This window comes from Capricornis sumatraensis, chromosome 1, assembly GCF_032405125.1.
Source record: "Capricornis sumatraensis isolate serow.1 chromosome 1, serow.2, whole genome shotgun sequence".
Classification (NCBI taxonomy): Eukaryota; Metazoa; Chordata; class Mammalia; order Artiodactyla; family Bovidae; genus Capricornis; species Capricornis sumatraensis.
In genome coordinates, this window is record NC_091069.1 from 30258596 (window position 1) to 30330684 (window position 72089).

The following is a 72089-nucleotide window of genomic DNA, read 5'->3' on the forward strand; positions in this document are numbered from 1 at the left end:
TTGCAAAAATAAGGATGTTGCTGATGTGCAAATGATACCTATTAATGAACTTATTTTCATGAGTTAATAGGTTTATATATTGAGCTTTGTTTAAGGTGTGCTTAAACAGTAGCATATTCAAAAGCGGAGACATTGCTTTGCCGACTAAGGTTCGTCTAGTCAAGGCTGTGGTTTTTCCTGTGGTCATGTATGGATGTGAGAGTTGGACTATGAAAAAGGCTGAGCGCCAAAGAATTGATGCTTTTGAACTGTGGTGTTGGAGAAGGCTCTTGAGAGTCCCTTGGATTGCAAGGAGATCCAACAAGTCCATTCTGAAAGAGATCAGCCCTGGGTGTTCTTTGGAAGGAATGATGCTAAAGCTGAAACTCCAGTACTTTGGCCACCTCATGTGAAGAGTTGACTCATTGAAAAGACTTTGATTCTGGGAGGGATTGGGAGCAGGAGGAGAAGGGGACGACAGAGGATGAGATGGTTGGATGGCATCACTGACTCAATGGACATGAGTCTGAGTGAACTCCAGGAGTTGGTGATGGACAGGGAGGCCTGGCGTGCTGCGATTCAAGGGGTCGCAAAGAGTCAGACAGGACTGAGCGACTGAACTGAACTGAAACAGTATGGAATGTAAATATGATACAAATGTTTCAAGCTTTGGAACTGAAATAAACTTTAAGAAAAAAAAATATCGTTGCTGTTTAGCCATCAAGTCATGTCTGACTTGTTGCGATCTCATAGACTGCAGTGTGCTGGGCTTCCCTTTCCTCCAGTATCTCCAGGAGTTTGCTCAAGTTCATGCCCATGGTGTTGGTGACAGGAGTTTACTCAAGTTCATGCCCATGGTGTTAGTGATGCTATCTAACCATCTCATCCTCTGCTGCCCTTTTTAACAAAAGTGTATTAAGAAAAACACACTTTTGTCAAAGAAGGAGAAATGGATGGAGAGAAGAAAAAGAGAGACATGGAAGAGGAGGACGAAGGAAAAAGAGATGGAGATGAGTTAAAACATTCTCACTTATGCACTGACTTTTAAGCAGCCACAGGTACTGTTTACAGATCTGAGAACACTTTTGGCTAGAATCTGTTGGCACTAATATTTGTTTTTTCCTTCATATGACATCTTTGTATAGGTGTATGGTTGTTCAGAAAAGCCTGATACATATTTTCAATGGCTCAGGATGTCTGAGCTAGGCCAAGAGGTGGTATACACAGAAATATTTATCAATTTCATCTGAACTTGAAATTACCTAAAATCCAAATCAAATACACATACATACACAAACAACATACACACAAAAAAAATTTATGAAAACAAGCCCCATTCTGAGACTTTAGAAGCTGCCTGTATGAAAGGGCATAGAACCATAGAGATTCCTCTGCCTTCCCATTGACGATTTTCTTGGCAGTGGCCAGTCCCTCTGTGGTAACATTACACTGATCATCTATTATTATCATTTTTAATTTAAAAGCTTGATAATCTCCATCCCTGTGTTTTTAACCAATCATCTTGTTGTCTCAGGTAGATAGCATGACTTTGATAGTAAGATTCAAAATATACCAATAATTTTCAGACCCCAAGTTATACACCAGAAACATCATGCACCAAGTTCTAGCAGAAAGCTTTATGTTCAACTTTATGATATAAAACTTCATGATTGCTTTAAACAGTGAAATCATTCGTGTAACACTTTACAGACTCTAAAAAAAAGGTATAAACGTATTTTTTTAGAGTAATTAACTAAGGCTCTGAGAGTTAAAATAACGTGCCCACCCTTTCACAGCTAAAGTGGCAAAGCATATTCCACGTTGAAAACATAATAGAAAAGGAGTTTAACATGAGTTAAATAAAACACCAAATACTGACTCAGTTCTGTTTGATCGCTAAGTTGTGTCTGACTCTTTTTGACCCCATGGACTGCAGCACTCTAGGCTTCCCTGTCCATCACCAACTCCCAGAGCTTGCTCAAACTCATGTCCATCGAGTCGGTGATGCCATCCAATCATCTCATCTTCTGTTGTCCCCTTCTCCTCCTGCCTTCAGTCTTTCCCAGCATCAGGGAAACACTGACTACTCAGCAATTATCAAAAGAAGGGATCAAAAGCAGAATTATACAACTCCCATGAGTCACTGGAGGCAAAAAAGAGATACTATTGGGTTTTTTTCTGGACACCAGTGACTTCTCTTCTTAGTCTCATTCCACAATCTCATTCCCCCAACCCAAATAACTGCTTGACCCAGGAGGGAAAGAAGATTTATGAGCTTACATTCTCCACATATCTTAAACCTCTCTCTTATTCCTGAATTTCTTCTTTAATCAACAGCTCTCCCCAGGCCATGAGAATTCTGGCCCCTTTGTATGTAGTCTCCAAGTTAGTGCCTCAATTCACTTCTGAACTGAACACTCACTTAAAATGACCATGTTTTATTTGTATTTGTGTCCACTTTCTACATTATGCCCCAATAAAGTGCTTCCCATTCAAAAGAGTCTCAGTGAATCTATGACAAGTAAGTGAATAGGGAAACAGGTAACACATTGCTTTGTCTTTCTGTGCTGTCTAGTGTTTTAGAGTGTTATGCATTCAGGTGATCTGCAGGCCCCACAGGGCAGAGTGTGTTCCTTTCCACGTCCCTCTCTTTACCGAGCTCATGACTGGGGCAGTGCACAGCTGGTTGTTTTTACAGTAAGTGCCTTCTGATAGGTAGGATTCATATTCCAAGACCTGCAGGAACACAACCCAGGAGATCATTATCAGGGTTGTCAGTTACCAGGATCTCCTTCTGAGCTTTTTCACCCGTCTCTGATCACACCCAGAGAGGGAACCACATGCTCCCAGCCCCTTACCATGCCAAAAGCCACTCTTGGGGAGAAGCATCATTCATGCAATGAGTGGAGTTGGTGAGTTCTCTTGAGCAAATCCCTGCCTATGATTTGCATGGAAGGAAGGGCTTCCATCCTTCCTCCCCTCAAAAGAGGGATTTCTAGATCTATTCAGAAATAAGGCAATATTCTCAGGGTTTGAATGACCCTTTGCTGTAGTCATGAAAAAGAGAATACATGACTACATGACTGATTCTCATGCACACAGTCACTGGTGAGCTCTAACGCTAACTGCTTCTTAAGCAAGAAATTGTCTCTGATCTCTGCTCACATACACCACTGACGTTTGTGCATGTCATGGGCCACCAGCTGTAGTCACCTGTAGTTCTTCTTGACGGAATTAACTGAAAGGAAACAAAAAATTATCACTCAGACTTGAACTAATGGAGAAACTGTGGACATACAGTGGCAACCGAATTTTCATTTGTTTGGTTTGGTTTCTGTCAACCAAGCCAGGGCCCACCTTGAGTATCTGACAGCAAGAGCATACAAGCTCATAGGATTCAACTGTGAAACCAAGACAAGAGGCCAGCAAATACTTATCTCTAATGGGCTTTGCAAGCTTAATTAACTCTTGCACTAGGACTTCTTAGTGATGTGTGCAGATTGCCTGTATTCTCAAAGGTCAAAGATGATGAAGATGGAAAGGAATAATGACTTACTAAACACTCCTCAATTGCCTCAGAAGGACACTTCTAATATTTTAACTCTCAGTCACTGTTTTATTACTAAAATTTTAGAAATGACTGATTACCCATAGGATGTTCAATTTAAAATATATCTTAAAGGGGTAGTGTTTTGTTTGTTTGTTTGTTTTAAAGATGGGTGTGACTATATCCAGGGCAAGAAGGGGTGCTGAAAGATTCTTTTTTTTTTCTCTCTCTCTCTCTTTCATTTAGTTTCCATAGATGGGGACTCAGAAGCCCAGTTAACATATGTAACATTGGAGCCTTGATTTCTGAGGTCTTTCTCATTGTACAAAAGAATTCACAGTGTTACAGATTAACCTGCGCTACTGTGATGTTTTGAAAGTTCCCACTGACATCACTGAGCTTCTGGAGCAGGCTGAAGAAGCATTATGAAAATAATTTAAATCTGTTATTTAATTGAGATTGTTTTCTTTATTCTCTCATCTTAGCCAAGAAAACACTTTTTATTCAAGAAAATAAATACCTGCTCCTGACAAAGTCTGAGAAAAGAATAGTGAGAAAGACACAATCTTCCCCAAGGTCCTCCTACTTCCCTAGGAGACTGAGACCAGTATACAGGGAAGTGTGATGTGTGATAGGGAATACAAAGGAACATACTCAGGATCATTGAAAGCAAAGGTCAGTGAAGTCTGGTGAGACAAGGACATGCTCCTCGGGACAATGAATCTTTTAGCTGAAAACTGAAGGTAAAAGAAGCCAACTTGATAGGAGAGAACTGAAATCACCAGAGTCAGAATTGAGTTATGCAAAAGCCTTAAAGTGAGAGAGAGTGTGGGACTTTCAGAAACTCTAGGAAAGGCACTCGCACAGAGCCTGTGGCAAAAAGAGAAAGAGCTGGAGAAACGAATAGGGACCAATCACACGGGTACTTTATTTTGAGGCTCCTTGGGGCCATTGAAATAGTTTAAAGTTTAAAAGTAGCCATTTAAAATAAAATTACACTTTAGAAGACCAATGATGGCTTTGAAGGGAGTGGTGGTGGATGAAAAAGCCCTGGAGACATAGAGACCGGCGAGGAGGTAATAAAGGATTTCTGGAGGAAATTAGACTGTGATCTGAGAAAATATAATGCAGAGTTAGGGCACAGGCGATGAGGTGGGCTTTAAAGATGGCTAGGATATAGAATTAAGGGTAGGTACTGATAGACTAGACAGAGAAGCAGACGGACAGGGAAAAGTTTCTGGCTTAGGGCTTCTAAGAGGTTGTGGTGCCAATCACTGACGCTGGACATATAGGAATCTGGGGTTGACTGCCCAGGACCTTGGTGGTGGTGGTAGTTGAGCAGTGAGGAGAGAAGAGTGAACATGTTTATGTCCGTTTTTTTTTTTTTTTTTAATATTGATCTAAAACATGAATTTCACCAAATTCACCCTTCTCGTAAATTAGCCTGGGGATCCCAAGGCCCTAACCCAGCACAAAATCTTTTATCAGGTAGTGGTTTGATCAGTGGCTCAGTGGTAAAGAATCCGCCTGCCAATGCAGGAAACACAAGAGATGCAAGTTTGATCCCTGGATTGGGAAGATCCCCTGGAGAAGGAAATGGCAACCCACTCCAGTATTCTTGCCTGGGAAATCCCATGAACAGAGGAGCCTGGCAGGCTACAGCCCATGGTAGTTTGCAAAAGATTCAGATGTGACTTACCAACTAAACAGAAGTTTGATATCTAGAGTTATTCAATTAGACCTTGCTATTTATCATTTATCTTAAAATACAATTAATGCACAGTTTATTATGTCCTTAATAGAGGTAATATGATTAGTTTTACTTCTTTAAAAGACTGGGATATTTTTAATAATCCAAAAGTAAACCACACTGGAGTGTTGCTGTTGTTTTGTGTTTTTAATCAAAAACTACATTATCTATCCTAATTTAAATTCACAACAGCTCTGTGAGGAAGATAGTGCATTATATTATTTTGAGTTATAGTGGATGAAGTCCGGCATCTATGAGATTAGTGACTTGGCCAAGGTGACCCAGATCGGTGTTCTTACTTTTGGAACTCAGTCTTTCTGCTTCTAATCTGGGGCTCCAGTGACTGCAAAGACCATGCCCAGATGTTGACTTCAGCAAAGCTGCACATTTCATTGGTCATTAGAACCTAGCACTATTAGTATCATGATTATTATTTTGACTAGGAAAGTTCACTGCTCTGACTAATCTGGCGGGTGAAACTGCCCTTATATTTTGAAGCACAATGCATTTTTTTTTAATGCATGAAAATAACTGCTATCAATGGTTTTTGTGAATGTTTTCCCCTCAAATGCACTTTCAAGCCTGGTTCACCAACAAACTGTCCATGTTGGGAATGCATTCTAATAAAAGCACATGCATTATGGAGGTGAGAACACTTGAAACAGTATTTGCATCTGCTACAAGACTTACAGTGTAATGGATTTCTAACTAATTAGCATGATTTCCCAGACTGAATTATGCCACATGTAGGAGTAGCTGGATATAAAAATAAATTTGATTATAATGTGCATAAATTGCTCATTTCTTACAGAATTATGGCTTTTTCTTAAGTGAATGCCCAACTTCCCCAAATTGTCAATGAAAATGTGTTTCCGAATGGCTGCTCTTTTGGGGGCCGTGCTGTTTTCCGGGGGGTTGGCTACTCGTGGCAGCTGCTCTGTTGGAACATGACACACACAGCGCATCAGGCAATGACTGTGACCTACATTCCGATGTTTATGAGTTCTGCAGAAACTGGGTAATTTCACTCACTATTTTGCTTTTCTGCTGATGTGCAGGGTCTTTGAGCACCATTTTGGGCAATAAGTCCTCAGATGGTAAGAGGAAAGTACAGGGCTTACAGAGGGAGAAGATAAAAGGTGCAAATCTGCGATGGCGTCTTTTTCCCAATTCTGTGCCAGATTTTGTTAGAATGGGATAAAAATCAATAACAAGCACATTCCTCTACTTCATGGAGCTGCCATTATAATGATTCACAGACAATAATAAAACAAAGCAAGACAGAATCTAATCAAATGCTAAATGGCAGGGTACCAACTGTATATTCTGGAAGTCAGAGGAAGGGAAATTCCTTTCCTTGAAGGGAGGTTTACAGATGGTACTTAATCTGGGAAGAAGAATGGGTAGAATGTGAACAGTTGAAGTATAGGAGACATCCTGCATCTGTAATCTAGAATGAAGGTGAGGAAAGCTTCTTTCTTTCAAAGACAGATTATTCCATTCACTGTTAGGCTTCTATAGGCCTTCCCTGTAGCTCAAATGGTAAAGAATCTGCCTGTAATGCAGAAGACCTGGGTTTGATATCTGGCTTGGGAAGATCCTCTGGAGAAGGGAATGGCAATCCACTCCAGTATTCTTGCCGGGTGAATCATACGGACAGAGGAGCCTGGTGGACTAGTCTGCAGGATTGCCAAGGGTCAGACACAACCAAGCGACCAACACTATTACTTCTATACATGTGAACTACAGTGATTCCAGAAGTGTGAAGTGTCATTAAATGTAACATCACACATGTAGTTTGTTAACAGGTACAGTGGACACACACAAAAGTGTTCTTTTGTCAATATGATTGGAAAGCAATGAGTAAGCAAAGATAATTATTTCAAGACTTCTTGGTATTCAGTTTTCTTTAAATTTTTGAAAACTTAAAAAAAAAATTTCAAGTTAAAGTAGATATTCAAGGGCTTTCTAAAACTTATACATAGATTTTGTATAACCAAAGAAGCTATATAAGAGAATACTGAAAATTTTATAATATTAAAGTTTGATGCCCTTTTTTTCAATCTCAAATCCCAATAAAAAATATCAATATATCAATATTATCCACTATCATATTGGCTATCTGTGCCAGGCATCATGCTGGGTGCTTGACATGCTATTTGTATAGCTGTCACAAAAAAATTCTAGATTATCTATAGTTATTTCTATACACAGATGAGAAACTTAAAGCTCAAAGAGATTAAAAATTTTATAGCTCACAGTTTGTCATTGGAAGAATCCATGTTGTTCATTTCTATCTACGGCATTTTGATAAATGCCATCATATTTTATCTCATTCTTTGCTTTGTATATGGATTTCCCTCATAGCTCAGTCGGTAAAGAATCTGCCTGCAATACAGGAGACCTGGGTTCGATTCCTGGGTTGGGAAGAGCCGCTGGAGAAGGAAATGGCAACCCACTCCAGTATTCTTGCCTGGAAAATCTCATGGACGGAGGAACCTGGTAGGCTACAGCCCATGGGGTCGCAAAGAGTTGGACAGGACTGAGTGACTTTCCTTTCACTTTTGCTCTGTATTTAAATAAGTTGGAACGGAAGTTCCAAGAAGGAGAGGTATATTTAAGGAAATGAAACACAAGAGGTAGTTGAGCATCAGTCCATAGCCAAAGTCACAGAGGAGAAGGCACCATTTACCTCCCAAAGGGGATCTACATAACCAAGTAAATTTGCTTCCCAATCACCATTTCTCAGGAAGTTACTTAGGATACGAGTCATCGATAGATAAAGGTTTCCCAAAAAGGAGGAAGACTCTGGATCCAGGAATAAGAGGGCCCAGCAAGGTCAAACAGTGTAGAGGCCTGAGACTTCCCTGGTGGTCCAGGAGTTAAGAATCTGCCTTGCAATGCAGGGGGACATGGGTTTGATCCCTGGTCAGGAAACTAAGATCCCACATGCTGTGGGGCAACAAAGCCTGTGTGGCACAACTACTGAGCTCACGCACTCTGGAGCCTGTGTGCCACAGCTAGAGAAAGAAGTCTGCACACAGCAAAGATCCTGCATGCTACAACTAAGACCGACACAGCCAAACAAACAAATATTTTTTTAAAATACTAGTGTCAAAAAATAAACGAACAATGTAGAAGCCTGTATTTACATTACTAACATTCTACCTCCAACTTTAGAATTTTAGTCTCAAATTTAGAGTCAGTAGATTCTGCTATGGGAATGACTGACACATTTGCTCCAACATTTTCCCCCCCAAAAAACATAAACATTCGATGTTTTGTTAGACATAAAATAAGGTCACCTTCTTAGCCATTTCCTACCTATCAGTTCTCATAAATCCCAACGGACTATTGGGAAATCAGGGTGAAGGTTGAGATTAGAGATCACAACACAGATGACACAGGAACCCAGGATCCATTGTTACATGGAAGAACAAAAGTAACTGACCCATGTGACAGGATAGAACACAGTCATATACCCCTTGTTATCACAATATCAGTACCTCTTACTCTAAATTGGGTCTGGCAGCCCAAATAAATAGTTGGTCCTTCAGTGGGCCCCAGCAACAAACCCAAAAAGAGAGTTTGCCTTCAGCCTGCAGTGGACAGCCACAACCACTGTGCAATTGGTGGTGACCAGCAGGAAGTTGGATTGTGTTCTTTGCATGGTCTGAAGAAGCTGATTTGCCCTCATTCAGCTAACCCAATGGGGAGCGTTGGACACAAAAAAACGAACTGATTCCCAAATCCCATTTTAATTATTTGTTGTAGGCCCCAGTGGCCAATTTCATCAGAGAGTTTGTTCCATTTGGGCGAGAATGCTTATTCAAAGTACCATGTAGACTTAATTCCAGAGATGGCAAAAAACTGTATGCTCCTGAAATGAAGCCTCTTCATTATTCACAGAAAATATAAAGGCACTGCTTCCATTAACTTCCCAGCTATCGCTGATTTCATTTACACCAAAATATTAGATTTAGTCTATTCACAATACTGTAATCACAACATAGTTATTGCCTTGAATTGCTGATATTTCTACCTACTTCATTTTTGTACTTATTTCTTTAAAAAAAAAAAAACCTGTTATACCTCAGTGTTTTAATTATACTCAGCTGAATGTATTTGAATGCTCTCAGCATGCTTCATTATTTATATTAGTAGAAAAGCACATAAAATCAAATTGCATGCTGACATTCTATAATTTGTAGCCATATCTCTCTAAAATAGATTTCTATAGATACAGCAACTATTCAACAGTGGCTCAAGATATGCTATGATTTTAAATTTTAACTGAATTTTAATGTATGCCAAAAATAAAATTTATGAGTTTTCACTAGAAAATGTCTTATCTGATTATTCATATTCTACAATTATTAACTGTTCCTAGTCTGCATTTGATTGAATTGTAAAAAGGTGAATTTCTTCGCTTCTTACCCCAGGCAGTAAGCTGTAATTTCTGCACATTTTGAGTTTTCCATATCTAAATTGGAAATTATGTTAGATCTACTGAACTATCAAGTATAAATAAAATATAAACCTTTTTATGAGAAATGGACGTTACCGGTTAATTTAGTAAGGAGGTCTGCAGTCACACTGCCTTTCTCACAATACATTTCTTTCTGGGTTAAGTAGATACTTTTTATCAAAAAGTTGGTTTAAATTCTCCCCTTTTTCATTTGGAATTAAGAGTCAGAAGTCCCAAAAAGAATTATGAGAGCCTGTGCTTTTATTTTTAGTACCACTTCTAAGCACTCAGCTGTGTTCATGAATCTGGCATAACTACCTCTCCATCAGCTTCATCTGAGACTAGGATTCCCCAAATAGATGCTTTGATTTGGTCTTTAGGCTTATTCTAAACATAAAAAAGGCAGATTGATATTGGAAAAAGCTGCCAAAATGTACGCTTCTTCTGTGAATGATCAGGGGGCACAGAAGATATTAGTATAAATTTTCTCTCTGGTTAAAAGCTCCTCTATTGTGCCACATGCCACTGTGAGAGAAAGAGGCCACTGAGTTGTGGATTTCAGGGAGGAAACAGTAACTCCTTAAAAAATGAGTAAACCCATAAGAGGCACAATTATCAAAATAATGACATTTCAGAGGAAGAGCCTACCTGAGCAGTTTGCTGGAAGAAAATGAAAGCATACTGTAAAATAAAGACAAATAGACAAGTATAAGTGAGGTAATAAAATGGTCTGCTGCTGCTGCTGCTAAGTCGCGTCAGTTGTGTCCCACTCTGTGCGAGCCCATAGATGGCAGCCCACCAGGCTCTGCTGTCCCTGGGATTCTCCAGGCAAAAACACTGGAGTGGGTTGCCATTTCCTTCTCCAATGCATGAAAGTGAAAAGTGAAAGTGAAGTCGCTCAGTCGTGTCCAACTCTTCGTGACCCCGTGGACTGCAGCCTACCAGGCTCCTCCACCCATGGGATTTTCCAGGCAACAGTACTGGAGTGGGGTGCCATTGCCTTCTCCAGATAAAGTGGTCTAGGTCTGGTTAAAACACAAAGCAAGTATGCATGAGTAGTGAAAAATAGAGCTTACCACCTCAGAATAGAGTGCCCTTGCACAGGTGAGAAGTATGGCCACATCTATTTAATTTGAAAGGCGATGGGAGCTTTTAAATATTTGTGTGCAGGAGGCTAGAGCAGAACAGGATGTTGTAGGAACGTGGATCTGGCCACATGCACAGGATGTTGGGGATCTTACTGCAGGTAGAGCAAACAGCTGGGAGGCACATAGAGCAAGGACATGGTTGATTCAATGTAAGTCCAATACAGTCATTTAGTAAATACCTAACTTGAGAAGAGCACAGTGCTAGACATTGTGTAGGCATTAGTGATAAGACAGTTTTGCTGCTTTTTTAAGTCACAGAAAGGTTATACACTTAGTGTTGAAAGAAAAAAAAAGGAGACAGAAGGGGAGGCAGGGAGCAAGGAAATATGGAGGGATAAATAACAGAGGAAAAGATGAAAACCAGGCAGAAAGTAAGGGGAGATGGGACTGAGGAAGGTAAGAAAAGGATTTAACCGTAGACAACAACAACAAACAAATCCATACAACTCTCTTCTAATGCTTCTAATTATTTTAAAGCATCACATTATTTCCTAGTAAAAATATGTGACTAAAATTAATTCACTTAACAGAGAATATCGGTGTTCATAGATACCTATATTCTTCTTTCTGATCACACAGATGGATTTGATTAGAAAGGGTATGAACCACTTATAACATGTGGCCCATAGTAACCTCTCATATATGGTTCTCTGTCTCCCCACAAGCTAGCTTAACAGGCTGGCTCTGAGCATCGGCAAAACGGCAAAACCACACTGTGGAAGGAGCATGGGACTTTAAATGCCAGAAAGCATAGTCTCCCTATCCCTGATATGCTGCATTGTATGATGACTTACACAATGATTAAATGCTTGCTGTGTTAAGCATTTAGAGGACATTAGCCTACCCTGACTGACAGACAGATATGCACAAGAACTACCAATCAAATAGGCACTGACTTGATCAGTATGATAAGCACAGTCTGCTAAGTTCTCAAGAAACTGATAATTCTGAATAATAATCAAAATACTACCTAGGTTTTCAAAAAAAATCCCAATCAATTATGGAAGCTAACAAAGGTTGACAATGTACATGTAAGTATTAATGAAACAATATAATTAATATAGATGCTCATAAATGTGATACAGATATACATCTGCAAATAAAATTTATTGTTGTTGTTTAGTTGCTAAGTCATGTCCAACTCTTTATGATGCCATGGGCTGTAGCCCACCAGGCTCCTCTGTCCATGGAATTTTCCAAGCAAGAATACTGGAGCAGGTTACCACTTCCTTCTCCAGTGGATCTTCCCAACCTAGGGACTGAATCTGGGTCTCCTGCATTGAAGGTGGATTCTTTGCCACTGAGTCACCTGGGAAGCCCAAATGAAGTCTAGGGGGACTATAATCCACAACTGTAAGATTTATTCCATGTAAGAAAAGATAGTATACAATTATAAAATCTTAATGTATTTTATTACCTTAATTGGGTTAAATAAGAACTATAATATCTTAAAGAAGATTAAATAGAGAAAAAGGATTAAAAGACATTTAATAGAAGACAAAATTTATCTCTGAATTTAAAAAAAATTATCTTAGTAAGAAAGAACAGGATGCCATTAATTTGATAAAGAATATATACCTGATACTAAGTGTGTATCACAATAGACGCCTAACATATATTTAAGTCCAAGATGAGATAAAGGTGCTTTTTAGCACCATTACTATTCTGTAACTTTATGACTTTTCCAAATGAAACAAAGATAACAGAAAAAAAAACCCTGAAATTCAAATTTCAATGTTTATAGATGCAATTGGTAACCTATACAACATAAGATGATCAATTGAAAAAATAATTAGAATCACTATATAATATTTCTGGACACTAGTTGCTTAAATAATAAATACTAAGATATACACACAGATGCATACACACAAATAAGCATGAAATATCCAAAGTCACTTCTAAAAGACAAAGTTTATGTAGCACATGGAAGTTTATTACAGAACATATTAAAATGTATGGTAGGGCTATAGCATCTGAAGTAAAGGGTCTTTTTAAGTAGGTGAAGGGAGATTTTTCAATGATTACTATTGACATAAATAATGTTTAAGAAAAGATATAAAATGACATTCTTATCTCACACATTATTTACATGTATTATAAATCTCTAAATGGAGTAACATGTACATGCAAAAATGAGTGAGTCAGTCAATAAAAATGCATTCACTAGTATAGGGTAAGTATTTCTGTATTACTCAGGATTGAAACGACTGATGCTGAAGCTCTAATACATTGGCTATGTGATGTGAAGAGCTGACTCATGAGAAAAGACCCTGATACTGGGAAAGATTGAGGACAGGAGGAGAAGGGGGCAACAGAGGATAAGATCACTGGACTCAATGGACATGAGTTTGAGCAAACTCCAGGAGCTGGTGAAGGACGGGGAAGCGTGGTATACTGCAGTCCATGGGGTTGCAAAGAGTCGGACATGACTGAGTGACTGAACAGCAGCAACACTCAGGATGGAGCAAAAAAGATAAAATAATAACATAATAAAATTTTAGAAATTTCTTCAAATTAAAAAAGACATAATTGAAATGAAGTGGAAAAATATTATTTTCTAAGTTTAAGTTTTATACTATATCTTCAGTCCAGGGAGTTTTTATGTTAATACATTAAAGTATTATTATAAAGATCTATTGCTAAGAGGTAAGATAAATAATCTGAAAGGGTTAAAAAGTTTACAAAATAGAAATAAGCATTTCACAAAAGACCTATAAACATATAAATTTGTACCAGTCCAACCATAGTAAAATTAATGCAAATTAAGACAATCATACACCATTTCTATCAAACTGTGCCAGTCAAAAGATAACTGCCAGTGTTGCCAAGGGTTGGAGAAAAACAGAAATACTTCCATAGTACTGAGGTGTATATATTGGCATAAACCTCTTGAGTGGTCATATGCAATACATTTTTTAAAGACTAAGAATGTACAGTCTCCTGATTAGCAGCTTTCCACTTCAGGTGACTAGTGATGCAGCTATAAGTAATAATTTACAAGTACCATGTAAAGGGTTTTTCTGGCCACATTGCTTATATAACAAACAAACAAAAAAAGGAGACTGTTTACATCTTCAGTGGTAATGTCATGACAGTTGAATAAATGTTGGCATAGCATATAGTGGAAAAATACACAGCCACTAAAAAGTGACATTATATAAAATATGTTAATACTTAAGAGCCTGAAAATATTCTATGCTATATATTTTAGGCTTAAAGATTTAGCTAATGCATATCATAAAATGAAATTCTCTCAATTTGCATGAGATAAACAGGTGGAATTATAAATTTCTGCATACACATACACACACAAATACCACTCACGTGTGCCAAAATGCAAACACAGTGGAAGGAAATAATTTTGTGATTATTTCTGGGAATTGACTTACAATTTTTTTAAAAAAAACTTTGGTTGTAAGTTTTCTGAAGTACACTGACTAGTTTCACATTTAGAATAACAAATATGTTATTTTAAGAAACAAAGAAATCCAGAAAAGATGTTCTAGGGAAACAGTTATTATGTTTAAACAGACTTCCCAGGTGTCTCAGTGGTAAAGAATCCATCAGTAATGCAGAAGACACAGAAGATGGTGGTTTGATCCCTTGGTCAGGAAGCTTCCTTGGATGTGGAAACGGCAACCCACTCCAGTACTCTTGCCTGGAGAGTCCCATGGACAGAGGAGCCTGGTGGACTACAGTCCATGGGATCACAAAGGGTCAGATATGACTGAACAACTGATCATGATGATAAAAATACCTGACCTTGGATTAGAAATATCTAATTCATTGATGGTCATGAATTCTTTAAGTGAATTAAGTTAGGTTATACCCTCTGCAATTCACTTCCTTTTACTAAGCCTCAGTTTATTCCTTAGCAAAGGAAAGGATTCAACTAGATAATCTCTGTAACCCTTTGAGATTCCATGATTATTAAAAATATTTTGTGCACACACATAAATCATTTGCATTGGTATAAATTCTCTAATATTTTTCCTACTTCACTGTAAGCTCCTATACCCGGATTCTTAGATGATAGCAAAAATATGCTTCCTCCTTTATTATATTACATAAGACCTGGCTAAGTAGGAAGGTTCAAACAAAATCTGTGAGCCCCATCTCCACTATTCTAGTCAGACAATAAAGAGAAGAGTCACACAGAGAGTCAAGGAATCTATGTTTCAGTGAATGGCAAGCTCGGAAAATGGCACAGATGAACCTCTTTGCAAAGCAGAAATAGAGACACAGAAGTGGAGAACAAAGGTATGGTCACCAAGGAGGGAATGGAGGAAACATAATGGGATGGATTGGGAGATAGGGATTGACACTGCTATGTATAAAACAGATAACTAAGGAGAACTTCCTGCATAGCACAGGAAAGTCTACTCAGTTTCTCTGTGGTGACCTAAATGGGAAGAAAAAGCAAAAAAGAAGGAATCTATGTATACGTATAGTTCAGTACAGTCACTCAGTCGTGTCTGACTCTTTGTGACCCCATGGAATACAGCATGCCAGGCCTTCCTGTCCATCACCAACTCCCAGAGTTTACTCAAACTCATGTCCATTGAATCGGTGATGCCATCCAACCATCTCATCCTGTTGTCCCCTTCTCATCCTACCCTCAATCTTTCCCAGCATCAAGGTCTTTCCAAATGAGTCATCTCTTTGCATCAGGTGGCCAAAGTACTGGAGTTACAGATTCAGCATCAATTCTTCCAATGAACACTCAGGACTGATCTCCTTTAGGATGGACAGGTTGGATCTCCTTGCAGTCCAAGGGACTCTCAAGAGTCTTCTCCAACACCACAGTTCAAAAGCATCAACTTTGGTGCTTAGCTTTCTTTACAGTCTAACTCTCACATCCATACATGACTACTGGAAAAACCATAGCCTTGACTAGATGGACATTTGTTGGCAAAGTAATGTCTCTGCTTTTTAATATGCTGTCTAGGTTGGTCATAACATTTCTTCCAAGGAGTAAGTGTTTTTAATTTAATGGCTGAAATCACTATCTGCAGTGATTTTGGAGCCCCCCCAAAATAAAGTCTGCCACTGTTTCCCCATCTGTTTGCCATGAAGTGACAGGACCAGATGCCATGATCTTTTTTTCTGAATGATGAATTTTAAGCCAACTTTTTTCACTCTCCTCTTTCACTTTCATCAAAAGGGTCTTTAGTTCTTCCCTTTCTGCCATAAGGGTGGTGTCATCTGCATATCTGAGGTTATTGATATTTCTCCCGACAATCTTGATTCCAGCTTGTGCTTCATCCAGGCCAGCGTTTCTCATGAGGTACTCTGCATGAAGTTAAATATATGTATATTTAACTGTATATGTATAGCTTACTCTCTTTGCTGTACAGCAGAAACTAACATTGTAAAGCAAGTATACTTTAATAAAAATTAAGAAAAATAAAGTATTTTTGTGTTATAGGAAAAGAAGCACTGGGAACAGAAAAACTAAACAGTATGTGTGTGACCATACATTTTATCTAACAAACAAGGATCATTTGAGAATGAGGGAGGACTTATCAATAATTATCCTGAAATAACAGGTAAAATGAGACTGTCCAAGGAGAAGCAGGACTTATGGTCATCTCAAATATAAGTCCTGGAGTTTGGAAAAAGAGTATTAATTTCTCTGAAACAAACCTAAGAAGAAAGAAGGTAGGTTGCAGTTGGGAGACAGTCTATCATTGAGAGACATTTCAGAAAAGTTTGCAGGCAACTAAGAATATGGCTCTTGAGGGTCCCTTGGACTGCAAGGAGATCCAACCAGTCCATTCTGAGGGAGATCAGCCCTGGGATTACTTTGGAGGGAATGATGCTGAAGCTGAAACTCCAGTACTTTGGCCACCTTATGTGAAGAGTTCACTCATTGGAAAAGACTCTGATGCTGGGAGGGATTGGGGGCAGGAGGAGAAGGGGACAACAAAGGATGAGATGGCTGGATGGCATCACTGACTCGATGGACGCTAGTCTGAGTGAACTCCGGGAGTTGGTGAGGCCTGGCGTGCTGCAATTCATGGGGCCTCAAAGAGTCGAACACGACTGAGTGACTGAACTGAATTGAACTGAAGAATATGGCATCCTTACAGCAAACTGGAGATCTGTTAAACTTTCCAGTAACGTTGGGAATTCTGGATTCTAGCTCATCATCATTAAGGAGGCCTGCCTGCTTGAGCATAATTCACACTTGCAGCAAAATTTTAAGAACTCAAGAGTAATCTTGTTTACCATAATACCATATTACTTTAGCTCACAAAATACGTCCTTACCCTTAGCAGTGGTTGTAGGGTATCCCACACTTGATGCTAGGTACACAACCATTTTGGTTTGAGTAAATTCTCAGGACATAGAACTTTCAGTGCTAAAATCAGGCACATCAGGATGGTTGGCCACCCTACCAGCCAATCATGACCTCTCTCTTAGATAAGGTAGTCAAATACACCTCCCCTTTATGTATTTCTACACTGTAATATTTTTGTTCTCTAAACTGTGTATAATTTGTGAATTGAATACTGTTATGGACTGAACAATGTTCCTCCAAAATTTTTATGTTGATGTCTTGATCCTGGCACCTCAGATGTGACTGAACTTGGAGATAGGGTTCTTAAGTAGATAATTAAGGTGAAATGGGGTCATTTGCATGGGGCCCTAATCCAATACTGGAGAATGAACTCACCCGAGTATTCTTGCCTGGAAATTCCATGGATAGAGGAGCCTGGCGAAGTAAACTCCACAAGGCTTTAGAGTCCATAGAGTCAGACACAACTTAGCGACTGAATACACTTGCATGCAACACGCTAATCCAATACGGCTGGTGTCCTCATAAGCAGAGGAAGAAACATCAGAAATGCACAGAAAGAAGTCATGGAGGAAGCTGGAATGCAGCCATTTACAAGTCAAGGACACAGCCCTCAGAAGAAACCAACCTTGCCAAGACCTTGACTTTGGGCTTCTAATCTCAACAACTGTGAGGAGGTAAATTTCTGTTAAGTGCCCCAGTCTTTGGTACTTTGTTATGGCAGCTCTAGGGAACAAATATAAATATACTATAAAGTAATTTTGTTCTTAACTCTTTGCCTGGGAAAGTTGAAAATCTAAATTCTCTAGAGGAATGGTTTTCCTGGTTGTTGCAAATATGGTAGTCTATCTTGTTTCAACATTATATATATATAGTAATTTGTACTAAATACTAGGAGTAGCTAAACCAGTTTGCAAAAGGCTTTAAACTGCATTTCTTTTTTCAATAAGAAACCCATCATGATTTACATTCTGTCCATCTGTCCCAGTTCACCTCATCTCCCTGAGGAGCTGACCTGTCTCTTTATGTTTAGTGCACATAATTATTTTTGATGTCCATGTTAAATCAAGTTTAATTATCAGGTGGTCAATAGTCCCCAATGGCTTACTTATTTTAAGTTTATTCACTTAGGATATATTGTCATTTAACAACACATCAGAACTGAAATTGTGCTACAGTCTGTCATTTAAGCCTTTACAAACCATACTCACAGTACATTATAGTTTTGTTCACTAATTACAAAGTATACTATGAAAAAGTAAATTAACATTTTGAAAAAAGTAGCATTACACTCTCACAAAAGTGGAAAAAATATCTTTTTCCCTGATTGGGAAGTCTTTAATCTTTTTATTTTTCTTTTAATATTTAAAACTTGTAGTGAAATAGAAACAAAGTTTATTGGTTTCAGTAGCTGAGAGAATCGCTCACTTCACTGAGAACTTTCAGAAGGTAACCAGGACTCTGCTTCCACAGTTTGTTGCTGAGGTCTCCTTAATGTGCATGCGTGCGTGCTAAGCAGCTTCAGTCATGTCTGACTCTTTGCAACCCTATGGACTATAGCCCGCCAGGCTCCTCTGTCCAAGGATTTCCAAGGCAAGAATATTGGAGTAGATTGTCATGTCCTCCTCCAGGAGATCTCCCCTACCCAGGGATCAAACCTGCATCTCCTTAAGCTCCTACATTGCAGGCAGATTTCTTTACCACTGAGCTTGCTGAGGTCCCGTCAACAGGTAGGGTGATCTCACATATTCACTCCTAATATTGATACCTGCTGTTCTTTCTCTCATTCACCATTTGTTGTAATAAGAGAGATTTCTCCTTTCTCTTCTATGAGAATATTCCCTGAAAAGGCCAAGGACTCAGACAAATACTTCTTGTCTATAAAATGGGGCAACAGAGGTTCACAGTATTAAAGTGTAATTTCAAAATAAAATAGGAGGTTAAACATTGGGCTGGGTATCCCCGCTGACGCGAGTGGTAAAGAAACCACCTGCCAATGCAGGATACGTAGATTGCTTAGACAGTACAGACCTGATAGATCCACCCAGCATCTAGAACAGCCCCTGGCACATCATAGGCTCTTGATAAACACTTTCTGAATGAACTTGGCTAATATTTTAAGAGCAATTACTCTAAGAAAGTAATTTAGCAGAGGAGGCCTTCAAGGTCAGATGTCACATAAAGTCTGAACTGTACAAGTGAAAATGAAGTGCATATGATAGCCAGATGACCATGGGAGGACCACACCCACTTGCCTTGTGAGGACACCACTGCACAAGGTGCGGTCAGGGCGCCAGACTGTGGGAAAGGGGGGCCTGCGGGCACTTAAAGTGAGCAGGCAGACGGTTTTGAGAGATCACGAGAGGAAGCAACCAAACTCAGAACTGATGCACTGTGAATATATCCCTTGAAGCCTCAGCTTGTATCAAAAGATAGTGAGACAATTAGCTCTGAGTTCCTTAACCTGTCCCAAGGAGCCAGTATTTGAAGCCTGCCTTATAGGCATTTGTGATGGTGCACGGTCATTTCTTCTGGTGCAGGCTCAGATATTACCATCTTTTGATTCAAAAGCAGCAAGAATGAAAAGTATAAACATGATCTAACTGTGAATTCCCCCTTGAGCTCTTCAAGACAATGTGCTGACTTTGTGCAGAACATTTATAATCACATGACATTACTCTTCAAACTCGGACAACACATTCTCTTTCATATTTTAAAAAATGTTTCATTTCCATAATGACTTAGAATCATCTAATGGGATTATCTATACTTTCATTTATTTAAATTTGATTTTTCTTTTTTCTTTGCATAGTTATGAGATCATATTCATAATACACAATTTATACTGCAATAAAGATGGAGCAAAGGTTCTTAAATAGAAATGAAATTCTCTCATGTATCAAATTTGTTTTGTTGAAAACTTTTATTTTGAGCACTCTATTTTATGAATTATAGCTTATTTATAGAAAAGTTTGCCTTGCTTACTCAACTGAAAGACATTTTATTGGCATATATGGTTTCTATTTTGATGTCTCCTGAAGCCAGAAAACTTGTTAACGTTTAATCATCTTTATTTCTTTTAAGATGGGTATCAGTTAAGATTAAATTTGGCAACAAGTAAAGGGGAAAAAAGATGCTCCAGAAAACAGCTGCTTAGATATGACAGCAACCGTTTTTCTCCTTAGCGAAATATACTCACTGATACCCAGGGTTAGCATAGATGCCAGGACGGACTCAAGCTACCTCTAGTTTTGCACAAGGCTGTGGCCTCCATCCTAATGTTCCAAGATGGATGCAAGAGCTCAGGACCACATCCACAGAAGGACAGATGCAGAGAGAAAGAAAAGCATGCCATCTCTCTCTTCCTTCTAAGGGGGAGGTCTCACCCCACAGAACATTTCTACTTAATCTTGTCTATAAAAATTAGTCTCAGGACCACACATATATTCAAGAGAGGTTTGGAAATACAGTTTGGGGTAGACACATAGGCAGCTAGGAACAATCAACATTACATTTCATAAAAAAAATCAAGAGAAGAGATATTGAGAGGCAATTGACAATTTCAGGTGCAAGAGATTTAAAGAGATGTTTGTTGTCATTAGGAAGTTATGCTGAATGATTAGTGCAACAGCAGCAGATGGAACCCAAGTCAAAACAAAATAAGTAGACAGTTACATGCATGATAAATACTTTCTGAATGAAAAAGTAATGCCTTCAAAACCACAAATATCTGACTTGACCCTGATCTGTTTCAAGAACTCCATGACTACGCCACACTCTGTGATTGTCAAATGGCACACGGTCTGGCTGAAATCTGACTGGCATTGGAATCAATAGTTGTTAGTCTGGTCACAATTCTGCCCTGACTTGCTAAATGACTTTATTTACTTTTATTAAGACTGGATTTCCTCACTTATAAAGTAGGCATTAATAAAATACATATTAGTATTTTATGACTAATAAAATACATATTTTATTGATCTATTCATTCATTCAATGGCTATTTATTGATTGGTTTTTAGGTACTAGCCCTGTGCTGGATACTGAAAAGGTGTAAAGAAAACACATTGCATGCTCTCTTGGAGCTTAGCAGAGAAGACAAATATTTAAAACAGTGCCCTAATAAATATATTTTTGCAAATTATTATGAAGGAAATGCTTTGTTGTTTACTCACTAAGTCATGTCCAATCCCTCACTACCCCAAGGACTATAGCCCACCAAGCTTCTCTGTCCATGGGATTTCCCAGGCAAGAATACTGGAGAGGGTTGCCATTTCCTTCTCCAGGGGATCTTCCTGACCCAGGATCTAACCTGCATCTCTTGCATTGGCAGGTGGATTCTTTACAACTGAGCCATCAGGGAAGTCCCCTAAAAGAAATGCAGAGGACTATCAAAGAAAACAGGAGTCCTTAAATCACAAGACTTTTGTCGGGGTCATATGTAGTATTATGTAACTGTTATGATGCTTGATAGATAATGAACGTCCAATGCACATTTGTTCTTTCCCCCACGTTCTTAAGTTGAAGGAGTAAAAACAAATACAACTAATAAAACACATCTCTCTCTGGCAATGAGAACTGCCACTATTGTACCGTATACAATCATATTCAGTGTATTCAGCTGAAGGATTAAGTCTACTTCGAAGAGAAAGGGGAGTCAAGGAGGATTTGTAATAGGATGCTACATTTAAACCAACTCTTTTTTTTTGTTTTGTTTTTTTTTTTAATTTTAATTTTTTATTTTTTTAATTTCAAAATCTTTAATTCTTACATGTGTTCCCAAACATGAAACCCCCTCCCACCTCCCTCCCCATAACATCTCTGTGAAAGATAAGGAGGATTGGGACTGCACTGGCAGTCCAGTGGTTAAGATTCCATGCTTTCACTGCTGGGGGCGCAAGTTCCATCTCTGGTTGGGAAACTAAGATTGTATGTGCTGCAAAGTGAGGCCAAAAAAAAAAAAAGTAAAAAACAAACAAAAAAAGAATGAAGAGGATTGAGTCAAGAAGAAGGGAAAGAAAATAATTTTCAAGAGAAGGAAGCCCTTGAGTTGTTTCAGATGTGTCATATTTCTCCCTCCACACCAGTGGGAAGCCCATGCCATGTGTTACTTCCCTCTCATCGTATTAGGAATGAGTACGCTCAGATTTCTCCCTCCCTGTCCTTTTTCAGAAAACAATCTGATGGAACTCATTCAATTAGATATGATAGACCATATATGATATACAAACGTGAAGCCTCTTTAATGGAATAGTCTGATCAGTCAGTTCAGGTGCTCAGTCACATCCAACTCTTTGCCACCCCACGGACTGTGGCACGCTAGGCTTCCCTGTCCATCACCAACTCCCAGAGCTTGCTCAAACTCATGCCCATTGAGTCGGTGATGCCATCCAACCATCTCATCCTCTGTCTTCCTTTTCTCTTCCTGCCTTCAATCTTTCCCAGCATCAGGGTGGCCAAAGTATTGGAGCTTCAGCATCAGTCCTTCCAATGAATATTCAGGAAAGATTTTCTTCAGGATGGACTGGTTTGATTTTCTTGAAGTCCAAGGGACAAATTTCAAGAGTCTTCTCCAGCACCATAGTTCAAAAGCATCAATTCTTTGGTGCTCAGCTTCTTTATGGTCCAACTCTCACATCCATACATGACTACTGGAAAAACCACAGCCTTGACTAGGCAGACCTTTATTTGCAAAGTAATATCTCTGCTTTTTAATATGCTGTCTAGTTTGGTCATAAGATTTTCTTCAAAGGAGAAAGCATCTTTTAATGTCATGGCTACAGTCACCATCTGCGGTGATTTTGGAGTCCAAAAAAAGAAACTTTGTACTGTTCCCATTGTTTCCCCATCTATTTGTCACGAAGTGATGGGACCAGATAACATGATCTTAGGTTTCTGAATGTTGAGGTTTAAGTCAGCTTTTTCACTCTCTTCTTTCTCTTTCATCAAGAGGCTCTTCAGTTCCTCTTCACTTTCTGCCATAAGGGTGGTGTCATCTGCATATCTGAGGTTATTGATATTTCTCCCGGCAATCTTGCTTCCAGCTAGTGTGTCATCCAGCCCAGCATTTCGCATGATGTACTCTTCATATAAGTTGAATAAGCAGGGTGACAATAGACAGCCTTGACGTACTCTTTTCCCAATTTGGAACCAATCTGTGTTCCATGTTCATTTCTAACTGTTGCTTCTTGACCTGCATACAGATTTCTTAGGAGGCAGGTAAGGTTTTCTGCATTTCTACCTCTTTAAGAATTTTCCACACAATAAAGCAGGGCAAAGGCTAACAGAGTTTTGCCAAGAGAATGGACTGGTCATAGCAAGCACCCTCTTCCAACAACACAAGAGAAGACTCTACACATGGACATCACCAGATGGTCAATATCAAAATGAGATTGATTATATTCTTTGCAACCACAAATGGTCAGCAAAAGCAACACCAAGAGCTGACTGTGGCTAAGATCATGAAATCCTTATTGCAAAATTCAGACTTAAGTTGATGAAAGTAGGGAAAACCACTAGACCATTCAGGTATAACCTAAATCAAATCCCTTGTGATTACACAGTGGAAGTGACAAATAGATTCAAGGGATTAGGTCTGATAGAGTGCCTGAAGAACTATAGAAGGAGGTCCATGACATTGTACAGGAGGCAGGGAATAAGACCATCCCCAAGTAAAAGAAATGTAAAAAGGCAAAATGGTTATCTGAAGACGCCTTACAAATAGCTGAGAAAAAAAGAGAAACGAAAGGCAAAGGAGAAAAGGAAAGATATACCCATCTGAACAAAGAGTTCCAGTGAATAACAAGGAAAGATAGGAATGCCTTCCTCAGTGACCAAAAGATCAGTGATCAAAAGAAAGAGAGGAAAACAATAAAATGGGAAAGACTAGAGATCTTTTCAAGAAAATTAGAGATACCAAAGGAATATTTCATGCAAAGATGGGCTCAATAAAGGACAGAAATCGTATGGACCTGATAGAAGCAGAAGATATTAAGACGTAGCTAGAATACACAGAACTGTACAAAAAATATCTTACTGACCCAGATAGCCACGATGGTGTGATCACTCACCTAGAGCCTGACATCCTGGAATCCAAAGTCAAGTGGGCCTTAGGAAGTATCAGTACAAAGAAAGCTAGTGGGGGTGCTGGAATTCTAGTTGAGCTATTTCAAATCCTAAAAGATGATGCTGTGAAAGTGCTGCATTCAATATGCCAGCAAAGGTGGAAAACTCAGCAGTGGCCATGGGACTGGAAAAGGTCAGTTTTCATTTCAATCCCAAAGAAAGGCAATGCCAAATAATATTCAAACTACCTCACAATTGCACTCATCTCACATAGTAGCAAAATAATGCTCAAAATTCTCTAAGCCAGGCTTCAACAATACGTGAACTGTGAACATCTAGATGTTCAAGCTAGATTTAGAAAAGGCAGAGGAACCAGAGATCAAATTGCTAACATCTGTTGGATCACAGGAAAAGCAAGAGAGTTCCAGAAAAACATGTACTTTGCTTTATTGACTACACCATAGCCTTTGACTGTGTGGATCACAGTAAACTATGGAACAGTCTAATAAGTTATAAAATCCAAACTGAGGGCCTAAAAAGTGAATGTTATTTTGAAATTAAATGCTAAAAACTTTGAACTGATTATAAGCTAAAAATTACTTTGTTTATTCTTTCCTAAATGTATTGCAAATCTCATGTCCTATTTAAAGTGAAACATAAGACACACATACCAACTAAATAAAAATCAGACAGTTCAATTACAATTATAGAGCCCAATAAAATGTTGAAACTATTACCTAAGATGATTAAACCTAATCTCTTAGGGCTAAACTAAGTAGTTGGGGGAATGAGTATGCGGCTGTATATTGTTTTCCTGAGAATTACAAGAATTAGAAAGTATTAAATAATTTATTAAAATCAAGGTTTCTATATAGTGGGCCAATTTTGTAAGTGAAAAAAGCACAAAATAAGGCATTCATATACCCACACGTGAGGGAGTAGTCTAAATAAATAGGTATGAAAATATAGTATAGATGAATAATATGCAAATAAAAGGAATAAAGTCAGAGCTAGGAGTGGGTTCCGAGTTGGATGCCAAAAGAACAGTATAGGAAGCCGAGGGGTAGTCTGTGAAAGAAATGAAAATTCCAGGCCATATTCAGACAAGATTCATTAAAGAGTTACAGAAGCTCTGGAATTTAAAGTATGAGCAAGAGGTGTGAAAAGATATTTGGAAAGCAATAGGCCTGTGTGTCCCAGAAATCTTGTTTACACTGGTCTTCTCCCTCTGTGAGAAGACTGTGAGCAACACCACATTATAAACATGACCTGTGTCCTTGCTTATATTCCCTGTTAGACTTTAAGAAGGCATTCACAAACATTAGATATGTGCATGACACAGAATAGATCAGAGACCAGGGACCCCGGTATCTGTTACACGTAAACTCTATTACTTACCGTAACACAGTGGTTCTGCATCAGTGCCAGAACTTGTTTGCCATTATTTCAAAGGACGCCCAGGAATTTGAATCGTACTGTTTGTAGCAACCATTGTTTTAAATCATTTGAATAAGATATCTTTAACTGACTATGTACTGCATGCATGCTAAGTCACTTCAGTTATGTCTGACCCTTTGCAACCCTATGGACCATAGCCCACTAGGCTCCTCTGTCCCTGGGATTCTCTAAGCAAGAATACTAGAGTGGATTGCCATGCCCACCTTCAGGGGATCTGCCCAACCCAGGATCCAACTAGAGCCTCCTGTGTCTATCTGCATTGGCAGGTGGGTTCTTTATCACTAGCACAACCTGGGAAGCTCAATTATGTACTAGACATAGGGAAAAAATCCATCACTAAAACTACATTCTACAAATTCCATAAAACCCTTAATTCCATACAGGGCATGACAGAACGCATACTGCTGCTCAACCAAAGGGCACTTTTTTCCTATCTTGCTTGTTTGGCAGAAATTTTATGTTTCAGTTTATTAGTGAGTAAAATGGATTGTGTATTTCCACAGGCCAAGGACAACTGGGCATAATCACCATTTTTAGGAAATCTTTCTCTTGTCTCAAATACTCCTAAAGGTCCTCATAAAGATCAGAATAAATGGTGATTTAAAAAAATAAAAATCCTAGAGAGAACCAAAAAGGATAGTGTTGTCAGTGCTATGAGTGTTTAGATAATGATGGCATGAGAAGAAATATATGAAATAGTTTTTCTAAAATAAATTGAAAGCAACATAATCTAATTATAATACATCCTACAATTTTACCTGACAGGCAGTGTAGAGCTCTTTGATAGCTTATTAATTTACATATGTGTTCAAGTTCATTTATTTATATAGTTAATGAATTGACTTGTGTAAGAGTGAGTTTATTTTATCCCTCTTTGTCTGTTTCCTTCTTTTTCTGAGGGAACCATCTGGGCTGAGCACAGTAATTCATTAGGACAAAAAATGATAATGATTTTGATGAAATGAAATAGCTTGTCCTAATTAGGATTCTTTGTCAGTATACTTTTATATACAACCCACTAATTATTGCTTATTTTTTTAAAAATATATTATCCAGAAATGATATCTGCAGAATGCTATGATGATAGGCAGGCCAGCATCACCATCTCTTATCTCTTCTTTAAAGCCATTTGGGTTTGGGTGTCTTATTTTGGTCACATTCCAGAAACACATTGTTTCTTAATTGGCATGCTAGTATTCTCCTGGCACCAGTCCTGCATTCAAAGCCATATTTGTTTTTATATCTGAGATTTCTATTTTTATTCACATCCGATCAGATAACTGATTTTGTGTTTTGCTGTTATTCTGTACATTCTGCTCAGTTTTGCTAGGCATTGCTAAAATGTATGTTTTTAATCTTATTTTTTAATCTCTCTTATTTTTCCTCTTTATGTGATTTCATTTTTTAACAAAATGATTGTCATCAGATTTTCTCTGCTAGTATTATCATTCAAATATTCTTGAATTTTAACTTGCATAAATTTTTAAAGTATATCTGGTTAATGAATTATTTATAGCCTACATTTTAGCTGGGGCATCATTTTCATGGATTGTCTGGCTTTCCCTTAATGAACCTATAGTGAATTTATCATTTATAGGTACTATGGCTCTAACCTGAGTGGTATTCTCAGCAGTGGCCTTGAATTCCCTACTAAAGGGCTGCTATTTTGGTTAGAAGAAGGCTTGGGAAAATCAGGAAAAGATTGCCCAAGGATTTCTAAAATATCAGCAGGCTACCTTCATTGAAGGCTTCCCTTGTGATTCAGATGGTAAAGAATCCACCTGTAATAGAGGAGACCTGGATTTAATCACTGGGTTTGGAAGATCCCCTACAGAAGGAAATGGCTACCCACTCCAGTATTCTCGCCTGAAGAATCCCATGGACAGAGGAACCTGGTGGCCTATAGTCCATGGGGTCACAAAGAAGAGTTGGACACAACTGAGCGACTAAGCACACAGACATGTACCATCATTGAACTGTACTAGTCTTAGCAACCTCAGTTCAGTTCAGTTCAGTTCAGTCACTCAGTCGTGTCCGACTCTTTGCGACCCCATGAATCGCAGCACGCCAGGCCTCCCTGTCCATCACCAACTCCCAGAGTTCACTCAGACTCACGTCCATCAAGTCCGTGATGCCATCCAGTCATCTCATCCTCTGTCGTCCCCTTCTCCTCCTGCCCCCAATCCCTCCCAGCATAAGAATATTTTACAATGAGTCAACTCTTCGCATGAGGTGGCCAAAGTACTGGAGTTTCAGCTTTAGCATCATTCCTTCCAAAGAAATCCCAGGGCTGATCTCCTTCAGAATGGACTTGTTGGATCTCCTTGAAGTCCAAGGGACTCTCAAGAGTCTTCTCCAACACCACAGTTCAAAAGCATCAATTCTTTGGCTCAGCTTTCTTCACAGTCCAACTCTCACATCCATACGTGACCACTGGAAAAACCATAGCCTTGACTAGACGGACCTTTGCTGGCAAAGTAATGTCTCTGCTTTTCAATATGCTATCTAGGTTGGTCATAACTTTTCTTCCAAGGAGTAAGCATCTTTTAATTTCATGGCTGCAGTCACCATCTGCAGTGATTTGGGAGCCCCCAAAAATAAAGTCTGACACTGTTTCCACTGTTTTCCCATCTATTTCCCATGAAGTGATGGGACCAGATGGCATGATCTTTGTTTTCTGAATGTTGAGCTTTAAGCCAACTTTTTCACTCTCCACTTTCACTTTCATCAAGAGGCTTTTTAGTTCCTCTTCACTTTCTGCCATTAGCAACCTCAGATGAAAGCAAATGATTACATTAACAAGTAACAAAGTATTCTAAAAGACATGTGTGCAAAGTAAAATTTAAACCTAAAAACAATTTGAAAAACATTGCAGCACAAGAGAATAACAAGTCAAGAATGGATAGACCAGAATTAACTTTCACCTTGGAAAGATTTTCCACACTATATACAAAAGACTTTAGAGATCCTCTACAATTTACCTTAAGGAAACAAAAGAAGTCATTGACACTATTCAACAAGAGAAGGCAATACATTTTTACAAATAAAAATATGTGCTAGAACAATTAGCATAATCATTGGGAGCATCACAAAGTAAAATAAGAAATACAAAGAAACAGTAGAAAGAATAAAGAAAGGAAAATGCCAAACATTAAGTCATGGAGAAAAGACTGTATTTATCTAACTTATGAATAATACAAATTCTTATTAAAAAAAAAGAGATAGAACAAAAACCAGGGAATGATAATCATAGTTAATTATTTAAGTGTTCTCTGCATCAATTTCATAAAAGATTTCAGGCAAAACGCAAAGGCATTAGATACTTGACTTTTACACTAAATAAAATGACTACTCCAATTATTTACCTCTGGTAACTTACAATTCCATTTTTATGCATTTGTATTGCTCTCCTGCATCTTTTATTAAGACTACTTTTATGTATTTTATATTTTTGTTGCTAATGTGAGTGAATTATCAATTTCCTTTTTTTCTAGCAGATTGTTGCTTTAGAATATGTATTTTATGAACTTCTTGATATATTAAACCCCTTGTAAACCCAATATATTTTAGTTTAACTTTGATATTAATCTGACATACTATTTAAATCTTTCTTTTGATATTTATTCTCATTACTCTTTCCATGTTTTGATCTAACAATTGCAAAAAGTATTCAATAAGAATAATGAGACTAGAAGTAATTTTTCTGCATCTATGTGCAAAAGGTATAATTAGGTTTTACTCTACAAGTAAAAAAGATTAATTTAATGTATATCAACTTTATCACCTTATATAAATAATGTATATTTTAAGATGAATTTTGTTGTTAAAAATGGTTAAAATTTACCACATTATTTTTCACTGGAATGTGTTTTTTAAGCTTATTAATTATTACTGGGTTAGAGATATCTCTACTATGTTGTTTTTGAAGTATGTTAGAAATTGAGCAGAGTCCCATTAAAATCCTATAGGTTCTTTTACTTGTATTTATCTTGTTTTTGTGAATAGATAAACCAAGTTTTACCTTTATTTGGAAAAGAAAATTGGATAAGAATGTAAAAATGAAGGAAGATAAAGTTACTTTCAAGCATATACGTATAATAAATACACACTAAAATATACCATAAAAATAAATATAGGTCCATAACATACAAAATAATATGACAGACAAGTTAGAATAAACATTGGATAGTGTACAACAAATAATAACTCAAATAGTTAGAAATATATTAATAACATCTAATACAATTGAATGAGAATAGTAATACTTAATTGTGAAACTGCTACCAACCCCCCAAAATTTCCAGGATCTGAGTTACCTTTTTCTTTCTCTGACAGTTCTGAACTATCCTTCCTAGTTAGAGTTTTATTTTATCTTCTTAAAATTCTAAACAACAAAGAATCTTGTTTTTGTATATTCACGTGTGCTGTGTTTTCCAGTGTGATGGGTGTGGGTGTGGATGTGTGTGTATCTGAAAGAGAGAGGGAGAGGTCTCCCATCCATGTGTCTGGCATGCTGGCTGCCCAACAAGACTTCTTACTCCGATCAGCTTTTATATTTCTGCAGGTCTTGCAGAAATTGAGGTTATAATTTATACTGAAAGCTTTACTTCTTATTCTTTAAATGTCCTCAGTCAACCTGATCTCCATCTCCAATGTTATCCTCCCAATGGATATTCTCTTGTACTAACTTGGCATCCTCTGAAATGTTCATGTCAGTAGTTTGATCCTAAAGGAAATGAGCATTTATCTATTTGGAGTAAACCAGACATACCAAGTTTTCTGAATTATTCACCATTTTTGCTCAATTTGAGGTTGTTGTCTAAGAGTGGGAAACAATGCTAAATACAAGAGTGATCGCAAAAACAGGGTGAGGAGGGACAGACAAATGAGCCATGAATAAGCATAGGTCCAGTAAGGTCTAATGACATTTGAAGGTGGGTGGGTGAGGTTGAGAGGGTAAGGGATAATATCTCTGGTACCTGTAGACTGAAGCCACACTAGACAGTATAAGAGAATCAAAAGGTTTGCAAAAGTACAGAAAGAAGCACTGAAAGTTATCCCTGTTCTATACTTTTCCTTCACTGAGAGAATTTCCTTTTCAAATTTAATTAAGAGTAAAATATTGGACCAAATAAATAGGAGCACTGAAGAAAATATAAACAAAGAGGGGATGAAAAAAACAGTAAGAATGACCAGTCCCTAAAGAAAAGAGGAAGACTTGGCTGAGTTGAATTAACCTACTGAAACATAGGGCAAAATGTCCCATGTGGATCTTTCTCATGCCACAGGTAAATTCCCTATAGGCAGGGGTTTTATCCTTCTGTGTCATTTTAGACAAAGACATGATAAAGCATGCAAGCACTCATTCTTTCAGTAGTACTGAAAAACTATTACGTCTGTTCTAGAAGTTCTAGGTACACATCAGTGAATGGAATAGAGACACTTTACCTTGTGAACTCTATGTTTTAGAGTGGGGAAGCACATGACAAACATATTCATTTATACAGTGCGTTTGAAGGTGATCACTGCTATGAAAAGCAAAAATTACATCAGGTTAAAACAGAGTGAGACTTGCCTAGAACATGGATACAATTAAAATGGAGTGCTCAAGGAAGGTCCTATTGGGAAGGTGATATTTGGATAAAGACAGGAAGGTGTTGAGGGAGTACAGTGCAACTATCTAATTAAATTTAATTAACTACCTTTTCAGGACGTAAATTTCCAAAGTAAATTTTATCAGTTTTTAAAATACAGTATTATAGTGCAAAAAACAAAAATGTGTATTTTGGAATAAAACACTTTATAAAAATCACAAGAAAGAGACTAAAATTGGTCTTAAACCTCTTAGAAAAATCCATGTATTTTCTTATATGAATAATGGGTTTTTAAATAAGATCTACCATTTAGGTGTATGATGCATGAAAAAGATCTCCTCACAAGGCTAGGTATACAGTGCTTATTAAATAAAAGTGAGTTATCCATTCATACAACAAATATTTATAGAATGATAATAATTAACATGAATTAAAATAATTATATTCCATTCATGGTAAATTGACCTTTTTCCTTTTCAGTAGAAAAATTTTAAATAGCTTTAGAGTTTCTAATATGACCATTGCATAACAAGATCCATTATCTTGTCATGTTTTAATGTACTCACTCACTAAATACAGGAGTAATATCAAAAACGGGGTGGGGAGGGACATAGAATTCTCCAGGCCAGAATATTGGAGTGAGTAGGGGCATTCCCTTCTCCAGGGGATCTTCCCAACCCAGGGATCAAACCCAGGTCTCCCACATTGCAGGTGGATTCTATACCAGTTGAGCCACCACGCAAGTCCAAGAATATTGGAGTGGGTAATCTATCCCTTTTCTAGCAGGTCTTCCTGACCCAGGAATTAAACTGGGGTCTCCTGCATGGCAGGTGATTCTTTCCCAGCTGAGCTACCAGGGAAACTCTTATTAATGTACTAGTTAGGAACTTACTCATTATTTAAAAATTTATTTTAATTCTAACTTTGTTCCAATTCAGATACAGTATTATTACCCTCCCGGAAGAGACCCATTCATTAATCCACTTATTCAATCAGGTTTCATTCATTCTATCAATATTTGCTTGAGTGAACTCTACTTCAACCGGTCCCTTACTGGTTGACACCTAGTTATCATCCTGTAGTCTCTAATCTGTTTAACCTTCCGTTCTGAAAATTATTGTCTACATTCACCTAACATGGAAGATGAGATTGCCAATGTTGACTTCTCCCAGTGGATAAAAACTTTATGACTTGACCTTGGGAGTCCACAGCACCACTTCTGCCATACCATACCCTATTAGGTAATCACTTACCCAGATTCAAGAGAAGGGCAATTATACCCTTTTCTTGATAGTAGGAGTGTCAGAGAATTTTCAGGCTATGTTTTAAAGCTTCCAGTCCGACCTCTGGCCATAAATTATTTATATACCTCTCACATACAAAATACACTCACCCCCTGAGAACTCTAGAACTCTTGGCACAGCATGACTCCATTCAAACCTCTGCATTAAGAAAGGGCTGGGCATGAGGCTGTGTCCTAGGATGACCCCAATCTTCCATTAAAATGCCTGCCTGAGAAAGCAGAACAAAGCTATGTCCCTGAGATGACCCCAGCCCTCCATTAAAATGCCTGCCTGAGAAAGCTCCAGAGAATTTACTGCTTGTCCTAGCCAACATCTGAAGATAGGCCCCAACCTCAGTAAACACCTAGTAAACAGGGTTTACTAGAAAGGGCTCACAATGGAGCATCACTTTTGTCTTCCTTTGAGATGGCTATGCATCTCTCACAACACTGCAATGTCTTTTTCAAGGACCTGAAAGAAGCCTCTGCTCCTGTGAACATCAGGAAGGAAAGGACCTCTGTCTCTCAGTCTCTGCAGGAGGGCAGAACCCTAACTGCAGTAATTGGAAGCTTAACAGACATATCTGGCCTGCTCACACTGACACTGACCAACCTCTTAGTGATGAGTTTTCACTTGAGCCCCTGCTCTCTCCCCTATCTATTTCCTCACTAACAATTTCCTCCCTATCCTGACAGCCTTGACTTCCAATCTTTCTGAGACCCTTTAAGAAATGATGAAAATCTTTAAAGTTCATTCTTGTTTTAACTAGTTTACTAACTGGGGTAACTAAACTTAAGGACTTTTCCTTAACTGGTGCCCAGTTCCAAAGCCAATACTGTATGTTTTAAGTGATCACAATAGCAGAACCCCATTTATAGTAGTAAATTTACAGTTTAACTTTATAATAACTAACTTAGCAGCTCAAAATAATTATATTTTAAGGTCAAAGACTTTGGAAAACAGGAATACAGACATAGCTCAATGAGATTTATTTATGCATGTAACCATTCTCAAATCAGTCAATCCTAAAGGAAATCAACCCTGAATATTCACTGCAAGGACTGATGCTGAAGCTGAAGCTCCAATATTTTTGCCATGTGATACAAAGAGCCAACTCACTGGAAAAGACCCTGATGTTGGAAAAAATTGAGGAAAAGAGGAGAAGGTGGTGACAGAGAATGAGATAGTGGGATACATGAATTTGAGCACAATCCCGGAGTCATTGAAGGACAGGGAAGCCTGGTGTGCTGCAGTTCATGGGGTCATAAGGAGTCAGACAAAACTCAGCAGTTGAACAATAACAATCCTCCCCCAAACTCCCCTCCCATACAGACTGCCCCCTAACATTGAGAAGAATCCCTGTGCTGTACAGCAGGACCTTGTCGGCTATCCATTTTAAATATAGCACTGTCTACATGTCCATCCCAAACTCCGTACCTATCCCTCCCCCTCTGGCTTGCCTTCTTCACAGTCCTGCAACTTTACTATCGCTGGATCTCCTACATGGTGGCTTGGATCTCCAAGTGTTAATACTCCAGGAGACCAGGTAGAAGGTGTGGCATTTCTTATGATGAATCCTTGAAAGTCACATGGCTCCACTTCTACTGCACTCTTTTGGATGAAACTATCACAGATCCACCCAGGTTCAAAAGAAGGGAAATTAGATCAATTCTTAATAGAAGTCACATGTAGAGCAAGAAATAACATTATGGCCACATTTGGAAAAAAATAATTCAATAATTCATCAATAAATTAGTCAAGTATGTGCTTTGTAGAAAATTAGCTTATTCATATCATACACACATACACTCATCTACCACACATTTAGCATAACGTACATTGTCCTGAAAATGGACTTCTCTGGTGGCTCAGAGGTTAAAGTATCTGCCTGGAATGGAGGAGACCAGGGTTCGATCCCCGGGTCAGGAAGATCCCCGGAGAAGGAAATGGCAACCCACTCCAGTACTCTTGCCTGGAGAATCCCATGGAGGGAGGAGCCTGGTAGGCTGCAGTTCATGGGGTCGCAAAGAGTCGGACATGACTGAGCGACTTCACTTTCACTTTCAAATTGCCCTGATATGTATGTGATTTATGTTCACATCACCTTGCATAAATTTATAGTTTACTTCATATTTTATGTCAAATAGTCAAGGAAACTTTCCAGAAAAAATATACACATAATAATATATAATCAAAAAAATTCAAGGCAGTAATCCAGAGTAAGTAAGCACATGAGCTTTGTGGTTCTATGTCTGTTATGAAGCTATGAAACTTTAATCAACTTATTCAGACTTACAAAGCTTCAGGATTTTTTTAAACAATTTTATTGACATGATTTATATAGAGTAGACTGTACCCATTACAGGCATAAACTATGATGAGTTTTGACAGATATATATACACCCATGAAACCAATGCAATTTATACTCAATGAAACCAATGTCACAAGCAAGATACAGAATATTACTTTTTACCTCCTAAATTTTCTTTTGTTTTCTTTCAATCCATCCTTTCTTCCATTCTTGACTCTTTAACACCTAGCTCTAAGCAACCACTGATCTACTTGAAACAACTATAGATTAGTTTTCACTTTCTAGAATTTTTATCAGATTTTATTGTTCAGTTGCTAAGTCATGTCCGACACTTTGAGACTCCATAGACTGCAGCGCTCCAGGTTCTCCTGTCCTTTACTATTATGTCCTAGAATTTGCTCAAATTTATGTCCAAATGAGTTGGTGATGCTATTAATTTGGTATCAGGTTTCAATCAATCAGGTATATTGATTTTTCAGCTTCATAAATATTATTGTGTGTATCCATATTTCTTTCCTTTCTATTGTTGACCAGCAGTCCACTGTACAGATATAATATGTTTGTTTATCCATTAACTTACTGACGGACATTTGCATTATTTCCAATTTGGGGTTATTATGAATAAAGATTGTAGGGATGCTCATATACAAATTTGTGTGTAGATATATATATTCTCATATCCTTTCAATAAATATCTAGGGTCAGAATGGCTGGATCATATGGTAGATATATGTTTAACTTTTTTGAGAACTTTTTTCTAAAGTGCTTGTATCATTTTTATGTTCCTACAAGCTGTGGATGAACATTCTAGTTGAACAAAATCTCAGTTCTGCACCTGTAAAATGGGAGGTATACTGAATCTCAGGATATTTGAGAAAAGTGTGTAAATTAATATAGTCAAGTTACTATCACAGAGCTGTGTACACAGAAGTGAATAGTAGATGGGGAGTATTTGTTCAGCAAAACCACATGCAATAATTTAATCAGAGATAGAAATTCAAAACAAGAAGGATGCAAATAGAATGGGATGAATCATGAAGTCTTCAAGAAGAACTGGGAATTGAATTAATTATTGTAAATCATTATTATTAAAACAATGACTCAAAAACATATGAAAAGACATTGCCACAATCTAAGGATGTAGTTCAGAGAGTGAGGATCAGAGGATACAGGTCTAAAACCCAAGAAACCTACCACTTAGATACAGAGGAGAGGACGGAGACAGCAAAAGAGGCCCCAGGGAGTAGCCAGTGATAACGTAGAAAAAAATAGAAGAGACTTCTGTCCAGAGAGCTAAGATACATGAATATTTCAAAAAATGATCAAACAATGAGAAGCTGAGTAAGGGAATAGCTCTCTAATGCGGAAGCCACTGATGACCTTACAACAACTGTTTCAACACAGATGCAATGGAAGTCAGGTTAGGGTGCGTTAATAGTGCTCCCTAAGGCGATGCACCCCACTCCAGTACTCTTGCCTGGAAAATCCCATGGATGGAGAAGCCTGGTGGGCTGCAGTCCATGGGGTCGCGAAGAGTCAAACACGACTGAGCAACTTCACTTTCACTTTTCACTTTCATGCATTGGAGAAGGAAATGGCAACCCACTCCAGTGTTCTTGCCTGGAGAATCCCAGGGACAGGGGAGCCTGGTGGGCTGCCATCTATGGGGTCGCACAGAGTCGGACACGACTAAAGCGACTTAGCAGCAGCAGCAGCAGCCTGGTTTACTCTATTTACTTCAATGCTTAATGTAAAATGGTTTACTATATTTACTTCAACTTCCAGCTGTCCTTGGAAACTTCCTAATTCACTCCATTCTATTTGCATCCTTCTGGTCTTGAATTCCTATTCACCCCTATTAATAGGGGATGAAGAAGAGAACACAAATTGTGTATGCAAATAAAAGCCAACATGGCCACAGAAGGGAAGAGAGATGTGCACTGTGTGACTCCAAACCCAGTTTCCAAGGAGAAGCAAAGAAGCTTTCAGTTGTGATCACTAGGCAGTGACAAGCCCTATTTTCCTGAGCAAGGGGATGATGCGGTAAAATGCTTGCGGTCTGGTCTACTTTTGACCTTGAGCTGAAAGAAGAAAGCAGAGAATGAGGCCACTTGGGAGGTAAGTGCAGTAAAGCCACAAGGACCAGGAGCTGATGGTGGCTTCAGGAATATCAAGAAAGAGTTTCATGTACAGACCAAAAAACTCTGTTGATTGAGCAAGTTTTGTAGATAAAAATACTATTCTTTAGACAAAGATGTGTCCTGGGAAAAGCCCTAACCACCAGAAGGAAAACTGGTTGAAGGAAAAATAGATGACATACTTGTGAGGGAAGTGAAGGCTGTTTTGTTAGTTTCTTTCCACCTTCGAAGACTTTCTAATGATCTGCTACATAAAAAAGCTGACCTTTGTGATTTAAAAAACAATAAATAGCCCTTTCCTCATTCACTTCTGCCTTTGGTGTCACTCCCTTGAATAGCTCAAAGACAATTTAATCTGTTTTGGTTAATTAATTCAGGTTCAAAACACTAGGTGCAGTTGCTGCTCCCAATTAGTAAATCAGATAGAGCATGAGCTGTAGGTTCTATTCTATGTCCAGATATATTAGAATGTACAATAATGGATATTTACAGGCACTCATGGGAAGCACCTAATTGCCAAGGCAGTTTCCCTTGATATGAAAGACAATTTAAAATTAAGCTATATCTGGTCCAAATTTAATTAATTTGGGGTCCTAGTTTCTCAAAGAGGAAATCAAACGCATTGAATATAAAACTGATGCTTGAATAGGTAAAGGCATGCTCTTCTCCCCCCTTTTTAAAGGTCAGTGAAATTAGGAAAATATTGGTGAACCTAAATATGTCCATCGCCATTCTGATGCTGCTGCCACTGCTGCTGCTGCTGACAATGATGATGATGAAGATGATGATGGCAACCATTATAATGATGGCAGTGGTGATAGAGATGGGTTTCAGAGTGACAGAATGTAAGATTTAGGAATCCAGAGATGTTTAACAAATTGTATTGTCAGCAGTGACTCACATTAATGGAGTCATTATCAGAAAATTGCATATAATTCCTGTTATTGCAGGTCCTCAGGATAATACGGCTGTTCTGCTAGGAGATTTAGAAGCTGCCTGCCCTGTGTAATTTTGGAAATTGCTCTGATCTAGCTCCTGTGGATACAGAGCTCAGAACAGACCCGTCGTCACACGTGCATGGGCTCCTCAGGACAGCACTCTTTGAGGAAGTCACCTGCCTGTTTGGCAGCACAGGCTGGCTCTTGTCCTCTGATAATAAATTCTCTCATTTACTTAGTATGCCCAAGTCTCTTGTCTGCATTTAACAGTGCAGAAGGAGTAACATGCTCATTCTACCCTAATAATGCTTTAGAAAACTGTCCCATTTCAAAATTATAATGTCAAAAATTACCTGCCACCAGGTCTTTGGAAGGAGAATGGTCAGCCCTCACAGACTTCTTTCAAATGCCAGCACCAGGCTCTCTGACTCTGTTCATCAGAGACTGGGCTATGGCGGTCTCTTAAAATCTGTTTTTTTCTCTCTCTGTTTCTGAGATAGTATCTCCCTTTAGATAAATTCTGGTTGCAATATTTTACTATTTTTAATCTTCCAGGAGGGAGGCAGTAATGCCCTTCTCCCTGTCCTTCACACCGATTTGTCTTTGCTTCTCATTATACAGAGTCTGCTTAAGTCGTGGTGCTTGCTGCCAGTTCTATTAAACTGCAGAAGGACCTGCCAGGTCACAATTTATGCTGCAATATCATAAAATTAACTTTCATGCAGAAATCCTTTTTTCCTTCTCTCTTATTCATTTTTATGCTTAAGAAATCCTGATGATTTCTCTTAGAAGGATTAGTTGTCTTTTTTCTGTGGGATTGACAAATTGGGTAGAATTTTGGTTTTAAGAGCAAGTGAAAATAGAATAAGATTTCCTTCCTAATGATTACAAAATTCTTCTTGCCTTATTGCACTAGATTTAAAATAGAAATGCATGCTATAGAATCTGGTGGGGTGGGGGGAATGAGTCTTATATAGAAAGTGAGTCTATTACTCGATCTCAAATCAAGATCTCCAGCCCCAATTCAAGCCCTGTCTATTTGTTTCTACTCCTGCAGGACCCCATGGGAACTTTTCCTCATTAACTAGAATCTGGGTGTCCTGCTCCTACTTCCTATTATTGGGTTGGCTAAAAAGTTCATTCAGGCTTTTCCATAGCATCATACAGAAAAATCTAAATGAACTTTTTGGCCTTGCAATACATCCAGAGGTACCTGTGCTGAGTATCATGTGTTGCCAATTGCCTTCCTTCCCCCTTTTCCAGCATGCTCAGAGCTGGAAATGCAGCTAGAAAAGCCTAGACCTTGAAGTCCAAAAACACCTGATGATGTTTCCATGACAGCTGCTGGGCCAAAACCTTTGACAGGGTTTGAGGAGTGAAAAATGGCAGATTTAGGATTTTACTTTTCCTGTAAGAATCTGTTATTTTGCCCCTCAACAAATGGCATTCCCCCTTCTCCACTTTCCTTTCTTCTTAAATAAAATATTCTCTTGCTGGATACAGGATATAAAAGTATGCATGTATTGTCATCAAAGGGCTTTCAAGGAAAATAGCCCTTTTCTAACATTACAGATATCAGGAAAAATAACTGATACTTGTTCTTTCAATTATCATATTTCAACCTTCAGTTCAGTTCAGTTGCTCAGTCGTGTCTGACTCTTTGCGATCCCATGGAATGCAACATGCCAGGCCTCCCTGTCCATCACCAACTCCTGGAGTTTACTCAAACTCATGGCCACTGAGTCGGTGATGCCATCCAACCATCTCATCCTCTGTCATCCCCTTCTCCTCCTGCCTTCAATCTTTCCCAGCATGAGGGTCTTTTCAAATGAGTCAGTTCTTTGCATCAGGTGGCCAAAGTATTGGCGGTTCAGCTTCAGCATCAGTCCTTCCAGTGAATATTCAGGACTTATTTCAATGTTAGAGTTGCTTTTCAGCTATGAACAAAAATTTATGATTTAATTTGACAAATTTTTGTATAGATACTGTCTGATATTACAGGGCAGAGTGGAATAGGGAAACCTAATCTAAAATGTCATCTTTACAGTTAGCATTTATTTCTTTTTAATACAAGAAGAATGCTTTATGGTGAATAATGACTATTGCAAAACCAGTATCATACTTCCATATTGTATTATTCTTATTTTTTCTGAATGGTGGAAGAATAATATCTATAAAAATATTGAATTCTGTTACAGTTGTGTTTCACACTGAAGGATGTCTTGGGAAGCAAACTTCTAAATTACCTGGAGCTAAAAATGTACCTGAATGGCATACACTTGCTAATCTACTTGGAAGAGAATATTCTGCAATGTTATGAAAAAGGTACTCAAGACAGTTTTCCCATAACAATGAAAGACCATTGGACACTAATCATATGACTATCCTCATTAGCACAACATCCCATTTAGCCAGTCTCCACCAAGCTTTCACTCATATTTTATGTACAAAAGAAAAGCTTGCAAAGTAAGCTGACTAGGAAGGGAGTGTGAGAAGATGTCAGTGAACATAAAAACCCTGGCACCTATTAAGTATATGACCCTAAATTTAAAAAATAGCCATTATTTTACAGAGTTTTTTAAAGGAACTGCTTGAGTCAAACCTGTGTTATTCTTAGCAATTAGATAAACATGTCCCTGAGCTGGGTTTTGATCTAACAGGGTACGAGGCAAAAAAAAAAACAAATGACTTGCACTAAGTGGTATGACTGCAGCTATTGAAAAACAGAGCTAGGTAATATTTCATTAAGAGTTTCTGAACAAGTTCCAAATCTGGTGTGAATTATAAAGACTCTATTGCAGTTTGAAGCCAGAAAATAAATATGCTTTCTGCCAAATGTGCTTAGTTAGTTAGTGAATCTCCAGTTATTTAAATTATAGGTCCATGTTAAATGTATCCATCCCTTTAAAGTAACTTGTGCTTTGGGCTTCCCTTTTGGCTCAGCTGGTAAAGAATTTCCTGCAATGTGGCAGATCTGGGTTCAGTCCCTGCATTGGGAAGACCCCCTGGAAAAGAGAAAGGCTACCCACTCCAGTATTCTGGCCTGGAGAATTCCATGGACTATACAGTCCATGGGGTTGCAGAGTCAGACCCGGCTGAGCGACTTTCACTCACTTTAATGTAATGAAGATAGCAAGGCTATCTGAGAGCACATAGCAGAAACAATATAACCCTTTCCTCCATTTACCACCACTGTGTTGTGGCCATAAGTATAACTATGTCATCTAGGACAAAGGAGGAGATGTCTGACTAAACGCACACTGAGCTCATTCTCAATTCTCGGTAATAGGTGATCATTACACACCACTTTTTCTGGCCTCTAAATGTATATCTTGGCAATTTTAGCACACTATAAATCTCAGTCCAAGATATATAAATATGCGTGGGTCTTTGTGCCTTTATACGTATGCACATCTCACAAACAATATCATAGTCTTGACTGGTTATCTGTACTTCACCCATGCATGTCTTTCCTTTTCTTACACATTGGATCTTTTCAATGTTGTTCCTGTGGCTTAAGAGAGCTACTGTTTCCTTTTGTCCATTTAAAAATATCACTAATTCTTTAATCTTAACACACTTGCCAGTTGTTTCCTGCTGCTCTTTAGATACTCCCTGGTCCAATAAATTGGTCTTAATTAGAAACTCCCATAAGCTTCTGTATGTTCCTCTTCTGGAGAACAGGGTTCATTCTGCTTTGTACCAAAGTTACTTAAAAAAAAAAAATCTATTCCCATAAATACAAATTCAGTCCATAGAATGTAAGGTCCAAAGCTTATTGATCTTTGAATTTTAGCCACATATAATGACATATATATCCTGAAAATGAAAGTCGCTCAGGCATGTCCAACTCTTTGCGACTCCATGGACTATGCAGTCCATGGAATTCTCCAGGCTGAAATACTGGAGTGGCTAGTCTTTCCCTTCCATAGGATCTTCCCAACCCAGGGATCAAACCCAGGTCTCCTGCATTGCAGGCAGATTCTTTACCAGCTGAGCCACGAAGGAAGCCCAAATCCATATTAAATGTATATTAGAATTCAACTAATATATAGTTATTGTATTACTATTAAAATAGTATAACTATTAAATTTTGGTTATTTTACCTGTGAAGAAAGAACTTTAATGAATCTGTTAAAGACTTTGCAAGCTCAAAACTTGTTAAATCAGGAATTGCTACTCATATAAAGTCTATCTAAATGATAGTCATTGATGACAAAGTGTATTTCATCAGCCTCATTAACCAAAGTAAATACACAAACTGTAGTGTACTGAGGAACCTTATTTTAAAATTCTTATTTTAAACATTAACTCAGAGACTAGATAGGCCAACAGAAATTAAGTCTGAGTTTGCTCATTGATGGTCTTGGTAAATGACTTGCTTTATTGGTTGTCTCTGACATAAATTATTGTTGGGTAGATTTGGCAATTTATGTCTAGTCTTTGGATTTCAATTTCCTTTTTTTTTTTTTTCCTGGCATCATTCCAACACTTTGTTTCACTTAGTCAAAACAGTAGAAAAAACCTACACCAGATGATGAAATGTGCATTTTGTCCCATTTCACTAAGAACAGTGATGATATTGTTCTATGCGATTTGGGGCAAGCTCCTTGCCCTCTGCAGGATGTTCTGGAATCTGAGGTTATTGAACTAACATGTATCAGTGTATCCATTGTTCATTATAGGATGAGCTTTTCATGACATAAATGTCTAAAGGTCAAATAATTCAAATGAAAGGCCTAATTTCCTTGATAGATAGGCTATTTCATGTTTACTTCCTTGATAATATATATGTTCTTACCCAGACAAAAATTAAACTTTTTAAAAAATGAGCTTCTTTCAGGCCCTGACCAACTGTGTACAGTGATGGACCTCATCAGCATGTCATCCAGGACACACTGTATGATGTTCATTTCATGTATCAATTTGCTTGGGCCAATAGGTACCCAGACTAAGCATTCTTTCTTGGTGTGTCTGTAAGTGTGTTTCCAGATGGGATGAGCATTTGAATCAAGTGGGCTCCCTAAAGTAGATTATTTTGACCAGTGTAGATTAGCATCATTCAAACCCTTGAGGGCCTGAATAGAAAAAAATATAAAGAAGGAAGAATTTGCCTTTTGCTTCCTACCTGCCTACTGAGCTAGGGCATCTGTCTTCTCCTGTCCTTAGACCAAGACTTATATCATCAATTCCTCTGATTCTTAGGCCTTCAGATACTGATCAGACTTTTACTACCAGCTTGCATATGGCAGATTATGGTACTTCTCAACCTTCATAATTGAATAAGCCAGTTCCTCAATAGGACATAGATGGATAGATAGATAAATGTATAGGCAGACAGACAGATAATCACCTAGGTACTACTTCTTTGGATAACCTTGACTAATTCACATTGAGACATAAAAGAAAAGTTCTGTTTCCAAACAGGGTTTAGTTGGGAAAATGTAAGCTTATTAGAATCACAGACATAAGGCCACTGATTACTCTATATATCTGCTCTTTCAATACCTCCTTCTCATCCATATACACAGTCACGTGAATCAGTCCCTCCTCTTATCATCTACCATGGGCTTCCCTGGTAGCTCAGACTGTAAAGAATCTGCCTGCAATGCGGGAGACCTGGGTTTGATTCCCGGGTTGGGAAGATCCCCTGGAAGGACACAGCAACCCACTGCTGTAATCTTGTCTGGAGAATCCCCATGGACTGAGGAGCCCGGTGGGCTACTGTCCATGGGGTCACAAAGAGTCGGACATGACTGAGCGACTAAGCACATAGCACATCATCTACCATTGCTAGTAATTTATTCACCAGAAGAATGATCCCTCAGGACTTTGACCTGAAAACATATAACTCCTCCACAGCTTTTTGCATAAAAACTATGGGGGGTTTAGAGTAGAAAATTCTCCTGTCTCCTGCAAAAAATCAGAGGGCTGATTTCAAACAGTGTAACAGTGACTCATTTCATTAATTAATTCATCAATGGAATAGAACTTGTCATTTTCACTTGTTTCTGAGATTCCAATCAAAGCCTAATTAGCATAAACATTTCAACATGTGTCCTATATTAGCAGCAGGCATCAGGAAATGAAGACTTCCAACATGGAGGGGTAAGGAGGCAGAAAAGGTCATCCTTGTAGCCATTGGATATGTTTTTGTTAAAGATAAGCATCCAAGAAAATGTTACAATCTGATGAATACTAACAGCAGCCCTTTGTATGGGCTTGATGAATCAGTAGATTTACAAACTTTTCACTTGACCAGCAGGGAAACCTTTGTAATGTTCAAACCTGTCCAAAGATGATGTGAGCTACTCCAGGGAACATGAGATTCCTGACATGGAAAGTACTTATAAACTTGTCGAAGATGCAGGGGCAAGCCCAATAATCCCAGCTTGAGCATTGCAGTGGGTATCGATGACAGTTGGAGAAGAGAGAATAAATTTTGTCCTTGAGGAACTTTCCCAAGGTCAATGGGCCAGTAGCAGAACTCAGCTAGATGTCAGAGGCTCTAGCTAGTTCAACTACCCCTATCTACCACCATCCCAAGCACTGAAAAGACCCTAGAGGTATGAAAGTTGGCTGACTTTAGGTAGGTTAGATAATTAACAGCTTGCCTCACAGCCAATACAGACTTACAGGAATATTAAGTAGACTGGCTACCTGGGAAGAGCAGAGGATTAAAGAAAAATACTCAAGGAATGGTAGAAAGAAGGACATATACGCACACTTCTCAATTTTATCAAGACCCAGCCTAGGTTTCCAGAAGTATTATATGCTCAGTGGTGTCCAACTCTGTGTGACTCCATGGATTGTAGCCCTCCAGGCTCCTATGTCCATCAAATTTTTCCAGGCAAGAATACAGGAGTGGGTTTCCACTTCCTCCTTCAGGGAATGTTTCCAACCCACTAGCACCACCTGAGAAGCCAGGCTTCCACAAACCATATCACAAAATGCCGAACGATCTGGCTGTCAGCAAAGACGTACGAGAGATACAATTCTCCAAAGTCAGCAGACTTCAAGCTCTGCCTCTTCAAGGTGAAACCAAAGGAATGATGGATACTTGGCTCCCAGGTCTGCCCTTGGTTTCCTTCCCTTCTTCAACTCTCTCGTCATCCTGTTTCTCTCGTGGCCTTAGATAAATTGGAAGGAAATATTCTGCCCTCGTTTACCATCATCTCCCCAGCCTGGACTGTGGCTACCAATTTCAGTCTTCCTCCGAGCAATGACAGGTTACCTCAGTTTCATTTCTGAGTTTGATGACCTCAATTGCTGTCCATTTCCTATCTATGTCGATGCAGAATTGTCTATTTTTATTTGAAGTTTTTAGAAACATGGAAGAGAAGCCTTGGCCTTTTCCTTCAAATAACTACTTCGACAGCTTTATGGATGGCTAGTTAGTTTCTCCCTGACCTCCCTGAGAGGTCCCATCAGCTCTAACCCAGTTTCCTCTAAATTCTATATTCCCGGCTCTGGGATAGCAGCAGACAGCTGTATCTTGTTCCACAATCCATAATTCTCAACTTCAAAGTTCAGTGACAAATAAGATCGCACACTGTTGGATAACCTTTTGTACCAGCCCTTCAGCAGTAATTAAATCCTGCTCATTCCGTGCTGCCTGGAGAAAACCTAGGGCCCTCTTCTTGTTTTCAAGTTCAAAAACAAAGCAAAACAAAACAGAAAAACAGAGAGCAGCCACACAAAAATCGGAGATTTCCTCTCCATTAACTGTCTGGTCGGCAAAGTCAGGACACAGAGGAAGGCCTTGGACGAGAGGCAAGGAGGTGGCTGAGTTAAAGGGAATGTGTCAGAGCCTTTTGAGGGGTTTCTGCTGGAGCATAAGTGAGAGCAAGGTCTTCGTCGTAAGTGGCAGGCCTATAAATCCTTTAAAAACCTTAAGTAGGCATGACTAGTCAGATCGTGTGAATCGGTGAGGCTGTGTGAGGCCCTGGGGTCACAGATAATCAGTGCATGGAGTTCCTCAATGGTTAAGAACAGACAGGACTTACCGAGCTACTAGTGTGTGCCTCAGAGGTCATTCTCGTCCCAACTATACACTGAACACCTGCTCTAGGATTTCCTTACATGACATCTAATCTTAACTGCATGCCTGGATCCATTTCTGTTTTACAAATAAAGAAACAGACTGAGAGTATTTAAGAGACTTCTCCAAAATTTATAAATATCCCTTTTCTTAAATAAGTCAGAGCAAGACATATTATATGATATCACTTACATGTGGAATCTAAAAATATGATACAAATGATTTTATTTACAAAATAGAAACAGACTCACATACATAGGAAACAAACTTATGGTTATCAAAGAGGAAAGAAAGGGAGGGGATAAATTAGGAGTTTGGGGTTAGCAGATATAACCTACTGTATATAAGACAGATAAACAACAAAGTCCCACTGTATAGCATGTATGTGTGTGCTCAGACACAGTCTGACTCACAACAGTCTGACTCTCCTGCAACCCTACGGACTATAGCCCGCCAGGCTCTACTGTCCATGGAACTATCCCAGCAAGAATACTGGAGCGCACTGCCATTTCCTCCTCTAGGGAACCTTCCCAACCCAAGGACTGAACCCACGTCTCCCGAGGCTCCCGCATTGGCAGGCAGATTCTTCACCATTGAGCTATCTGGGGAGCCCTACTGTATATAGCCCAGGGAACTATATTCAATATCTTATAAAAAAGCCTAAGGGGAACTATGAAACAATATATGTGTAAAACTGAAGTGTTTTGCTGCACACCAGAAACTATTGCAACATTGTAAATCAACTATACTTCAACAAAAAGTAAAATTTTTAAGTCTATGATCTTTGCACCATGCCGTATTCCTGCACCCTACCCAAGTACCATCCTTTCTGTCAACATCAATGTTTAACACTCACTCTCATGGGAAAACCCTACTAACTGATTTAGCAAACACTGGCTAACACCCACCACACTGAAGTTAACAAAAGCCTGTTGAACCAGACATTGTTCGTATCCCCACCATTGCTCATCTCTGTAACCACCCCAGAAGGGAGGTTCTGAGAAACAAAAGACACACAGGAGGCCTCAGAAGCTTGCAATCAAGTTGGGATAACACTCAAAAGATTTGCAGAGAGAACATCATCCCAGGACAAAGAGGTCAACATAAGAGTTGTTTGACTACAAGTTCTGGGATAAGTGTCCAGGAGAAGAACAGCTTGAGTTAAATAAACGGAATAAATCACTTCATCTGAGCATACCCAGTCAAGGCTTAAAAAGAACTAGCACTAGAAAATATGGTTCTGTGATATGAGTAGGGAGTTTCCCCAAACAAATCAGCATCCCACCAAGCCCCCCACCACCAGGGTAGCTGCCAATACCTAGAGCCAATGGGATTTTTACCCCAAAGTGTAAGTTCCCCCAGACAAGAAGAAAGAAGCCAGACTGACTCAGAGGAGAGCTTCCTACAATTACGGACAGGGGATTTTACTAGAGATCAGAAGCAATAACAGTTTCAGATGATAGCTCTGAAACCCCAATGAATTAGATGAAACACCTTGGGAGATCAAATAGATCACCTTGATCTTTACACGTCTTAGAACCCAGCGACTGAAAAATGAGCAAGATCGTGTGTATACACTAGCATGCTTGCAAGTAGTAGAGGTCTGAGTAGGAGAAACAGAAAAGCATTAAAATCTTATAATAAACAATCGTGGACAAGATAAAAGCCATAAAGTTCAAATTAATTTGGATGATGATATACAGCTCTTTTGCAGTTATTTCTTAGCCTTACAATGATTAAAAAGAATTGAGCTTTCTTGTTCTTTATGTGTTTACTTTCGGATTGTCTTTGTGTGTTTGGTAAAAGACTAATTCACAGAACATTATCTCGATTTTTGTTTCTGGGTGGATTACAACTTGTAGTCATTAGTAACAACTTTCATATAGACCACTAATAAAATGTCTTCCTTGGCCTCTGTTTCCGATATTTGCCCCTTGAAACAATTCAACTGTTGCTTTTAGAGCCAGAGCCAACTTGTTCATCAGGTTGAGAGGAAAAATGTTTCAGGCTCATGTTACTTTTAGGGGCCCATCGAAATGGTTTAATTTCCTTTGAAATCAGAATTTTTAAAAATGAGCTTTTAGGTCGAAGAAAGTGTCTTAATATATAATATTAATATATTTCCCTCTGTACAAATGCAGTCATAAAATATTGTAAAATTTTAAGTTTTTAAGCAAAAATTTTAATGGAAGAAAATGCCATAAGGCAAACGTGCCTAAAACTTGAGAAATTCTTAATATGGTCCTGTTCTGATGGAATCTTTCTGAAATCAAAATCTTGATTCTGCCTCTCTTCGATTTTAAGGCCTTATAATTTTATTTCTTGATAGTGGATAGAGAAGACAAATAGATCATATCCTAAGATTTGGTGACTCCCAGACTTTTCAGCATCATCTTGCTCAAGGCTTCAACCCAACTTGTGCCTGGGAAACTACCCTCAATTCTATTCCCTTAAGGCATCTTCTCGTCTCATCTCTAGATGCTTCTCTCAATAAATGCATTCTTCTGGATGCAATTATCATTCAGATAACATGGAGACAAAGAATATTTACCAATGTTTTCAATCCAAAAAATTTTCTCTCTCTGTATTTATCAAAGTTCTGCCTCTAAGCAAATTGCACAGAAAATGTCATCTCCTCTGAAAAGTCTCCGCAGATTCCCCTCCATAGTATGATCTTTATACCTGTTGTATTCTTTTTGCCACCCTCCTCACAAACTCTTAGACTGTACAGTGCCTAGTCATTACTATTACATAATTTATTATTGAGCACATGTCCCCGTTCCACTGATATGATTCAGAAGTACAATTTCCCCTCTAGGTTGTAGCTATTTGAGGGTAAGGGACATATACTTTTTAATTTCTGTTCACTTATTTTACCGACCACAGTGTCTTATCAGTTCAGATTAGTTGCTCAGTTGTGTCAGACTCTTCGAGACCCCCATGAACTGCAGCATGCCAGGCCTCCCTGTCCATCAAAACTGCCGGAGTCTACCCAAACCCATGTCCATTGAGTCCATGATGCCATCCAACCATCTCATCCTGTTGTCCCCTTCTCCTGCCCTCAATCTTTCCCAGCATCAGGGTCTTTTCAAATGAGTCAGTTCTTCGCATCAGGTGGCCCAAGCGTGGGAGTTTCAGCTTCAACATCAGTCCTTCCAATGAACACCCAGGACTGATCTCCTTTAGGATGGACTGGTTGGATCTCCTTGCAGTCCAAGGGACTCTCAAGAGTCTTCTCCAACACCACAGTTCAAAAGCATCAATTCTTCTGCACTCAGCTTTCTTTATAGTCCAACTCTCACATCCATACATGACTACTGGAAAAACCAAAGCCTTGACTAGATGGACCTTTGTGGACAAAGTAATGTCTCTGTTTTTTAATATGCTGTCTAGGTTGGTCATAACTTTCCTTCCAAGGAGTAAGCATCTTTTAACTTCATGGCTGCAATCACCATCTGCAGTAATTTTAGAGCCCAGAAAAATAAAGTCAGCCACTGTTTCCACTGTTTCCCCATCTGTTTCCCATGAAGTGATGGGACAAGATGCCATGATCTTAGTATTCTGAATGTTGAGCTTTAAGCAAATTTTTTCACTCTCCTCTTTCACTTTCATCAAGAGGCTTTATAGTTCTTCTTCACTTTCTGCCCTAAAGGTGGTGTCATCTACATATCTGAGATTATTGATATTTCTCCCAGCAATCTTGATTCCAGCTTGTGCTTCATCCAGCCCAGCATTTCTCATGATGTATGCTGCATTTAAGTTAAATAAGCAGGGTGACAATATACAGCCTTGACGTACTCCTTTTCCTATTTGGAAGCAGTCTGTTGTTGCACGTCCAGTTCTAACTGTTGCTTCCTGACCTGCATACAGGTTTCTCAAAAGTCAGGTCAGGTGGTCTGGTATTCCCATCTCTTTCAGAATTTTCCACAGTTTATTGTGATCCACACAGTCAAAGGCTTTGGCATATTCAATAAAGCAGAAACAGATGTTTTTCTGAACATGTGCTTATTGTAAATACTCAATGTATTCCTTGTAGTTAAATGCAACACAGGCAATATTTGCAATATTTTCATCAACATGCATGCATGTTTAGTTTTTCAGCAGTGTCCAACTCTGCAATCCTTTGGACTATAGCCCACCAGGCTCCTCTGTCCATGGGATTCTCCAGGCAATAATACTGGAGTGGGTTGCCATGCCCTCCTCCAGGGAATCTTCTTGACCCCAGGATGGAATCTGCATCTCTATGTCTCCTGCATTGGCAGGTGAATTCTTTACCACTAGTGTTACTGTGTGCCTAGCCCTTAAGTTGTTTCTACTTCTAAGCATAAGAGACATGAGTTCCTGTTCTCCTTGGCCTCTGAGGTTGGTGTCAGGGGACAGTCGAGAATTTTCCAAACAAAAGTAATAGTGTTTCATCTCTCAACACCAACAGATGCAAAGTCTTACTAAAACTCATGCACAGTGCCTGAAGTAACTACATAGGCCAGTAGGAAGGAATGCTAAAGAGCCTCCTTTTGCTTGCTTTAAATCTGTATTTTCATTTGAATTTTAGAGATTTTCTTTGTTCTCTTCTTTTTGCTTCAGTAGCACCAAAAGTGAGACAGCTGGGGACCCCAGGGAAAAAGACATTTTGGAAGAATATTTTGTAGCAAGTTCCCCCAGGGCAGAAATTTGTATGGTTAAACTTTTAGAGAAATTTGTATAGTTCTTACTCACATTTTCCAGACATTCACTGCCAATCCAACATCACCAGCCTAAGCTAACTTAGACCCCATGGGTTTGTTGTCCTAATTTTTCTTACCAAAGAAAAACCCTAGCCACCATCCATAACCATGGGTTTTTAAGACTAAGGTTAAAGATGCTCTGATTCATCCATAATCTTCATTCTTGTTCTCTTGAGAGGACTAGACACGGCATGGCATATAAGCCTGACCTGGAGTCAAAAATAGCCACAAACTGTGACCAAACCTGTAACTGGAGTCTCTTTAACCATTTTCTAACCTGGATACCGACCAAGAAACAATTATTTAGCACCTGCTATAGGTAAGACCTTTACCATGCATTTTACATTCATTAGCTCATTTAACATATAAAATCACCCTACCAGAAAAATTATTAACTTATCACTTTAAAGAAGAAAATGCTGAAGACCAGAGCAATGGCCTCTCTGGAACCTCATAGCTAGGGAGGGGGCAATGGCAGGCAACCTCACTATCGGGATCCCATGCATCTTATCCACGGGTACCTCTCTGCTCTATCATTACAATCTTAGCTGCTTCATCCCATTGAAATCTGTGAGCTCCTAACAAGTAGAATCATGTTTTCTTCTTTGTACCCACTGTGGCTAACACAGTGCCCTTCAGGGAACTGCTACAATTTGTTTTGGTCTCTGTGTGGATGTGAGTAAGGAGAGACAGATGGAGGTTATGACAGTCAAATAAAGCTTCCTGGATATAAGCGAGTAGGTGTAGACATGTCTAGAAGAATGGATGGGGATGGGTAGACCAAGGTAGGCTGCCCAGGATTTATTTCCTTAAGGGAAAGTTTGCCTGGGCAAAGGTCGAAGGGACTGAAGGCATGTAACATGACTGTGTGTAAACTAGGATGGCGCCGTGAGCCAATACGGGATATAAGAAATGAGAAATTACTGACTGATGGGATTAGCCTGAACTCAGAAATTCTGCCTCTTTGAATGTCTAGGCTCTGGTCTTACAATCTCTCAAGCTTGCCTGAGGGCAGTGATTGGTCTCACCCACACACCTCCTCCCGTTTTCCATTTCCACTAGAGAGAGAAAGCTTAACTTTAAGGTGAGCTCTTTGCCTTTGATATTCTGACAGGAAATGTACACTGCTGTTTGCCAAACGTACCCCACTGACCTGCCCTTATTCTGGGAAGAAAATAAGAAGGGAACAGGAGGAGTTATGAGGGGGCTGATTTCTGGCACAGTCGCTCATTTAGAAAAGTCATTTCAAATTGCACAAGGTGCTTCAATTGCCCTATTTTCCTGAAATTAATTCTAAATTTTATGGGTACAATTTGTTTCCCTTAAGTCTCTAATTATGCTTTTAACATTCAGTCTTTCAAACTCTAGCCATTAGTGACTTAATATGGTGTTTCAGGAGATACAGTGGAGTTAGGAGTGTGGGTGGGAGTTGTAAGAGCAGAAGTTGCACCTGTGCTTGTCATGGTTTGAAATTGATGTCCCCTGGAGGAAGGCTAAAAGAAAAACCTATTAAGTCACCAAAATAGATTCAAGTCTGAAAATTAGTATTTAAGGTATTAGGACAAGGGGCTAGGAAGGGCTTGAGAGGTAATCACAAAGTTCCATTAAACTTATTGAACATGGGTGCTGGTGTGGGATTTCAGGACAAATGAGAAGAATTGTAGGAAATACAGATATCATCAGACAGCAAAGCATGCTGGTATAAGGTAGAAGTGCTAAGGTTAGAGAAGGACTTTCAAGGACATAAACAATTAAGGAAGGAGACAGGTAAGAAGTGGCTCAGAGACAGGACCAAAAAAAAAAAAATTGAAAGCTGAATCACTGAATAGATGGGAATAGCCTGTTGAAGAGGCAAGATGAAATAATCAGTAAAGTACAATCATTGTTCCTTAAATGTTCTATCAATAGGCATCAACTGAGCAGCCAAAATGCTACCTCTGTTTCTTAAATGAGGTTTACCAGATAACTTGTGCACCTCAATTCCCCAAACACACATAGTTCCCATTTATGCTGACACAATCTGCTCCATGGTTCTGATGACAGCATATGAGTTTTAGAAACTGAAGCCAGAGGGAGTTAATATAGGCTTGGAGAGATCCATGAAGTGTTCAGAGGAACAGACGACCCATGTTGTACTACAGAGAATTCAGAGTTTGAGGAAAAAGGAAAAAAAAAGACCTGAGTTTTAGGAAATTGACAGACTAAACACGCCAGAGTTTGAGAAGACCTTAGACCTGCCAGAAGGACCTCCTTGGAAAGGAGACACAAGAAAAGCCCAACTAGTTAGAGGTATTCATCTCTTGAAGTCTGGGTGTATAAGAATAGGAAGCATCATCTCTACAATCAGCAAAGTCAACCACTGAGGCAGGCAGAATGAGGAATGAACACCGTTGGGTGGGAAAAGAGAATCACACCAGTAAAACAACAGGAGTTGTTTGGAATAGAAAAATTACACATCAAAAAAATATATTCTTATAAGTTTATAAAGGTAAAAAAAAAAATCACTGAATCTTGAGATGTCTAGTGAAATCTTTTGCAATGAGAGAAGTTCCTAGCTGGAGCAGAAGGATGATCAGATATCAGAGAGATGGGGAAATTAAAACTCTTACCTAGGACAGTGACCTGAGGAAAAACACAAAGTGAATCAATGATAAGGAGAGTCGATATGATGATAAAGACTACAGCTGACAGATTGCTTCGTTCCTCTGGAGATGATGGAGAGAGATGAAGTAGGATGGTAAAACTAGGCTTTGGTAGCCTTAAATTTGATGTTAAACATTTTCAACTACCTGCAACCAAACAAGTAGATAATATGAAACATTTCTGAGCAGAGATTTGACATTATAATGGTTCATTTTAATCTATATTTTTCATGTGATTCTGATCAAGACTCCTTATCCTAAGATCCCAACAATTTTCAGATATAGGGGAGGTAATAGCAAAGGAAATTTTTCCAAAGTTTGAGAATTCTAATTGTTTTAGATTTTAGGAAATGTACACGTTGTACATTTCTCGAAGGCATAGACAACTTGCCCAACCAAAGCTCAAACATCAGGATCCCCTCATGAGTCATCCACACAGAAATGCTTTCCACATAGTTTTCTCAAAATCCTACAAGTATGTACCATCCATTTGTTACATCCACACAAGTGTGTGCCGTCTTCATAGGTTTGCCATTAGAACAGGAGTTAAATCTGCACTGGTGTGCCACCTACCGAGCTGTGTCATGAACATAGGTGTTCAACAGCTAACTAATCTGTGGCATAAGTAACTCCTTTCTCTCCAGCATTTTCTCACACGGAATGTTCTCCAATAAAGCCAAATGCATTGCATTCTCCTCCATAGAACCCTGAGACACTAAAGGTAAGGAGCCATGCAGCCTCCTCTATGGTTGGTATCAAATCACACTTTCTTCTTGACTCATCTTTCCAGTGCTAAAATAAAGGGAAAAAATATATCTTTCTAAGAATCTCATGCTCCCAACATTTATTCTAAGTCAACTGCAGAAATCAGTAATATGTAAATAACAAGGAATCAAACACAACAGTAAGCTTAACAAGTGTATATTTAATAGATTTGTACCAAAATCTATGCAAATTTAAGAAAAAAACCATTAAGTACAGAAATGGAGGAAGAATAATCTTCCCAGTTTACTCTTACCTATCCTCTCTCCTCTTGCATAGAAAACAAATGATTTTAACATAACTCAAGATTCACAATTCATCCTTTGAAAAAAAAAAGACTGTCTTTAATTCAAAGATGGACCTCAGTATGACCTCAGAGAATTCAGAACTGATACAGTGTTACAGCTTTAATAAACTGGACTTGGAAATAACTGATCTCAAGGAAAATTCAATCAAAACCAAAGTCTTATCTTTCTTCAAAAACAAGACAGTTGAGAATTGAATGTGACGTTCTGCAAAAATCGAAGACGAAATAACATCAAACTAGTTTGTTCCTGGAAACAAGGCAACAAGAAATTGATGACATTTTCACCTGTGGTTTCACTACAAAAGATGTTGGGCTTAGAAACCATGTCACTTGGCTCTCTTAAAATCCAGCACAGAGAGACAGAGAACAAGCCATCATAGGCAGCATTTCTGGGATAATTTTGAAGTATAAAACCCAAGGAGGTCCTAGAACCAATGAACATCAGGTCTGTGAATAAGCAAAAGTTTTCTACCCCAAACACTCAAAGTGCTCAGGCTCTCCCTCAAATTCTCCTTCCTTGGTGGCAATGAAGCAGAGCAAAAATGTAAAAGCAAGAAAAGGGAAAGACTTTGTAACTTTTTCTCATATCCTGCTTAGTAACATATTTTCAGAAGAAACAGAATTGGTTTGCCATTTCCTGTCTTTTCATGACCTTAAAGATGAGTAAAGTTAAACAGGAAAGCCAGTCTCTAAGTTACTGGAAAGGGGTTACCCATTTACATAATTACGTCACATGCCCACGTAATTTTTCCAAAGCAAGCAAGCACAAATCTAGCTATGATAACAAATGCTGTCTTTGATTTTCCTTGTAAAATGAATTAGAAGAGGGCCAAGACTAGTTTAGCTCTATGATGTCACTTCCATTTAAAGATGACAGGCTTTACTGAAAATGAGAAAGCGTAAAATTTTGCAAAACCACACTCATTCCTCTGTGATACTATCTATAAAGTATGTTATGCAGTGACATATATGTCATGTAAATCCTATTAGAAAAAAATACAGCATGTTAAGCTCAATTAAAAGAAGAAGGACTACAAAGGAAAACATAGATGTTTGATACTTAATAGTACAAAGAATAAATCACCCTCATGATCCATATCATAAAATTTGCAAGTAAAACTAACAAAGATGCAGAGAACACTTACAAAGTTAGTTTAACCACAGAACAAAGTTTCTATCTAAAAGAACTATATTCTAATTTGAACTGGCACATATGAAGACTAATATTATTTTAAAATTATTCAATTAACATGGAAAACTAAGATTGATTATATTCTTTGCAGCCAAAGATGGAGAAGCTCTATACAGTCAGCAAAAACAAGACCAAGAGCTGACTGTGGCTCAGATCATGAACTCCTTATTGCCAAATTCAGACTTAAATTTAAGAAAGTAGGGGAAATCACTAGACAATTCAGGTACGACATAAATCAAATCCCTTATGATTATACAGGGAAAGTGAGAAATAGATTCAAGGGATTAGATCTGATAGACAGAGTGCCTGAAGAACTATGGATGGAGGTTTGTGACATTGTACAGGAGGCAGTGATCAAGACCATCCCCAAGAAAATGAAATGCAAAAAGGCAAAATAGTTGTCCAAGGCGGCCCTAAAAATAGCTGAGAAAAGACAAGACATGAAAGGCAAAGGAGAAAAGGAAAGATATACCCATCTGAGTAAAGAGTTCCAAAGAATAGCAAGGAGAGATAAGAAAGCCTTCCTCAGCAATCAATGCAAAGTAATAGAGGAAAACCATAGAATGCTAAAGGCTAGAGATTTCTTCAAGAAAATTAGAGATACCAAGGGAACATTTCATGCAAAGATGGGCTTAATAAGGGACAGAAATGGTATGGACCTAACAGAATCAGAAGAGATTAAGAAGAGTGGCAACAATACACAGAAGAATTATACAAAAAAGATCTTCATGACCCAGATTACCACAATGGTGTGATCACTCAACTAGAGCCAGATATCCTAGAATGTGAAGTAAAGTGGGCCTTATTAGGAAGCATCACTACAAACAAAGCTAGTGGAGGTGGTAGAATTCCAGTTGAGCTATTTCAAATCCTAAAAGAGGATTCTGTGAAAGTGCTGCACTGAATATGCGAGCAAATTTGGAAAACTCAGCAGTGGCTACAGGACTGGAAAAGTTCAGTTTTCATTCTAATCCCAAAGAAAGGCAATGCCAAAGAATGCTCAAACTACTGCACAATTGTATTCATGTCACATGCTAGCAAAATAATGCTCAAAATTCTCCAAGCCAGACTTTAACAGTATGTGAACCATGAACTTCCAGGTGTTCAAGCTGGATTTAGAAAAGGCAGAGGAAGCAGAGATCAAATTGCCAACATCTGCTGGATCATCAAGAAAGTAAGAGAGTTCTAGAAAAACATCCACTTCTGCTTTATTGACTACACCAAAGCGTTTGCCTGTGTGGACCACAACAAACTGTGGAAAATTCTGAAAGAAATGGGAATACCAGACCATCTGACCTGCCTCATGAGAAATCTGATGAGAAATCTGTGTGCAGGCCAAGAAGCAACAGTTAGAACTGGACATGAAACAACAGACTGGTTCTAAATCAGGAAAGGAGTACGTCAAGGCTGTATATTGTTACCCTGTTTATTTAACTTATATGCAGAGTACATCATGAGAAACGCTGTGCTGGATGAAGCATAAGCTGGAATAAAGATTGCTGGGAGAAATATCAATAACCTCAGATATGCAGATGACACCACACTTATGGCAGAAAGCAAAGAACTAAAGAGCCTCTTGATGAAAGTGAAAGAGAAGGGTGAAAAAGTTGTCTTAAAGCTCAACATTCAGAAAACGAAGATCATGGCATCCAGCCCCATCACTTCATGGCAAATAGATGGGGAAACAAAGGAAATAGTGACAGACTTTATTTTGAGGGGCTCCCAAATCACTGCAGATGGTGACTGCAGCCATGAAATTAAAAGACATTTGCTCCTTGGAAGGAAAGTTATGACCAACCTAGACAACATATTAAAAAGCAGAGACATTACTTTGTCAACAATGGTCCATCTAGTCAAAGCTATGGTTTTTCAGTAGTCACATATGGATATAAGACGTGAACTATAAAGAAGGTTGAGCACTGAAGAATTGATGCTTTTGAACTGTGGTGTTGGAGAAGACTCTTAAGAGTCCCTTGGACTGCAAGGAGATCCAACCTGTCCATCCTAAAGGAGATCAGTCCTGACTATTCACTGGAAGGACTGATGCTGAAGCTGAAACTCCAATATTTTGGCCATCTAATGTGAAGAGCTGACTCATTTGAAAAGACTGATGCTGGGAAAGATTGAAGACAGGAAGAGAAGGGGACGACAGAGGATGAGATGGTTGGATGGCATCATCGACTTTTTAGACATGAGTTTGAGCAAACTCTGGGAGTTGGTGATGGACAGGGAAGCCTGGTGTGCTGCAGTCCGTGAGGTCACAAAGAGTGACAATCGGACACAACTGTCTGACTGAACTGAACTGCAGTACTCCTGATCTCACTCTTAACCCATCCCTTGTCTTCACAGTCTCCCCAATCCCCATGGTCAAAGTCAACCTGAAGGTAGAAGGCAAACAAGCCAGCTGACTTAGTGTTTCTGAGTCAGAAACCCTCCACACAGAATACACTAGAGGAGGGTGGAGTCAGGTCTAGAGGACAGTCTAAATACCCAGAACAGAAGTGAATAGACTGGGATCGGTCCCAAGAGAGGAATTATCTTTGGACTGGTAAGTCAGCTAGGGAGTCTCTGTTAGTAGTTCACCTCTTTCCTGAAGCTTCTCCAGGTCTCCTTAGGATTAGTTACTACTTTTGTGATTCAAAGAATGTTCTTTCCTTTACATTTAACCCTACTTCATTGTGACATATTTCATAGATAGTTGGGTGTGTATGTGTTAGTTGCTCAGTCATGTCCAACTATTTGCAACCCCACAGACTTTACCTTTGGAAGAAACGGAGTAGCCATCATGGTCAACAAAAGAGTCCAAAATGCAGTACTTGGATGCAATCTCAAAAACTACAGAATGATCTCTCTTCGTTTCCAAGGCAAATCATTCAGTATCACAGTAATCCAAGTCTATGCCCCAACCAGGAATGCTGAAGAAACTGAAGTTGAACGGTTCTATGAAGACCTACAAGACCATTTAGAACTAACACCCCCAAAAGATGTCCTTTTCATTATAGGGGACTAGAATGCAAAACTAGGAAGTCAAGAAACACCTGGAGTAACAGGCAAATTTGGCCTTGGAATGCAGAATGAAGCAGGGCAAAGACTAATAGAGTTTTGCCAAGAAAATGCACTGGTTATAGCAAACACCCTCTTCCAATGACACAAGAGGAGACTCTGCACATGGACATCACCAGATGGTCCACACAGAAATCAGACTGATTATATTATTTGCAGTCAAAGATGGAGAAGCTCTATACAGGTAACAAAAAGAAGACCAGGAGCTGACTGTGGCTCAGATCATGACTTGATATTGCCAAATTCAGACTTGAATTGAAGAAAGTAGGGAAAACCACTAGAACATCCAGGTATGACCTAAATCAAATTCCTTATGATTATACAGTTGAAGTGAGAAATAGATTTAAGGGCCTAGATCTGATAGATAGAGTGCCTGATGAACTATGGATGGAGGTTTGTGACATTATACAGGAGACAGGGATCAAGACCGTCCCCATGGAAAAGAAATGCAAAAAAGCAAAATGGCTGTCTGAGGAGGCCTTACAAATAGCTGTGAAAGGAAGAGACATGAAAAGCAAAGGAGGAAAGGAAAGATATAAGCATCTGAATGCAGAGTTCCAAAGAATAGCAAGGAGAGATAAGAAAGCCTTCCTCAGTGATTATTGTAAAGAAATAGAGGAAAACAACAGAATGGGAAAGACTAGAGATCTCTTCAAGAAAATTAGAGATACCAAGGGAACATTTCATGCAAAGATGGGCTCAATAAAGGACAGAAATGGTATGGCCCTAACAGAAGCAGAAGCAGAAGATATTAAGAAGAGGTGGCAAGAATACACAGAAGCACTGTACAAAAAAGATATAAAGACCAAGATAATCAAGATGGTGTGATCACTCACCTAGAGCCAGACATCCTGGAATGTGAAGTCAAGTGGGCCTTGGGAAGCATCACTATGATCAAAGCTAGTGGAGGTGATGGAATTCCAGTTGAGATATTTCAAATTCTGAAATATGATGCTGTGAAAGTGCTGCACTCCATATGCCAGCAAATATGGAAAACTCAGCAGTGGCCACAGGACTGGAAAAGGTCAGTTTTCATTTTAATCCCAAAGGAAGAAAATGCCAAAGAATGTTCAAACTACCGCACAGTTGCACTCACCTCACACTAGTAAAGTAATGATCAAAATTCTCCAAGCCAGGCTTCAGCAATATGTGAACCGTGAACTCCCTGATGTTCAAGCTGGTTTTGGAAAAGGCAGAGGAACCAGAGATCAAATTGCCAACATCCACTGGATCATCGAAAAAGCAAGAGAGTTCCAGAAAAACATCTATTTCTGCTTTATTGACTATGACAAAGCCTTTGACTGTGTGGATCAAAATAAACTGTGGAAAATTCTGAAAGAGATGGGAATACCAGACCACCTGACCTGCCTCTTGAGAAACCTATATGCAGGTGAGGAAGCAACAGTTAGAACTGGACATGGAACAACAGACTGGTTCCAAATAGGAAAAGGAGTACGTCAAGGCTATGTATTGTCACCCTGCTTATTTAACCTATATGCAGAGTACATCATGAGACACGCTGGGCTGGAAGAAGCACAAGCTGGAATCAAGATTGCCGGGAGACATATCAATAACCTCAGATATGCAGATGACACCACCCTTATGGCAGAAAGTGAAGAGGAACTAAAACGCCTCTTGATGAAAGTGAAAGAGAGTGAAAAAGTAGTCAAGGCTATAGTTTTTCCAGTGGTCATGTATGGATGTGAGTGTTGGACTGTTAAGAAAGCTGAGCACCGAAGAATTGATGCTTTTGAACTGTGGTGTTGGAGAAGACTCTTGAGAGTCCCTTGGACTGCAAGGAGATCCAACCAGTCCATTCTAAAGGAGATCAGCCCAGGTATCTCTTTGGAAGGAATGATGCTAAAGCTGAAACTCCAGTAGTTTGGCCACCTCATGCCAAGAGTTGACTCGTTGGAAAAGACTCTGATGCTGGGAGGGATTGGGGACAGGAGGAGAAGGGAATGACAGAGGATGAGATGGCTGGATGGCATCACTGACTTGATGGATGTGAGTCTGAGTGAGCTCTGGGAGTTTGTGATAGACAGGGAGGCCTGGCGTGCTGCGATTCATGGGGTCACAAAGAGTCGGACACGACTGAGCGACTGCTAATCTGAACTGAAGACTTTAGCCTGTCAGGCTCCTCTGTCCATGGAATTCTCCAGGCAATAATATTAGAGTGGAAATCCATTCCTTTCTCCAGGAGATCTTCCTGATCCAGAGATCAAACCCTGGTCTCCTGCATTGCAGGCAGATTCTTTACCCTCTGAGCCAGCAGAGAACCCTGAGTGTGTGTCTATCTGCATAGGTTCTGAGATCTTCTAGGAAGAAAACTGGTGTCTGAGTCAGCTTTACATTGCCAGTGCCATGAATAACAATCACTCACTTTCTGTTAAATTGGATGTAAATAATTACATCTATCATCTCAATAACTAAGCATATCAGGGAGCTATGCTGGGTATGCAAACTACCTTGTACATTCCTGCCTCTCTTAATGTGTCCATATAACCTGCACCTGCATGCTCATGCATCTGAAAAAGAGAGATTATTTTATCATCCAGATGACACACAGAGGTAAAGTGTAACATAATTATCCAGGAACCAATGAAATAGCCAAATATTTGCAGTGATACAGCTTTTTACAAGATAGCATTCTCTTAATTGACTCTATAAATGGTGGTGGGGTTTAGTCAATTAGTTGCATCCAACTATTGCGAGTCCATGGAATTTAGCCCACCAGGCTCCTCTATTCATGGGATTTCTCAGGCAAGCATACTCGAGTGGGCTCCCATTTCCGTCTCTAGGGGATCTTCCCAAGCCAGAGATCAAACCCAGATGTCCTACATTGCAGGTGGATTCTTTACTGACTGATCCACCAGACAAGCCTCTGACTATAAATACTGGCACTGAAAACCATTCATAGTTAGGCAACAAACATTTCCTGACTATTCTGTCTAAGATGCTTGTGCTGGGCACTTTCATATTGTGGTCTCATTTGATGGCTTCAGAGAAGAACATCATGGAATAGGGGATTCGTTTCTGCATTTTAGAAACAAAACTGAAGCTGAGAAAGATTAGGAGATATACTTATTAAATGGCAGAAATAAAGACAATTATTTTGATGTCAACTTGAGGTCCCCTTCTTACCACACCTGAATGATTTCTTAATCTGAGAAACACATTTAAATAGTAGGATTTATTGTTTTCATTATGCATGATTTATGTTTATTTAATAGCTATTATTATTTACAATTTCATTTTATATATATACATATGAAATATCTAATAATATACAAGAGAATGTTTAGATCAGTGTATCGGGCATACCTTTAGATTTTAATTTCTAAACATACAAATCTTCTAAACATTAAGTTCTAAACATCTAAATCTACCACTGAGATTTTTATTTGATCCAGAAAAACATCTACTTCTGCTTTATTGACTCCACTAAAGCTTTGACTCTATGGATTGAAACAAACTGGAAAATTCTTAAAGAAATGGGAATATCAGACCACCTTACCTCTCTCCTGAGAAACCTGTATGCATGTCAAGAAGTAGCAGTTAGGACCTTACATCGAACAATTGACCAGTTCAAAATTAGGAAAGGAGTACAACAGGGCTCTATATTGTCACCCAGCTTTTTTAACTTATACAGAGTATGTCATGCAAAATGTTGGGCTGGATGAACCACAAGCTGAAATCAAGATTACTGGGAGAAATATCAACAACCTCAGATATACAGATGATACCTCTCTAATGGCAGAAAGTGAAGAAGAACTAAAGAATTTCTTGATGTTGGTGAAAATGAAGAGTGAAAAAAGCTGGCTTAAAACTCAATATTCAAAAAACTAAGATCACAGCATCTGGTCCCATCACTTCATGGCAAATAGAAGGGGAAAAAGGTGTAAGCAGTGACAGATATCATTTTCTTGGGCTCCAAAATCACTGTAGATGGTGAATAGTCAAGAAATTAAAAGATGTTTGCTAGTTGGAAGAAAAGCTATGACAAACCAAGACAGCATATTAAAAAGCAGAGACATTACTTTGCTGACAAAGGTCTGTACAGTCAAAGCTGTGGTTATTCCAGTAGTCATGTACGGATGTGAGAGACAGACCATAAAGAAGGCTGGGTAGTGAAGAAATGATATTTTTGGACTGTGGTGCTGGAGAAGACTCTTGAGAGTCCCTTGGTCTATAAGGAGATCAAACCAGTCAATCTCAAAGGAAATCAACCTTGAATATTCATTGGAAGGACTGATTCTGAAGCTATAGCCCCAATACTTTGGCCACTGGATATAAAGAGCCAACTCATTTGAAAAGATCCTGATGCTGAGAAAGACTGAAGGCATAAGGAGAAGGGGACAGAAGAGGATGAGATGGTTAGCTAGCATCACTGTTTCTGAACACATTTTTCACACTTGGGGAGATAATGGAGAACGGAGAAGCCTGGAGCGCTGCAGTCCATGGGGTTGCAAAGAGTCGGACGAGACTTAGAGACTGAACAACAACAAAGAATACATTTTATTAGAGAATAAAAATAAATGAGTAATTATCAGGAACATTCATGTTATAAAAAATTAAAATATTGATCAATAAGCACTTTGTAACAACCTTAATGATAACCATTAGGTTGATGTGACCGAGAACATTTTCTAGTGCATTTTACTATAAATCTATGAAATTACAAGCCACTGGTTAGAGTTCACAATAGAGATTTTATGGAAAAGCCTGAAAGTGACTCTGGGAAGCTAGAAACTTTATTTACTAGCTAAAGAAAAAACATTACAAAGCAAAATAGACTGTGGCAGTCAAAAGTAAAAATTTGCCATGATTTGTAGCTCTGGTACCAACTTCATTAATTAATACAGACTTTAGAATCCTTTTAAGAATATGAGCTAAAGAACTAGAACCACTGCTGGTATAGATAGTAAATACAGATCAAATGCATTTCATTTAAAATATGGTGGCTTCAGATAAGACTAATTAGCAGAATGACAAAAACAGTCAATAAAATAGAAACAAATCTTATTCTCAAATGCTGGCAACAATTAGTGGAATTAATTGGAAATTGTTCCTCTTGCCCATTTGTATATAAGAACTTTACACTAGTTTTCAGTTGCTGCTATTTTGGTATTTTTAATTATTTTCTTGTGTTGTAATAATATACATCTTGTTCTATGTGAGCAGAGTTGCTAATGTCATCAGGAAAAGAGGGAAGTGGGACAAAGTGGGAAGCCGGGGAGAGGAATGAATCTGGAGAGAGGCTAAAGGAATATAGCAGTGAATAACAACAGCTTTTTTTCTTTAATGCTTTTTTTTTTTTCCAAGCAGAGTTATCTGATACCCTTCTTTTGATGGCTCTTGATTTTCTGGTTATTTGTTGTTTTGTTTATATGTTACGACACAACAAACTATCCCAAAACCTTAGTAGTTCTCAGCAACAACAATTTTATTCATTTGCTATAATCTATAGTTTGGGCAGAGCCCAGCAAAGGCAGTTCACCTCTCTTTGGTGGGGCATTTATCCTTATCCTAAAGATAAAGTTACTAGTCTTTGTTGACCTGGCACATGGGTGGGCTTCTCATGGCCTGATGGTTTCAGGGTGGTTAAATGTCTTATATTAAAGAAACATACAACAAAGGTGAGATATCAAGGTCTAAATGTTTAGGCTTGAAAACAGGTATTGCATGATTTTTTCCATAATTTAATTATTAAAGCAGGTCATGGCCCAGATTCAAGGGAAGGGACCACAAAGGGCATGGATACTAGAGGATATGGTCTACTGGAGCAAACTATCCCGCCTGTCTGACATTTGACACAAACAGTAATTTTTCAGGTTTTGAACTATGTTAAAATAGCAGCCTCCAACAGAGGCTCATGATGACTCTAAAAAGTAAGCACCTTGACACAAAATCCATGTCATTCCAGACTTACAAACTACCGAAGAACACAAAGTAACCATATCCACAGTGTAAAAGGTAGGGGCATTTTTCCCCAAGTTTTTAGAAACAAACGTTTTATGAAGGGAACTTTACCAGTCAGAAGCTTGTAGATTCACTTCAGTCCCCCTGCTTCAATACAATATTTACTCAACTTACACACTCTCATTTGCTTATTCAGCAAATATATATCGTCTCTCTGCTGTGTGGTTCTTGGGACATAAGGTACAATGATATATATTAAAAGGGAATCATAACTAAAAGAGAGTCTGCCAATATTGATCTCATGTCGATTTGAACTATCTGCGAAAAACTGTTAGAAGGAAATTTCTCAGCTTTACTTTCCCCCTACCTAATAAAGCCCTCTCAGATTTGTGCATGGACTTATGGAAGAGGAGAGTTGCTCTAGTAGAGATACAAACAAGTGGCCTTAATCAAGCTTCTGCCGTATAGTTTCCGTTCTTCTCAGATGGTCACCACCACCACAAACGCTAAGCCTTAGCTTCTGCATCTTTGATAATCTAGATATAAGGACTAAGTGAGATGAAATATCACATATTAAAATAAAACCAAATAAGAACTGACACAGATGGAAACTAGACTGATCGTGGTGATCACTTTGAAATTTATAGAAATATCAAATTATTATGTTGTGTAATAGGAACTAACATAGTGTGGTAGGTCAATTATACTTCAAAAACAAGCAAACTGACAGAAAAGGAGATCGGGTTTGTGGTTGTCAGTGGTAGATGGGTGGGGATAGAGGGAATTGGAGAAAGGCAGAAAAAAAGGTACAAACTTCCAGTTTCAGGATGGGGAACACGTGTATACCTGTGGTGGATTCATGATGATGTATGGCAAAACCAATACAATACTGTAAAGTAATTAGCCTCCAATTAAAATAAATAAATTTATATTTAAAAAAGACAAAGTACTAGGGATACAATGTACAATGTGATAAACATAACTAACACTGCTGTACATTATAATTGAAGAGTAAATTATGAGTAAATCCTGAGAGCTCTCATCACGAAGATAATTTGTCTATTTCTTTAATGTTTTATCTCTATGAGATGATGGATGTTCACTAAGCTTACTGTGGTAATAATTGCATGATGTATGTAAGTCAAATCATCATGTTGTACACCTTAAACTTACACGATGACTGTGTGTGAAGTCGCTTCAGTCACGTCTGACTCTTTGTGACCCTCTGGACGGTAGCCCAGCAGGCTCCTCTGTCCATTGGATTCTCCAAGCAAGAATACTGAAGTGGGTTGCCATGCCCTCCTCCAGGGGGTCATTCTCGACCCAGGGATCGAACCCGTGTCTCCTGCATCTCCTGCATTGGCATGTAGGTTCTTTACCACTAGTGCCACCTGAGAAGCCCTAAACTTATACAGGGCTGCATGTCAATTATGTCTTAACAAAATTGGAAGATTAAAAAAAGAAATATGAAGTATCCCATACACTGTAAAATATTATGCAAATGGACTGTTTCATAAGGGTGGTATATAATGATCTACGTTAAATTACTCCATCAGTTTTGTTTTGTTTCTGACAGATGCTTTGCCTGATGTCCTCACACACTGGGACTGCAGATCCCCACCCATGTAACTCTTACTGCAGGTATTTTTGAGTACTCCATATAAAGAAAATATTTTAGGATTTTTATAGATGCTAAAGAAGTATCCACAATAAATATTAATTGTGGGTGAGAAAAGCTAGTTGAGAGATGCTGAACAGGGAATACAGTATCTCCAGGCCACTTGACATTTTCACTGAGAAAACTCATGCCAACAGTAATTATCTGGGCCTCACCTGGTCATGCCTAAAGAAGAGAACATGTCCTTTTTCATAAGTGATGTAGATTTATTTCTAAAAATATCAAAATATGAAACCTATGCTTCACATTTCCTAGGGTACTCTGGGGGATGTAAAAACAGCATAAACTTTGTTCAGAGTTCTTAAGGAGTATATGATCTATTACTATAGCACAGTATAGCCTATACTTCTACAAGCGGGCTGGATGAGACAGCTATAGGAGTTAATAGCAGTTACTGCTGCTTATGGCAGGTAGAGACAAACTTGACCTTGAGCAGGAAGGAAAGGTTCCTAGAAGATAGGGATTAAACTTCAATTTAATATTAATTTTGGTACCCAAGCATTAAGAAATGGCTGACAGTAGTTTACGGATTCAATAGTTTTTCTTTTAATTTCTTAAAATAATTTATTATAATTGAAGGCTAATTACTTCACCATATCACGGTGGGTTTTGCCATACATCCACATGAATCAGTCATGGGTGTACATGTGTACCCCCGCCCCGAACCCCCCTCCCACCCCTCCACGTTCCATCCCTCTGTTGTTCTGGTGCACCAGCTTTGAGCGCCCTGTTTCATGCATCAAACAATATATATCAATAGGTTTTCGATGATCAAGATGCTCAGAGAGAGGTGCAGAGAAAGTATTTAAGATGAAGGGAGAAGCTTGTGATGAGGATGACTAGAACAGAAGATCCTTGCTAAGAATTTAGAGATGAGGTTGCCTAGGGAAGGGAGCCACAGCTATGGAAGGCTTCTGAATCCAGGCCCAGGAGTTTGGGCTTTCAACTGATAGGCAATAAGGAGTAATTATTTTATGCTTTTAAGTACCACTCTTTAAAAAAAAATTATGAAGTGAATATTTTCTGTAGTTCCATTTCCAATACTGAGAGTTCAAAGTCTTGCATAATTCTGATGTTCAGGAATAGAGAAAAACCTTAAACATTGAGTCATTTTTCAATGATGGAATTATTTGTCTTTGATTAATCATGAGGATATTTCATTTCTGATTATGTCCCCTTTCATCTATTTCATACATCTCTTAAATACTGAACATCTACTCCTTTGAAACCCTAATAAGAGATTTTTTTGTGTGCTGACTTTTCTTCACTTTCGCATAAAAAAGTGTTATGCTTATGAGGATGTTATAATAACAGGCATGACAACAAGTGAGATAAGGCCATGAGAAGCATGGTGGCCTCCTGTGACAGTCATCCTTGTCTTGAAACAAAAGCCTTATGATGCCTTTTTGAGAAACTTCAGTCAGAGGGTAAACAATTATTGAGTCACATGATCACCAAGTAAAAGAAAATATGGAAAGAGAATTATAGTTCTTGCAAGGGTCTGTTTGGATGTGAATTATGAAAATAGGTTGTGACTTCTGAGTTTTTTTTATGTACATTTTTGTGTGTAGCTAATCAGTTCTTCTAAACTATAAAGTGAAAAGTGCCTGGTGCAATCAGACTTAACAAAGCTTATCGATGCAGAGAGGTAACTCAGCTCAGCGATAACTGTGCTGGAAAAGCCTAGCTAAATATTCAGATAAATACAGAAGTCAGGTGAACAAGCAAGCCTCTGCAGCCCCCTGAGGCACAGCTAAGCCGGCCTTGCCTGCTTCTCCATATTCTGCAGGAATGCTAATTTTAATACCAGCCTGGATCTGTACTTAGCAAATCTCCAAGCCTTGCACACAGATTTAGAATTGTACCTGACATATCCTAAAATGATACTTTGATTTTTCACTCTCAAACCATGCAATTTCGCTTTCTAAAACTTCAGCTGAGAATGAATGTGTTTAACATTTGGCTTTGCCAGGAAGAAAATGTTTCAGTATAGAAATTTGTGTCTCCAGGAACACACAATTGATAATTCAAACTGTCTGTGAATTAAAGACCATGGTTATGTAGCACATAGTAGGTATTCAGTTAGGTTTTTTTACATCGAATTCCGTGACCTAATGGTCAGAATTTAGAATTTTTTGTGCACTTTGGACAAGTCATAAATGAATTAAATGATGCCCAGAACAACCAGAGAACAGGAGAGAAATGACTTGTTTCTGAGACAAAGTAGATAATGAGGAAACTAGAGGCCCCAGGGGATGATTCAGAGACAAGAGCATCCATCTCATCCTGTTTGGTCCCTTTTGATTCCAATGCCTAGCTATGGGGTAGCCACCTCCTCACCCTCCCATGCAAAGAGACCATAGACAGATGGCCCCAGGAATTGATTCTTAGGACAGGCAATAAAGGGGAAAGGCACTGTATCTGAATTCTACCTCCGAATATGACTTGCTGAATAACAAAAGGAAAACTACTTCCATTCTCCAGGCCACTAAACTGCTAAAGAAAGGTTTTGAAGCAAATCACTTGGGTAATTAATGCCTTGGTTATCTATAATGACACTAGAGGTTACTTCTCCCCAATTCTCTCCCCTAATTCTAAAATATCCCAGAAAAGAAAGTTTGCTTCCAGGTTAGCATTTTTAAAAGCTGAAATAACAGGATTATCAAAGCTGGGTTATACAAATACCAAACTGAAATTCCTGGGAAGATGAAGATCCAGTTAGGAAAAAAGGACCAGCAGCTCATTTGTCAGAGGGAGGAGCTCAAGTGTCCACAAGCACAAAAGTAACACATTCTCAGTCATTCCTTATTTTGCTCAACTCCGCTTGACCTAGGTAACCACTGTTTTCCATTTTTATAGATTTGTCTCTCCTGAAGACTGCATATAAATGGAATCATACAATATAAGGTCTTTCACTGGCTTCTTTCACTTAATATAACGTTTTCAAGATTCATTCATGTTGTAGTATATGTCAGCTCTTCATTCTTTTTTATTGCTCCCCAAAATGTGATATGGATATGTGCTATTTTATTTAACTGTTCATCAGTTGAGGGACATTTGGGTTGTTTCTACATTTTAACTCTTACGAATAATGCTGCTATAAACAATTCATACACACACACATACAAAGAGAAAGTGAGGAAGTCTGTGTGCTCAGAACTATGGGCATTATCTCTGCCAGCATTTGCTGATGGGGTGTCAGAGAGCATTCTAGATGAGTGGATGCAGAAAAAGGCCCCAGGCTCACGGTGCTCGATTCTAGTCAAGAGAGAGAGACAGTAAGCCAAAACTGAGTTATGCGTAGGGCAGGGATCAGTGATAAAAAGAGAAACTAAGTTGAAGAAGAGACAGTGAGCACTTGGGCTGGTTGGCACAGGTGATATTTGAGCAGAGATCTGCAAGAAATGAGTAAGCAGCCATGTGGATAACAGAAAAAACATCATTCCAGCCTGGAGAATCAGAAAGTGCAGATTAGGCCCTGGACTTGAATGTGCCTGGTGAGTTTGGGGAAATGTGAGGGAAGCAGCATGGCTCAGGAAGGTGGCAGGTCAGCAAGGGGAGGAAGGTGGGCAGAGCAGGTGCCCAGCTTACACAGGACAATGTGGGTGGCTCCACTGCGGATAAGGGCCATGGGTTATGTTCTGAGTCAAGTGGGAAATCATTACAAGACTTTTAATAGACCAGTAACATGTTCTAACTTAGACGCTTCCCTGGCGGCTCAGCAGTGAAGAATCTGGCTCTGATGCAGGAGACATGGGTTTGATCCCTGGGTTGGGAAGATCTGCTAGAAAAGGAAATGGTAAGCCACTCCAGTATTCTTGCTTGGGAAATCCCATGGACATGCTGCAGTCTATGGGATCACAAGAGTTGGACGTGACTTAGCAACTAAACCAACCACCACTATGTTCCAACTAAAGTTTTAGAAATATTGCCCTGAATGTTTTATAGAGGATGGACTTCAAGGAGGTAAACATCTAAGACACATATAGATTCAGGCAGCTATTTCAATATACCAAGGCAGAGATGATGGTGGTTTGGACATCCATGGTAGTGATAGAGATGGTGAAAGGTCAGCTTGCCCATATATTCCATAGGCATAGCTAACAGGATTTGTTGATGGGTTGAAATGGCATTCCAAAGAGTAAAGTTCTCTCCATGCCTGGCTCCAGAAGATAAATGTTTGGCAAAGGGGACAGCAAGGACCAGAGTAATCCCAGAAAATGTGATCCTACCAGCACTTGGGATCATGGAATGACCAAGATGCTGGGTTGTTTATTAAGTAACAAGGCACATCTGAAGAGCCTAATTTAGCATCCTTCAGTACACATGGGCCTCAAAGTCAGGTAAGCCACAAGGAAATTCCATGCAACACCATGGGAGATGGTTCACTTATAATTCTCTGCCTCCTGGTAGTTAACCAAGTCAGAAAGAAAGCCCTCTGTCAATAGGCTTTTTAAAACAGGCCCTGCAGCCCTATGATGACAAAAGTAGAGTAAGGAAAATGCAGCTTCGCCCAAGACGAGTGGGGGAAACAAGAACATCTGATTGGGAACTCAACCCCCTGGAGTTAAAAAATCAGCAGTGTAAGGGAAATCACGAGCTTGACTGCATCCTTGCTTGCTCTGACTGTCAGTCGTATTCAGATAATTGGCAGGAGCACCACGTCACCATAATTTTCTTTTCAGAATATGCCAGGGTTGAAAATGCTTGTTGTAACCATATCACAATAGAGTCTCAGTAAGCTTTGACTATTCCAGCCACGGATTGGGGAGTTACATATCTTTTATAATAAAACTTGGCACTGCCCATGGTGACGGATCATATAAAAGACGCCAGAGAACTTTGCATCATGGGGAGCCATGCCAAACATATACACACCTTCCTCATCATTATGCAAGCCTGATTAATTCTCATGTTTAAATATGTAGTATGCAATATTTTAAAAACAGTTAACTCTGTGCATAAATTCAGATGTACGCTTGTTCTTTCTTGGACAACATTTACGCCCATGCTAAGGATTTCCTCCCTGCAAATCTCTTAATTGTTCATGTTATTTTCTTAGATCAATAAGAATGAACTGGCCACACACTGTTCGTTGATCCATGCTAAAGACTTTTTGAAAAGAATTTGACATTTAGGAGATAAGACCAACAACAACATTCAAAAGGAGATACTGGTATGTAGAAGTGAGTAAGAGCTTCTGTTCTTCACTTATTACCTGGTATGTATCTCATTATCTGGTTATTTCTTCAGTCCCTTGAATTCCATGTCTTATTCTTTCTAAACAGGTAAACTCAAAGTGGACATAAGTCTCCAGACAGGTCTGGAGGCTTCTCAGGGGCACTGTCAAGAACCCTCCTGCCAATGCAGGAGACATGAGAGATGTGGGTTCAACCCCTGGGTCAGGAAGATCCCCTGGAGGAAGAAATGGCAACCCACTCCAGTATTCTTCCCTGGAGAATCCTATGGTCAGAGGAGCCTGGTGGGCTACAGTCTATGGGGTTGCAAAGAGTCGGACACAACTGAAGCGACATTGTTGCTGTTGTAGGTTGGTAGGAGTTGAAAGGAACCTCTTGGTGGTCCATAGCATCTGCTTTAAGGAACATGCAAGAGCTTTCATGCTTGGAAATTTCTCTTGATGCCTAATTCAGAACCTGAAATTTTAGCAGTTATAGGTTTATCCCTTTGTGTGTGAATTGTCTCTCTGAACTTTTAAATTCCTAGTGCCCTTGGAAAGGTCAGCCCACGAAATCAATATGGATAGGTTTACTGGA